General features: G+C 33.9%; 1 protein-coding gene across 1 annotated transcript; it reads right to left on the reverse strand.

The window, feature by feature from the left end:
* Positions 1–14652: 14652 nt before the first annotated feature.
* LOC126880810 (uncharacterized) lies at positions 14653–37375 on the reverse strand. The gene is made up of 2 exons (XM_050644872.1): positions 36196–37375; positions 14653–14684 (listed from the first exon to the last, which is right to left on the reverse strand). The coding sequence occupies exons 1-2, from the start codon at positions 37373–37375 to the stop codon at positions 14653–14655; spliced, it is 1212 nt and encodes a 403-aa protein (XP_050500829.1).
* Positions 37376–72089: the final 34714 nt, after the last annotated feature.

Consider the following 72089-nt stretch of genomic DNA (forward strand, 5'->3'; position numbering starts at 1 on the left):
GATTTTCGCGTCCGCTACGGAAAGATTTCTTCTGTATACCAGAGAAATCTTTTCGTTTAATTAATATAGATATCGTACCAAGTGTACTGAAGTCTGGTTATTTTATTATTACCAGAAAGGCCAAAAGCATTTTCTTACACCTCGACCATCCACCTAGATGTTCCTGACGAGAGCTTGACATGAGCTCGAAACACGTCGTGTAGAATATCGGTGGTGGTCGAAGTGAAATAAAATGCAATTGCCGTTTCCTTTCATATCACGGTTCTTCTCCGTTACTGACGAATGTGTAGCGAACAACGTGTCTGTGTAGACAAATCTGTGACACAAAGAGGTGTCTTTTGTCGTTCATCGTCTTTTATGAAGACTTTGAAATTTACATTTTCGCGTCCGCTACGGAAAAGATTTCTTCTGTATACCAGAGATATATTTCTTCTGTATACCTTTTCGTTTAATTAATATAGATATCGTACCAAGTGTACTGAAGTCTGGTTATTTTAGTATTACCAGAAAGGCCAAAAGCATTTTCTTACACCTCGACCATCCACCTAGATGTTCCTGACGAGAGCTTGACATGAGCTCGAAACACGTCGTGTAGAATATCGGTGGTGGTCGAAGTGAAATAAAATGCAATTGCCGTTTCCTTTCATATCACGGTTCTTCTCCGTTATTGACGAATGTGTAGCGAACAACGTGTCTTTGTAGACAAATCTGTGACACAAAGAGGTGTCTTTTGTCGTTCATCGTCTTTTATGAAGACTTTGAAATTTACATTTTCGCGTCCGCTACGGAAAAGATTTCTTCTGTATACCTTTTCGTTTAATTAATATAGATATCGTACCAAGTGTACTGAAGTCTGGTTATTTTATTATTACCAGAAAGGCCAAAAGCATTTTCTTACACCTCGACCATCCACCTAGATGTTCCTGACGAGAGCTTGACATGAGCTCGAAACACGTCGTGTAGAATATCGGTGGTGGTCGAAGTGAAATAAAATGCAGTTGCCGTTTCCTTTCATATCACGGTTCTTCTCCGTTATTGACGAATGTGTAGCGAACAACGTGTCTTTGTAGACAAATCTGTGACACAAAGAGGTGTCTTTTGTCGATCATCGTCTTTTATGAAGACTTTGAAATTTACATTTTCGCGTCCGCTACGGAAAAGATTCCTTCTGTATACCAGAGAAATCTTTTCGTTTAATTAATATAGATATCGTACCAAGTGTACTGAAGTCTGGTTATTTTATTATTACCAGAAAGGCCAAAAGCATTTTCTTACACCTCGACCATCCACCTAGATGTTCCTGACGAGAGCTTGACATGAGCTCGAAACACGTCGTGTAGAATATCGGTGGTGGTCGAAGTGAAATAAAATGCAATTGCCGTTTCCTTTCATATCACGGTTCTTCTCCGTTATTGACGAATGTGTAGCGAACAACGTGTCTTTGTAGACAAATCTGTGACACAAAGAGGTGTCTTTTGTCGTTCATCGTCTTTTATGAAGACTTTGAAATTTACATTTTCGCGTCCGCTACGGAAAAGATTTCTTCTGTATACCAGAGAAATATTTTCGTTTAATTAATATAGATATCGTACCAAGTGTACTGAAGTCTGGTTATTTTATTATTACCAGAAAGGCCAAAAGCATTTTCTTACACCTCGACCATCCACCTAGATGTTCCTGACGAGAGCTTGACATGAGCTCGAAACACGTCGTGTAGAATATCGGTGGTGGTCGAAGTGAAATAAAATGCAATTGCCGTTTCCTTTCATATCACGGTTCTTCTCCGTTATTGACGAATGTGTAGCGAACAACGTGTCTTTGTAGACAAATCTGTGACAAATCTGTGTGTTTGTAGACAAATCTTTTGTCGTTCATCGTCTTTTATAAAGACTTTGAAATTTACATTTTCGCGTCCGCTACGGAAAAGATTTCTTCTGTATACCAGAGAAATCTTTTCGTTTAATTAATATAGATATCGTACCAAGTGTACTGAAGTCTGGTTATTTTATTATTACCAGAAAGGCCAAAAGCATTTTCTTACACCTCGACCATCCACCTAGATGTTCCTGACGAGAGCTTGACATGAGCTCGAAACACGTCGTGTAGAATATCGGTGGTGGTCGAAGTGAAATAAAATGCAATTGCCGTTTCCTTTCATATCACGGTTCTTCTCCGTTATTGACGAATGTGTAGCGAACAACGTGTCTTTGTAGACAAATCTGTGACACAAAGAGGTGTCTTTTGTCGTTCATCGTCTTTTATGAAGACTTTGAAATTTACATTTTCGCGTCCGCTACGGAAAAGATTTCTTGTGTATACCAAAGAAATCTTTTCGTTTAATTAATATAGATATCGTACCAAGTGTACTGAAGTCTGGTTATTTTATTATTACCAGAAAGGCCAAAAGCATTTTCTTACACCTCGACCATCCACCTAGATGTTCCTGACGAGAGCTTGACATGAGCTCGAAACACGTCGTGTAGAATATCGGTGGTGGTCGAAGTGAAATAAAATGCAATTGCCGTTTCCTTTCATATCACGGTTCTTCTCCGTTATTGACGAATGTGTAGCGAACAACGTGTCTTTGTAGACAAATCTGTGACACAAAGAGGTGTCTTTTGTCGTTCATCGTCTTTTATGAAGACTTTGAAATTTACATTTTCGCGTCCGCTACGGAAAAGATTTCTTCTGTATACCAGAGAAATCTTTTCGTTTAATTAATATAGATATCGTACCAAGTGTACTGAAGTCTGGTTATTTTATTATTACCAGAAAGGCCAAAAGCATTTTCTTACACCTCGACCATCCACCTAGATGTTCCTGACGAGAGCTTGACATGAGCTCGAAACACGTCGTGTAGAATATCGGTGGTGGTCGAAGTGAAATAAAATGCAATTGCCGTTTCCTTTCATATCACGGTTCTTCTCCGTTATTGACGAATGTGTAGCGAACAACGTGTCTTTGTAGACAAATCTGTGACACAAAGAGGTGTCTTTTGTCGTTCATCGTCTTTTATGAAGACTTTGAAATTTACATTTTCGCGTCCGCTACGGAAAAGATTTCTTCTGTATACCAGAGAAATCTTTTCGTTTAATTAATATATATATATATATATATATATATATATATATATATATATATATATATATATATGGGCTACCAAACGTGCATAAAAACAACATTCCTCTTCGCCCAATTATTAGTAACATTGGAAGTCCAACATACAATCTCTCCAAATATTTTGCAGACATTTTGGGAAATGTAATCGGTAAGACTCATTATCATATACAGGACTCATGGGATTTTCACAATTTTATTTCAAAACAATATGTACCAATTAATCACAAACTTTTATCTTTCGATGTAAAATCACTATATACTAACATCCCAATTGAAATAGCTTTAAAATGTGTCAAAACCAGATGGAGTAACATCCAAACACATACTTCTCTTCCCCTTAACGAATTTTTGGAAGGTGTAAAATTCTGTCTTAGCTCTACATTTTTTCAACATAAAAACGAATACTATTCTCAGATTTCTGGAGTGGCCATGGGTTCACCTATATCAGCACCAATAGCAAACTTAGTCATGGAAATTTTGGAGACAACAGTCATTGCTAAATTAAAATACAACATACATTTCTACAAACGATATGTTGATGACTGCTTACTATGCATTCCGGAAGAAGATATAGTTTACACCCTTCAAATGTTCAATAGTTTTCATAACAACATCCAATTTACATACGAATCAGAAATAAACAACAAAATTAATTTTCTTGATTTAAGTTTAGAATACAACAATAATAACAGACTGATAACTACAAACTGGTTCACAAAAGATGTCTGGTCCGGATGATATTTAAATTTTAATACCAATGCACCGATAAGTCACAAACGAAGTGTTGTTTTCAGTCTTACAGACAGAGCAATCAAGCTATCTAACCCACAATACCATTCCGAAAATCTGAAAACAGTTACAGATATTTTAGAACAAAATAATTATCCACCAGAATTTTACAACCCTCTAATTAAAAAAAGATTCCACACTATCAAAAATCAGTCTAATGCCAACAACAATCTAAACCAAACCCAAACCATACCTAACAACAATAATAGTAAGGTCACCAGTTCAAACAAACATTAATATCCCTACCCTACATTAATGGATTTTCCGAACAAATGTCGAAAATGTTTGCGAAATATGACATAAATGTTGGACATAAGTCATCCAAAACATCCGGAAGATACTTTTCAAAATTTAAACCCAAGGTTACTAAAGATCAGCAGTCGGATGTTGTTTATAAAATAAATTGTAAAGACTGCAATTCAAGATACATTGGGCAAACACACCAATACCTACATAGAAGGGTAGTTGCGCACAAACATAGTGTACAAACTAACAAAATAAACACCACAGCTTTAGCCAAATATTCTGTGGAAAATAACCATAGCTTTGATTTTGAGAATGTACAGATTTTGGAAAAAGAACATAATTATAATAAAAGATGTATATTGGAGATGATTCACATAAAGAAAGATCAAAATTGCATCAATAATAAGACTGATATTAAAGATCTCTTAGATATATTATAATTTGATAAATTGATTACACTTTGATAACACACCATTGGCAGATATTTTAAATACGGTCATTCTTAGTATTTTTTATTTATTTATTTTTTCAAGTGCTGTCTTTACCAAAAAGGTGGCCGTCAACATGGCTAAATTCACATTTCTTTTCTGATACTACTATCTATAAGCAACTCAATAAAGCTTACAATTATACCAGTGTTCCATTTTGTTTATCCAGGATATATCTCATCGACATAGTTATATGTTTTTTCTGTCCGTTATCTGTCCCTGTATAATTATCTACATCGCATACATACATCATTTTTCACGTCGATCAGATACCTCAGTTCCTTATGTCAATTATGTTTAATATCTCATTTTGTTTGTTCGTTTTCCCTTTTACATGATCGTCTTGGTTTCATATCAATATCAATCCAGCTTATTTTCAAAATTCTCCGATACTATTCTCACGAGCCAATTACTTTTATTATAAATATTACTACTTACCATAGGCGTAACCAGGATGATCCTAAGGGGGGGGTTACAACTACCTGAAAGGGGGGGGGTTACAACTACTGGAAGGTCTCTGAGGGCTATGGTGTTAAGCGTAGAGAGCTCAAAGTACATCCCAATGGGGGGGGGGGGGGGGTTACAACCCCCAAAACCCCCCCCTGGTTACGCCTATGCTACTTACATATACCCCCTTTTTTATCGTCCAAGTCTAAATTCTATAATAATACAAAAAATACATATCATTTCAGTATTCATATTTTGTGTTCGCAAACTCAAATCACCCTTACAAAATATTCTTTCTTTTCTCTAAATAGTGAATGTTAATCTAATTTTTTTTTTCTATGTGTAACCCTCGTAACCCTACTTCTCACTGTAAATATAGAGTAGGGTTAGGTTAAATAAAATACAAAACTTGACTTGGAATGTCATACCTACTTGACCTGAAGTTTGTCGTTGTCGGCTGTCACTTGTTTGATACCATAGAACATGAAATATATTACCGCCAGTTTAGTTGAATTTCAATTTTTTCATGTACAAAAAAGTACAAGGTGTACCTACTTGATGTCTGTTTTACAATGTTTAGATTTTAATAATAAAAAATTTTTTATTGGTTTTAATTAATTTATTCAAATGTGTATTGTTACAGTTTTTTGTTGTTCAGATGTTTTTTGTGTTTTATTGACAATAATTTTTAAATCACAACATGTTTCCCCTCTGGAGGCTTTTCTACATATTTTTAACAACATAGCCACATTCTCAATTTTGTAAGTCAAAATTTTCAATTTATATTTTGTAATGTAGCTCACCAAAACAATCTTTTAGCTATCACTGATGATGGTATCAAATAAATACCGAAATATTTGAGTTTTGAAAAAAAGAGTACTCTTGGCTCCATTATTCAGCTGCTTTCTCATTGATCCTTTCCTTGGTGTATTCAATTGTTCAGCTGTGATCAAGACTTATATATATATATATATATATATATATATATATATATATATATATATATATATATATATATATATATATATATATATATATCCTACTAATATTACGGACTCTGCATTAAGGATTTGACCATACACAACGGACTCAAGCGATTTACGGACTCAATATACGGAGGCCGTAATGTTTTTCATGTATTTCTTTAAACGGATGGTCATTTTCTACCAAAATTTTGTTGAGGGAGAAACTAGAGACCTCTACCTACTAAACAAATATGTTACAAATATTGTGGGTATCGTAGGATAGCTGCAAATCTTAAAACAAAATGAGTCCGTAAGGTCGCTTGTAATTCAGCCATTTGCCGTTGGATGGCCCTTTTATGAGTATATTGAAGGTGTATATCGGTCATATGTAAAACTAAGAAACGACACTATAGGCTCCGCTCAGCTGGCAACACTGTTGCCTGGATATTGTATCATCCGATCTGACGCAACTTGCTGGTGCTGTTATCGTTAATCTTTATGTGTTGAAAAATGTAATGGTACGCAGTAGGTATGTTATTAATAGTAACTAATAAAGGAAGATATTTTGTTTCACAGACATTTCTTCCACACGTTTTGATTTTGAAATGGCATAATAAACACATCTTTTTATTTAAGAACGAATAAGCTATATAATTTTATAATTCAGAATATAAATGTAACTGTTTATAAATAAAAATAAAATATAGGTCTGGATCCCGCGTATGAAAAAAAAGTTGATTAATAGCAAGCTGAAAATTTGTTAATAGCTTAAGAGTGTCTAGTCTGACAAACTTTGATATATGGGAACACTGGAACAGGGGAAGTTTTAATTGTGGAACAGGTTAAAAATTTGGAACGGTCAGACCAGAAAACGTCACATGTATTTTGTCCGACAAAACTTCTAATTGATTTGTTACCCTTTCATTAAATTCTCATGCAAAAATCAGACCGCTATTTATCACCTGTCATAATTCCTGTCATTTGACATTTTCTACGTGTTCCACTCATTATAATGCCCATTTGGTGATAAATACCAGCCTGATTTTTACATGAGAGTTTAATGAAAGGGTAACAAATCAATTGGAAGTTCTGTCGGACAAAATACATGTGACGTTTTCGTGGTCTGACCGCTCCAAATTTTTAACTTGTTCCACAATTAAAACTTCCCCTGTTCCAGTGTTCCAATGTATCAAAGTTTGTCCGACTACACACCCTTAAGCTATTAACAAATTTTCAGCTTGCTATTAATCAGCTTTTTTTCATACGCGGGATCCAGACCTATTAATGGCTCCGTACATTTAATGCTTGTTTGTAATGTTCATTTCTATTTGTAAGAATGTAGGTACTTAGTTTATTATTGATTTGTGCCAGTTGTGTTGATAAAAGTAGATATACATTTTTGTTTTAATCTTGCATCATAAAGCATAGAAATGTACAACATTAATTCTGTACCTATTCATTTTGTACGCAGAAGTTCAAAAGAGTTCATTTTCTTTTGTATACTTTCATTAATTTTTGCTTTATGCCTAGTATCAGATCATTGCCTTTCTTATATTATTTATGTCTACCATAACAATAACTGCGGATGTTTTTGGTATTGCATTTACCACGTCTTGGAAATCTTCATAAAATTTCTCTCTGGCTTCTGTGTGTTTTTTTTTCTTGTCATTTCTGAAATACTCATATTTTTATGAACATTCACTATATTTATAGATCGTGACCAGTCATAAAGACGATAGATACTCATTTCACCATATGATTTAAACATACATATTTTTCAATTTTTCAAAAATTGAAAATGTTATCGACCAAAAAAATATTAATACTTTCTATGAATTACTTATTAGCTGTTGCATATAATAATAATAACCTACCTACGTACTTTCCAACTTAAGATATGACTATATATTTTTGGGGAGAATACTGGGAACAAGCCACAATAATAATATTACATATTTGCATATTATTTTTGACGTTTTGGGCTCCAAACCAGAATTCATTTTCAATGAATATACAGTCGGAAAAATTAAAAAATACCAATGAATAAACATATAAAACACGCTGTATTTTCCTATCACCGTGTCACAAAGAAAATTGTCCAGTGCAAGATATTGAAAAATATCAAGATTGCTGAAAAATACTAACCTAGAAATTACAATTGCCATTTTACCATATGATATTGTGAAAATACTGTGACGATAGATTACTTTTGTGTCAAATTATCTTTATTCGCATCATTGATTGGTTATCTATTTAGAGTATTGTAATCGCCAACCAACTATACATCTATAAGAATAAGTCCGTTTTAATATGCAATTACCCGTCAAGGAATATATAATTTTCTAAGTTAAATGTATAATAATCACTAGACTTAGGCTCTCAATGGAAGTAAGGCTTTTTATACTAGGTAGGTAGGTAGGTTGGTCATGGGCAGTGTCTTTCATTACCAGCTGGGGAATGTAACGTCATGCATCTTGGAGTTTCACAGCTTTTCCCGAAGTTGTCAATTGGCATTGAAGTTCTGCAACTCAGCCAAACTTCCTTTGAAAGTCGGATTCCAACCCTTGTGCATCTTAAATAGCGGTCAGGATTGTATGGGCCAGTGAGTAGTCATCTATAAGTGGCAGATCTTGGTTTTCTTCAGTGACAACATCATGTTTTGCTCTATTGGTACCTCCATAGGCATTTATGAATTCATCAAACATGAGGTTACGTACTTCTTGGACTTGGTTTATTTCCACTTCTTCACCTTTGACGTGGTCTCTTTGAATTGACGCCAGCCGGTTGTTGTGTAGATACTATCATCCGCCTTCCCATCGGAATTTTGCTTATTCGGTAGATAACGTCGTTAATCTACTCCTTACTTAAGGACGGACCTTGTCAGACCTTGGGAGAATAACCCATTCGCTTATTCGAATTATCGAGTCAGACTTTGTGGTCCTTCATAAAACATAAGGGATGTTCGGTTTACGGATCTCCATTCTTCTTCGCAATCCATTTACATAATCTTCACCAGCTACGTCTTATCCATCGACATCCAAACTCTAAATCACAAGGCACTCACATATGTAAGTCATTGCGAAGAACGGAAGTTACGGATATCAATTTCGCTGCTGATTGGACAAAATATTTATCAAATGCTTGTCAACTGCCCTATTTATTCGCTCTACCATTCCATCCGATTTACGAGTAATAGCCTGTAGTTTTTATGTTCTTTAGTGAAGTAATTCAATACGATCAATATAATATCTACTTGCATCCATTTTTGCTTTCTTTTGCTTTCTCTCAAACGGACATCTAACATTGTATTGCCTCGTAGGAGCCTTCCTTTTCGATAAGTTCCAGTACTCGTGGCAAGTTAGTACATTCCTTACACCATCTCTTTACATCGTCGAAACTATTCATCTAATTAAACCGTTCCCGCATTCTCTGAAGGGTTTTATTTACATAGAAATGTCTTCAAGATGGACTGTCATGTAACATGTAACTAACGAAATACTTCGGCTCTTCTCTGCTCTTTGTAATCATCAATTGTGTTCTCTTCGCTATACCATCATCATTTTCCAGTACTCGTTTAAGCAAGCTGTTTTTCATTATAAAGGAGTTCCACAGGGCCCAACGCCTCTTAACTACTTAGGCTTGATATTTCTTGACAAGATGGTTGACGATTTTCTTCTTCCAATTTAAGAATTTTCTGTAAAATTGGATCTTTCCCTTGTTCGCCCCTGATCTTAGTAGGCGTCCACTCGTCGTCGACCACCGTTGTTTTTAGCAGTACTCCTTTCTTTGATTATGTTTCGTTGCAATGGGTACGGACTCTGCTGGGTACTAACTTCTAGAAAGAGAATCGGCGTTCCTGTGACTAATTCCTGCCCGATGCTCAATTTTGAAATTGTATCTTTGAGTCGTTCAATCCATGTGACCTTCTGGGATCTTAAACTGCTTTAACCAAGTGGTTGGGGCATGGTCGTTCGGATTAGAAACTTCCTTCCTTAGAGGTACTGATAGAAGTATTCTACTGATTTCACTACTTCTAGAAATTCATTTTTCGTGACACAATACTCTCGCTGAGGTTTTGAAAGCACTTTACTAAAATATCCAAGAATACGTTTCTGTCCCTTTGATCTGAGATAGCACTCTGCAAATTCATATGTTACTTGCATCTGTAATCTGTATCTAAGATAAACTCTCCTCCTGGCAGTGGATACTCTTTTAATGCTGCTGTGATTAAATACTTCATTAAGGTTTCGAAAGGAAATTTGGCAGTCTCCATTCCAATTGTAATCTCTTGCTTCTTATGTAAGTCGCGTTAATGACAATGATACGTGAAAACTTCTTAATGAACCTTAGATAGTAAGTATATAGTCAAATAAAACTCATTTGATGTTTGTCAGTGGGTTCTAGTCATTCCTGAATGGAATCGATTTTTCCCTTATTCACAGCCACTACTTCTTTACTGACTTTATGACCTAGATAGTTGACTTTACTTTGAAATAACTGGCCCTTCTTGGGTTTTGACATCAATAGGGAAGCTTTCAGTCGATTAAAAACGTCTTCTAAATTCTTCAAATGGTCTTCAAAAGAGTCTCCACGAAGACAATTGCGTCGTCAAAAAATACCAGGCACGTTTTCCAAGATAACCCTGTCAACAGGTTTTACGTAAAGCTCTCAAAATGTCGCAGGAGTATTACAGAGTCCAAATATCATAACGTTGAATTGCCACAATCCGGATCTTGTGGTAAAGGCTATCTTTTCCTTATCCACTGGGTCCATTTCTACCTACCAATATCAAGACTTCCAAGTTCAACGTAGAAAATAATTCTCTTCCAGCCAATATATCCAACGTATCATTGATTCGTGTTACAGGGACAGCTTGTCAAACATACGGTGATACTTGGCGATTTTGTCCACTCGCGTAGAAAAATAAGTGGAAGCGCATTCAGTCAATTATGTTTGTGTTGAATGCGCTTCTTAGGTGGAGCCTAATATCAATGGGCCAAGTATGACCGTATATTTGACAAACTGTAACTATCCTTTTTGGTAATATTGTTTAACAAACGGTAATCCACACAGAACCTCGTAGTTCCGTCTTTCTTCTTGACCATAACTAACGGAGAGATCGCTGGCCTGGTAGAAAGTTCTATCACTCCGACTTTCTTCATTGCCTGAACAATATTTTCAGTTTCCTCTGATTGACGTAAAACAGTTCTAAACTCTTTGACGAATTGGTTTAGCGTTACAAGTATCACTTTTATGTTTAACAGGAGTAGTTCTTCCTGCCTTTCCTCCTTCTGGTACAAATATGCCATGATATCGCCAAAGAAATTCCCTTAATCTCCTTTTCTCCACCTAATTTATAGACTGACCAGCAACTGCAACCATTTGGTCGAACCTCTCGTTGTGGGCGTCACATCTACACAGATTCCTACTTTCGTATCTTTTTTGATGATCACTGGGTAGTCATTGACCTTAATAAGTCTTATAGAAATTTCTTTAGTAGAAGTCACCAAGTCCTTTCCAATTATGATTCCTCGGTCAACGTCCTCATCGTGGTACCAAGGCTCCATTATAACAGGTGTTCCTTCTTCCACAATTACCTGCAGGGGCGCCACTAAAATCGTTTCACTCCTCTCAGGCATAACTGGATCCATTAGCAATCCATTAGGCATCCAAACAAATTCATTAAGTCCATTTCTAATATAACATCCTCTTCGATGTCAGCAACTCTGACAGTATGGACGACCTTTTTTTCCCAATTCTTAGTTATATCTGCATTTCTCCGTGGGTGTTGGAATTTTACCTGTGGCAGTCCGCAGTCGCAACTTCGTTGGTAAAAGTTTCTTACCACTATTTATAACTGTCGGTCGTATAATGGCCCTGGTAGCTCCGGTATCCACCAACAATGTATTTCACTATTACATAATATACATAATATATACTATATTCACGACATTTCAAAGAAGCTGTTCTTGTGACGAGCTATTCGCAGTATTCACTGCATTCCATGATCCCGAAGACCTTTAATAAATGTTTGAGCTTCCAACTTTCCCATCATGTCTTTGGGAGCTGTTGGATACGTATATTGTACTAACCTGGCAATATTTACCTTATATTATTCGACATACTCCAAGTGTGCGTGATCCTATCGCCTGTTTAGTCTGTTCTTAAGCTGTTCGAAATCATCTCTCTAATCTACGGCTATGGTATGAAACACATCCAAGGCATCTCCTCGAAGTGCAATAGATATAGGTTTTCAGCCTTTTTTATTCGGACCATCCATTCGCTATTGCAGCTGATTTAAACTAATTCATGTAATTGTTTCATGACGACTTTCGGCCCGAAATTGGAACTTGGAACTTAATACGAACAGGACCTCCGCTCCCGTCAAATGTCGACCGTGACTCCAATTTACATTTCACTTTATCGTCTTTTGTCTCTGCTGAAATGGGTTAAATTCCTTTGTCTATTGTCCCTGTTTCCTCTATTAACTTTTCTACCTATTTCATCTTTTTTTGAAAGACAAAATATCTACAGGAACTTTATAACAATGACAATATTTTAATGTCGAAGTCAGAGGTGACCTCAGAGATGTTAATAGAAACCTTGTTTTCTAGAGATGGGATATCACCAGAAACTTTGGCCACATCGGAAGAAACTTTCGAAATATAACAAACCTTATTTTCTATGTGGAAGACGAATTCATAGTAGAATTCCTTTCCTCAAACACAAGTTTCCGGATCGAAGTCTTTTGACGAAGTGTATTTGGATATTTCAATTTTGACTTCGAAAAAAAAAAATGGATCTCGTCTATTCTGAAAACAGGAAGCTGTTAGACATGGGGGAGAATAAGGCCCCTATTATACATCTTTATTTATTTCTCTACGATACAATCTAATTGATATTTTGACATTTTAACTTTGAAAATAGTGTAAAAAGTTCCGTTCATAAATACTAAAGGCTTCAAAAAAGTTCAACTTTCCAGATCTTATAGTACTTACTCCTAATTCAGTATAATAAATTAAATTTTTCGATCAATGAAATTTCCTTTTCCTGTCAATTTTTTCGGAGCGTATAAATATCTCCAATTTCAACTATTTCGGAGCAGCAAAATACTCACAAATTCAGTTTATTTCAAATCTAGACATTTTCAACTGGATACAATTTTAAGACACGTTGTTGATACATAAATAAACCTAATTATACAGGGTGTAACAAAAATACAGGTCATAAATTTAATCACAGATTCTGGAGCCAAAAATAGTTCGATTGAACGTAACTTACCTTAGTACAAATGTGCACATAAAAAAAGTTACAGCCCTTTGAAGTTACAAAATGAAAATCGATTTTTTCCAATATATCGAAAACTATTAGAGATCTTTTATTGAAAATAGACATGTGGCATTCTTATAGTAGCAGTATCTTAAGAAAAAATTATAGTGAAATTTGGACACCCCATAAAAATTTTATGGGGGTTTTGTTCCTTTAAACCCCCCCAAACTTTTGTGTACGTTCCAATTTAATTATTATTGTAGTACCATTAGTTAAAAACACTATTTTAAAAACTTTTTTGCCTCTTAGTACTTTTTCGAAAAGTCAGTTTTTATCGAGATATTTTGAATATTTTTCAAATCCACCACATATTTGTATATGGTTAAGTACGATTATGGAGACTTGGTAATAATATGAAAATTTATTTATGATTTACCTTTTTCGGTATATTTTGAACCATATTAAAAAAGAAGTCACATCTCGATAAAAAGTGCCTTCTCGAAAAAATACAAAGAGGCAAAAAAGTTTTAAAAACACTGTGTTTAACTAACGGTACCACAGTTAAAGGTCAATTGGAACATACACAAACATTTGGGGAGTTTAAAGGAACAAAACCCCCATAAAATTTTTATGTAAACATATTTAAAAAGAAGCCGCAACTCGATAAACACTGCCTTGTCGAAAAAATACTAAGGGGCAAAAAAGTTTTAGAAATATTGAATTTAACTAATGGTACCACAATAATAATTTAATTGGAACGTACAAAAAAGTTTGGGAGGGTTTAAGGGAACAAAACCCCCATAAAATTTTTATGCGGTGCACAAATTTCACTATAATTTTTTTATTAAATTTTCCTGCCATAAGAATGCCACATGTCCATTTTCAATAAAAAAATCTCTAATAGTTTTCGATATATTCGAAAAAATCGATTTTCATTTTGTAAATTCAAAGGGCTGTAACTTTTTTTATGTGCATATTTGTATTAAGGTAAATTAGGTTCATTCCAACTATTTTTGGTCTCAGAATATGTGAGTTAATTTATGACCTGTATTTTCGTTACACCCTGTATGTGGAATAGGAATAATTTTCATTTTTGTGGAGAAACCGATAATTTAATTCCTCCTTTTTTTTTTATTTTTTTAATGACATAATCGTGTTTTTTTGTTAATAACTCTGGTGTTTTCCATCCGAATAACGTATAGCTAAGCTTGTTTTAAAGATCTTATCAAATACTTTTAAAAATGTGAGCATTTCTGGAAACACCTCGTATTATTTACGTTATTTGATAATAAAGTTTCGATTAAAGGGTAATTTAAATAAACCCTCACCTAATCAGGTTGTAACTCGGCTTCTATCGCCGCTATAAAAATTAAAAAAAAATTAATTCATATTTTTGAATGGTTTCTTTTTGACTTGCATTTTATGGCTTTTTGCTTAAAATGTACTGTTTGCGAGATATTTTTGAAAAATCACCCAAATCACAAAAAATATTAACTAACCGAGAGAAGTGTGTATAACATTTTTTGCTATGAATTGAATTCTCCATCGATTGCCGCAGTTATGTAAAGATTAAATATTTTCACCCTCAAGAATGGATGATATTCCTCCCTGGCGTACAAACGCATATCGGCAATATAAATATAGTTTTTTTTTTTCGACATGTTTCCTATGCGCATTTCAGATTTCATGTCAATCTAAGCGGTTGTAATCCTGAGCAAAATCTGTGAAAGAATGGATTGAATTTATTTTAAAGTAAAATATAGTGTATTATGATATTTTTTGTTCAAATCGGTAATACAAGGGGCAATTCGGTAGATTTACCGAAAAGTCGGAGACGGAACATCACATGCGAGAAATAGCTTCGTTCGATTAAGGGGAACGGACCAAAATGCAAAATTTTAACGCATGTCAAAATTTTCAATGTGTTTTAAATGTATTAATTTTTTTCGAATCCGGAGAAAACTAATAAGGATTTTTGAAAAATTTAAACGCAGAATGAAAGACTGCTCTATTAACAAGGGTAGAAAGTGCCTTATAATAAATAAAAAGTTTCTTTTGAATGAAATATTTGCAATTAAAAATCACACTAAATTTTCTCTTTTATTTTCATCCCTGTAACTTTGTAACTTATTAAAATAAACATTATAGAAGTTTTCAGTGACTTTCGGCCCTCGGTAATAATGTAATATTTCATTCTGCGTTTAAATTTTCCAAAAATATTAATTAGTTTTCTCAGGATTCAAAAAAAAATGAATACATTTAAAACACATTGAAAATTTTTATTTGTCAAAATTTTGCATTTTGCTCCGCTCCCCTTAAAGACGACTAGTTACTAGTTGATATTAGCTCGATAACCTTATCGAGCGATAATAACACTGCAGAGAAAGTAAGGGAACAAAAAATGCTAAAGGCAAGTAGAATCTCAGGGTGTCTTAAATACACGATATAGAGAAACATGCTTGAAAATCGAAGCAAAAACGTAATTATACAAATATAAATCCGAACTACCATGACATAGGTATAAAGCAAAAACAAGGCTTGACATAAGTACGATAAGAAGATATTTGGAGAAGAATGATATGAGAATAGTAAGAAGCATAACCGCAAAACACTATTACCTATGCAGAATAAACAACATTAAAAAATGAGTTCAACAAACGAAAAAGAGAATGGAACAGCCTCATCAGCAAAATAGAAGAGGACAGCATAGTACGTAGTACGAGATAAGTCTCCATTTTAAAAAAGGACAGATTCACCATTAAAGAGATGGGATGATAATATTACACTTAAAGAAGAAGAATTATAATCAAACTTCAGGAAATGTCCTCAGTATAATATATTATTAATTAGGAATTCTAGATTACTATCCGACGGAAACTAAACGATAGACGAACAAATATTGTTAAAAAAGTATTGCGCTAACTTAAATTCACCATTCCTTTGAATAAAATATCATGTTCAACTTTTTAGAAATCATAAAAATACTTTGTCATTTATAAGTGTTTGTTTAAAATATAGATTACTGAAATAATATACTGTTTTAAAATATTCATTACTTAACACTCGAGAAATGCAAAATAAACTTCGTTCGCTTAAACACCAAATTGAAAGGGGAAACCCCGATTTATCTAAATAGGCAGTGAGAGAATTGACAACATTGTATGAGTCTGTAAGGTGGTGTATACGAGGCCGTAATACCAGAATCCTGATAAAAATTATACTAATGAGGCTGTAAAAATAGAACGTCCTAATGAGATGCTAATGATAAAAGAAGCGAACGGAACAGTATATATTGAATTTAATCTTATCAAAATGAAAATTTGTGCATTGAGAATGTTTTGTCACTAGATTCAATAAATTCGATTAAAACTATTATATACACCTCTAAATAGGAGAGGCTGTAAGGTTGCGGTATGGTTTGAGTCCATAGGAATAGTAGGATGTATATATATATACATATATATATATATATATATATATATATATATATATATAAAATAGATGAAATAGAGAATGTGGAAAAATCCCCTTACGAACAATTCACACATCCACCATTTCGGGCTGGGAAAAATTTTTCGAATAGAATCAAAGATCCAAACACCAGTTCTTAGAAATGTGTTTCGCCCTCTTCAACCTCTCTGGGCTCGTCGGTAAAGACAAGAGGTTGAATATCTTTAGACACATTCTAATCAAAAAACAACATTCGAGACCTAGACATAGAAGGTGCTTAAGTCTACGGCAAATCCGACAATGACAGTCTCAAGTTTTAATTCCCTAATTACTTAAAGTAAGTAAAATATATGTTTAAAAACATAAGATGTAGATCTTTGAAACACACTCAGTGAACCAAAGATCCAAGGTTATTGGTTTAACGACCACTCGTACGAAATCAAATAGATGAAATAGAGAATGTGGAAAAATCCCCTTACGAACAATTCACACATCCACCATTTCGGGCTGGGAAAAATTTTTCGAATAGAATCAAAGATCCAAACACCAGTTCTTAGAAATGTGTTTCGCCCTCTTCAACCTCTCTGGGCTCTATATATATATATATATATATATATATATATATATATATATATATATATATATATATATATATATATATATATATAAAACAAGGTTGAAATATTGGGGTAGCAGCAATTATTTATATATATAATATATATATTTATATATATAATATATTATTTATATATATACACTACTGCTACCCCAATATTTCAACCTTGTTTCCTAACTGTTCAGCAAAGATTATATACCTGTTATATATATATATATATACATCCTACTATCAATTTGGCATCGATACATTATGCATTTACCATCGATTTGGCATCGTCTTGCAAAGTGGCATCTGTATATCGATGCCACTTTACACTACCTTAATAACTTTATTCCTGTACTTGCTACCAGAAGTCTAATCAGCTCGGTAGTTAGAGATTTGATTCCTTGATGTTACTTTAATATATCAGCTTTCCTTGTTTACCTCTTACTAAGTTATATAAGTTTATTCCATAAAATGTTTGAGTCCAAAATGATCGTACAGTGAAAATATTATATACATTTAGTTCAGTGTTTTACCGTTTTGTCGCTGCCGTTATATACATGAAAACGTATATCCCACTTTCATTATCAATCATTTTGGCATCAGAAATTTGGCATCACTGTTGAATACAATATTATTCACAACGAAAAATAGACAATTTGAGAATGTATATATTATTTTCATAAAGAAATCAGTCTGGCATCATGTTTTATTGTTTTAACCCAATTTTGAAAAAATGTGAAAACTTTGTATTATCCACGTCCGTCTGTCCGTCTGTCTGTAACCACAACTCCTCCGTCAATATACCAGCTAGAATGACAAATGAGGTATCAAATGAAAGCTGATAATCCAAGGATGGTACTAAAGGTGAGATATTTGACCTTGGCGGTCTGTCCGTCGGTCTTTACGACCGCGAATATAACTCCTCCATCATTATACCAGGTAGAATGACAAATGAGGTGTCAAATGAAAGCATATAATCCAAGGATGGTACTAACGGTGAGATATTTGACCTAGGCTGTCTTTCCGTCGGTCCCTCCGACCGCAAATATAACTCCTCCGTCATTATACCAGGTAGAATGACAAATGAGGTGTCAAAAGAAAGCTTATAATACAAGGATGGTACTAAAGGTGAGATATTTGACTTAGGCGGTCTGTGACTCGGTCCCTCCGACCCCGAATATAACTTATCCGTCATTATACCAGGTAGAATGACAAATGAGGTGTCAAATGAAAGCTGATAATCCTAGGATGGTACTAAAGGTGAGATATTTGACCTAGGCTGTCTTTCCGTCGGTCCCTCCGACCGCGAATATAACTCCTCCGTCATTATACCAGGTAGAATGACAAATGAGGTGTCAAAAGAAAGCTTATAATACAAGGATGGTACTAAAGGTGAGATATTTAACTTAGACGATCTGTGCGCCGGTCCCTCCGACCGCCAATATAACTCCTCCACATTATACCAGGTAGAATGACAAATGAGGTGTCAAATGAAAGCTTATATTCCAAGGATGGTAATAAAGGTGAGATATTTGACCTAGGCTGTCTTTCCGACGGTCCGTACGACCGGGAATATAACTCCTCCGTCATTATACCATGTAGAATGAGAAATGAGGTGTCAAATGAACGCTGATATTCCAAGGATGGTACTAAAGGTGAGATATTTGACCTACATGGTCTGTCCGTCGGTCCGTCCGACCGCGAGTATAACTCCTCAATCATTATACCAGGTAGAATGATAAATGAGGTGTCAAATGAAAGCTTATAATCCAAGGATGGTACTAAAGGTGAGATATTTGGCCTAGGCAATCTTTCTGTCGGTCCGTACGACCGCGAATATAACTTCTCCGTCATTATACCAGGTAGAATGACAAATGAGGTGTCAAATGAAAGCTTATATTCCAAGGATGGTACTAAAGGTGAGATATTTGACCCAGGCTGTCTTTTCGTCGGTCCGTACGACCGCGCATATAACCCCTCCGTCGTTATACCAGGTAGAATGACAAATGAGGTGTCAAATGAAAGCTGATAATCCAATGATAGTACTACAGGTGAGCGATTTGACCTAGGCTGTCTTTCCGCCGGTCCGTACGACCGCGACTATAACTTCTGCGTCTTTATACCAAGTAGAATGACAAATGAGGTGTCAAATGAAAGCTGATAATCCAATGATGGTACTACAGGTGAGCGATTTGACCTAAGCTGTCTTTCCGCCGGTCCGTACGACCGCGACTATAACTTCTGCGTCTTTATACCAAGTAGAATGATAAATAAGGTGTCAAATGAAAGCTTATAATCCAAGGATGGTACTAAAAGTGAGATATTTGGCCTAGACAATCTTTCTGTCGGTCCGTACGACCGCGAATATAACTTCTCCGTCATTATACCAGGTAGAATGACAAATAAGGTGTCAAATGTAAGCTGGTAATACAAGGATGGTACTAAAGGTGAGATATTTGACCTAGGCGGTCTGTCGGTGGGTCCGTCCGACCGCGAATGTAACTCCTCTATCATTATACCAGCTATAATAATAAATGAGGTGTCAAATGAAAGCTTATAATCCAAGGATGGTACTAAAGGTGAGATATTTGAGCTGGGTACTCTTTCTGTCGGTCCGTACGACCGCCAATATAACTCCTCCGCCATTATACCGGGTAGAATGACAAATGAGGTGTCAAATAAAAGCTTGTGGGTGAAAACCTAGGACTTACGAAGTCCAATTTAAAAATAGGGCATATCAGAGATATGCCTTAGACATCATAGAAGACAATGACACAGAAAAATCAAACAAGCAATATGTCAAAAGGGCCTTAGTTATGTATCTTCGGTCCTGTTGGTCCAATCGTGATGTATAGCACCTCAAATGATAGGATTTGACAAACAGAATACAATGAGAGAAAAATCAAATACAACCTCATGTCAAAAGGGCCTTAGTCGCGTATCTTCGGTCCTATAAGACCAATCGTGACGTACGGCATCTCAAATAATAGGACTTGACAAATAAAATACAATGACACAGAAAAATCAAATACAGCAACAAGTCAAAAGGGCCCTAGTTATGTATATCTAGTCCTATTGGTCCAATTGTGACGTACAGCAGCTCAAATGGTAGGGTTTAATGAACAGAATACAATGACACAGAAAAATCAAATACAGCAATATGTCAAAAGGGCCTTATTTACGTATCTTCGCTCCTATTGGTCCAATCGTGGCGTACAGCACCTAAAATAACTGGATTTGACTAATATAATACAATGACGTATGAAAATCAATTACAGCATCATGTCAAAAGGGCCTTAGTCTTGTATCTACGGTTCTATTGGTTCAATCGTGACGTACAGCGTCTGAAATGATGGGATTTAACTGGCAGAATAAGATGGTGTAGACAAATGAAAATGACGGCATGTAATAACACTTTAAAATTGTAGAAATAAAATGGATTAACACACATGGTATGACATATTAGGTGAGAGTATTTAACAAATAGAATACGATTACATACGTCCAGTTTTTGACAAGCGACTTCTCTACATATGATAAACGCGAAAGAGCCCCAACGTTCACTGCTCGACATAGGCCTCCCGTTCACTGCATATACCCACTGCTTTCTGACGCTGTGACTTGAAAGGATAGGATTTAACGAATAGAACGACAAAGAAGACTAAACAAGGCAGCTCACGGGAAAAACACAACTGTCCGTTTTATACTCTACAGGGAAGCATCAAATATTCAACGTAAGAATATATTAGAGTATAACGGTATGATAAATCTTTTTCTTCTTTTTTTCATTTAGTGCATTCCGTACGTTTTTTAAACATAATCAGGAGAAGTTGTTGAATTTCTGAAGTCTATAAAAGAATTTCTTAACAAACCTTTTTTTAATTGTGTTATGGATTATTATTAAGAATGTGTTTAAAAGGCAGTTCGCAGGCTTATTGCTCAATGGTCTTATCACTTTCAAGCGCCTGTCTTTTTTGTAGGACTATTAATTGTTACTTGTGATTTCAACCATTCTAGCGGGGCAATGCCTTTTCTATAACTGAAATGAATATTGTTATCCATTTAATTTTTTTCCTCAATTAATTGAATGCCTCCTACTGGTGTTTGGTCTAAGCTTACCGCTTTTCCCCATTTAAGCTAAACTGCTCGTCAAAAGTTAGGGATATAGAAAATTATGCTCATTTTCATAGCTAATTTTTTCGAGAACAGATTAACGGATTCCACTATTTTTTTTTAATATTTTAGATTTTTCTTTAGTATTTACACAGTTGTGCAAAGGTTTACACAAACTTCTTTTTTGTACTTATACCGAGTGGTAGGTATAAGTACAGAAAAGAAGTTTGAGTAAACCTCTTGATAGGTATTAGTTACGTATCTTCACTCCCATTGGTCCCAACGTGTCGTACGGCGGCTCAAATCATTGGAATCAGCCAACAGAATACAATGACTAGGGAGCGGCTTTATATGCGATCAATTTTGATGAAATATTCGCATATATATGCGGTAAAAAATTACGAAATATGCGCAAGATATGCACAAAAATTCAAAAAATGCGCATTTCGGGAAACCACAAATTTTCTGTCTTATTTAGTAATCTTATTTATTATTTTTCAAATAAAATCATTTTTTATATATGCAATTTATTCACAGTTTTTACAAAAACTGCTACCAATAGTTACCTATTTAAAATAAAACAACAATATCACTATAAATATATCTTCGATTATAATTCACTACAATGTGTTTTTCCAAATTCTTTACGAGGAAACATATTCTTTGATCAGACAAAATATTTTTATAACTTGAAAAACTCCTTTCAACATCGATAATTGGTGCGTATTTAAAATAACTTGTTAATTTCCGTTAGAAAATCGTAAAACTTTGGCTAAAGGTGTAAATTCTCTTAACAATAGAGGATTTAAAAAATCACCAGAATTATAGCTAGGTACCTACCCTAATAGCACAAGGACGTCCAATGGACGTCCTTCACGGACTTTAGGGACGTCCATTGGACGTCCGTTTTCGTCCGAGGAACGTCCTTTATACGTCCTATTTTGGTCCAAATGTCGCGCTACCGAACGTCCATTGGACGTCCATCTAATGTCCGAGGGGACATATATTGGATCTTAATCGGACGTAAATTGGACCTTAATCGGACGTCCTAGGGGACGTAAATTGGACCCTAATCGGACGTAAATTGGACCTTAATCGGACGTAAATTGAACCTTAATCGGACGTAAATTGGACCTTAATCGGACGTAAATTGAACCTTAATCGGACGTAAATTGGACTTTAATCGGACGTAAATTGGACCTTAATCGGACGTAAATGGGACCTTAATTGGACGTAAATTGGACCTTAATCGGAGTAAATTGGATCTTAATCGGACGTCTTAGGGGACGTGAATTGGACCTTAACAGGACGTCCAATTTTGGTCCAAATTCCACGTTGCCAAACGCCCAATGGAGGTCCACCTAACGTCCGAAGGGACGTTCGGTGGACGTCAATTGGGCCTTCATAGGACGTCCCAGTTTGGTCCAATGTATTGCTGCCGATCATCCATCTAACGTCCTGGGAGGACGTTCGGTGGACGTCTAGAGACGATATTTATACCTGTGGAGAATGTATTGTGGGAAATAAAAAATATATTTTTTAAGGAACTTATATTACATCTTATATTAATTTACAATTATTGGATATTAGATTATTTACATTAAATTATAATTACATTTCTCCAAGAAATTAACGCACCACCTTAAAAATGGGCCATTTTTGATGTCTCGAATTTCCTAAAGCCATTGTCCCATCTAAGTGATTTTTTTAATAATATTATAGCCTAGGCTATATGGGCTACCTCCATAAGCTTGTCATGCACGGGGAGCTATACTGTAATAATATTATATCACATCGCTGAGGGAACTCTACATTACATATACTTTTCGAATCAAAACTTTTATTCTCTTAATATTATTACTTAAAAAATATATACTACATTCGTCTCGCTAAACTCGAAAAATAACTTATAAACCATAAAAATCTCCAAAAATATAAATGACATAAATGAGAATTGGCACAATTATTATTATGGTTTTAAGTTGATTTTTCGGATTTAACTACAATATTATGCAAAAAATTATGTTATATCGCAGATTTAAAATGGGTTTATCTCGAAAACAGTTATATTAAGTTTAGCGAGATGATTGTAGTACACTTTTTTTAAGTAAAAATATTAAGAGAATAAAAGTAGACTGGTACGCAGTCTGATTTTTGCATAAGAGTTTAATGAAATGGTAACAAATCAATTGGAAGTTCTGTCCGACAAAATACATGGAACGTTTTCGGTAGTCTGATGTTCCAAGTTTTTAACCTGTTCCACAATTAAAACTTCCCCGGTTCCAGTATTCCCGTACATCAAAGTTTGTCCGACTAGACACCGTGAAGCTATTAACAAATTTTCAGCTTGCTGTTAATCAACTTTTTTTATTACGCGGGATCCAGGTCTATAAATGAATACAATAAATAAGTAGGTAGGTACATATTATACACTTATTTATACGAGTACAATTAATAGTAGAGCTGGTTTTTGGGATGTTACAAGCAGCATTTGCATTTCCACAGAGATACTTATGACAGAAATAATAAAATACCGAGACGGACTATTATTATAATAATTTACAATAGGACCCGACGGCCGACGCTATAGGGACAGGTAAAATTTATGACTGAACAATGCACCGAGCATCGATACAAGCAATATGTACCGGTCGAAGGTTATTTTTTATTGTGCCAAATGGACGTATGACGTTGTACCTACCTTTAAAAATCGAATACACAAATTAAAAGATATTTAACAACCATAAAGATTTGTCAAACTCTATCACCGACTTCATGAAAACAAGTATTACTACATTCTTTGATGGTTTTTGCTGTAAATTTTAAAGGATTGACATGAAATTTGGCATACGCATAGCTAACATGCCAAAGAAAAAAAGTGATATTGTGCCAATGTGTGCTATTGCCCTGGGGTGAGTTTCACTCTTTCTCTGGGGTGAAAAACGTTCAAAATAAGTCCGGACTTCGATAAACTGATTAATATTAAGCAACCTTTATTCCATACTTACAAAGTATGTGTACTTACAAATTAGTACGTGAATTTGGGGGGTGAGTTTCACCCCGAGGAGGGGTGATATACAAAATATAGATAGATACACAAAAGATATACAAAAATGTTTCAAAACATCGAAAAAATGTGGTAAAATGCAAATATACATATCATATTATGATAAAATTGCGATTTTGGCGATTTGCCTTTTTGGATAGAATGATGATGATGTTGATTAGGATAAAACTGCGAAGAATTTTTTTATCGAAATATAGTAAAAAATATGAAAAATATACCAAAAAGCTTGAAAAAATGTGTAAGTATGTAAGGAAAAACATAAATAATTAAATAAACTTTTGACAACACAACACAAAAGTTTGAAACACTCACTATTTGGATTGGTTGTCCTGGCTTGTAATTTTCTTCTTTGCAGATGACGCTCACGGATCGATGTCAATGTCCAACGGACGTCCGAGCACGGACGTCCAATGGACGTCCAAAGGACGTTCATATTTATTCAACACGTAAGTACGTCCAACGTCGGACATCCGAAGGACGTTCATTTATTGTCCATCCGCATTAGGACTAAAACTGGACCTATTTTGGGCACACGTACGCTTAACTTCAAAAATATGCTCTCAATATTCATCTGTAGTAAGGATACATTGATAAAAATTATATTTTTGCTTATTAGAATTAACCACCAAACTTCTATCATCTTGGTAACGGGAATAATAAAACATTATAAAGTCCACTTTACATCAACAATAATTGAACAAGAAATTGACGACAAGTTATTCAAGGTCAAATTTGGCTTATACAAAACACAATTCTACTTCCAATTTTGCCGTGAATAAACAGAAAATAAAGAAATTTGACAAAATAAAACATATCCAATTGTTCTATTTCATCAAATTCCTTCATTTTCTTTTACAAATCATACATTTTGTACTCGTCAAATTTGGCCTTGAATAACTTAGTCAATTTCTTGTTCAATTTATTGTTGATGTAGAGTGGACATAACGAATAATTTACCGATCAGATTTTCACACTTTACATAAAAACAAAAACATGTATTAGATATTAAACTACATATACAGTTTTGAATTAAATATGATTTATAATCTTTTCCATTTAAACTATTTTATTAACATAATTAAGTTAATATTTTATTAAATAATTTTGCTGTTTAATCCCCTTATTGGTAGAATATGTCCAATATGGACGATTGGAAAAGGTCCGTATTTCGTCCGAGTACGGACGTCCAAAGGACGTTCATATTTATTCCACCCGAAGGACGTCCAACACCGGACGTCCGAAGGACGTACATATTTAGTCCACCCGAAGGACGTCCAACGCCGGACGTCCAAAGGACGTACATATTTAGTCCACCTGAAGGACGTCCAACGCCGGACGTCCAAAGGACGTACATATTTAGTACACCCGAAGTACGTCCAGCGTCGGACGTCCAAAGGACGTCCGTTTATGGTCCATGGACGTTAGGACCAAAAATTGACCTATTTTGGACGTCCAAAGGACGTCGTGTGCTATTAGGGTATTAAATATAACAAAAGTATATAAAATTCGGATTTCCGGGTAAAACATCCTTCGTCATTTTAACAGCCTACAATCATTTCATAACGGCGGCGTATTATCCTATAAGTACTTTGTGTAGAGATCGTTTATTTTCTAAGAAAAAATGAAAGGCGGTTAATGAGCTGTCTCTCTTGGTTCTCGAATTAATACAGACCACAGCCTGTGCGTGGAAATATTTTGTCGAATTAAAAAATTTAAATTTTGTTTTGGACTAATGAAATAAAACATTTTAGTAGTTCCAAAATGACACAAAATCTAGGCATCGGATAAAAAAGTTTATTTGAAGAAAGTGTATTTTTTTGTTCTTCTTAATGGCGGTACAGGCTCGTTTTTTTAATATTGTATTTAATTACAGAATAATTTTCAAATATTACCTAATATATTTTTCAAATTGGGCTCTGTACCGCCATTCTTTATTATATTACGGATACGTGTGCCAAATATCTTGAAAAAATATTCAAAATTACAGCCGCAATCTTGGAACGCGTTTTGGCTACCTGTTGATCGCTACTGTATCACCTTAAACAATTTTTTAAACAAATTCACAAAAATAATTTTTTCATTATGAACGATTTTTTAGATAAGTTGGGTTATTCTGAGCAAAAAAGGTATCTTGAGATTTTTCTCTAAAATTGATTTTTGTCGAGTTATATGGCCATTTTCGCATTTTTCAGGTTTTAAATCGCGTATAACTCGACAACAATCAATTTTAGAGAAAATTGACAAGAGACCTTTTTTGTTCAGAATGTCCAAAATTATCTAAAAAAAAATTGTTCAAAGTGAAAAAATTATTTTTGTGGATTTGTTTAAAAAATTGTTTAAACAATTTTTCGACCACGGCACCTTGTGAATATGTTATAAGGACCTCTTTTTGAGTAAGTTTGTGCAAAAAAATCGAATCGGAATAATTTCACTAACAGGGGCGACGATAAATCCGGGACTATAGCGCTAATTATTAATAATTAAAAATAACAGCTTTGTAATAAAATAATGACAAAAATCTCTTAAGGACCTTGAAGCAAGGGTTTGAAACTTGATCTGCTCACTTTTTAATTTCATAATAATAACTTTTAATCGAGTTATTAAGACTTAAAAATGGCCATTTTCGCATTTTTCAAATTTTTAATCGCATATAACTCGACAACAATCAATTTTAAACAAAAATGGCAAGACACCTTTTTTGCCCAGAATGACACAAGTTATCTAAAAAAAATTGTTCGAAATGAAAAAATTGTTTTTGTGAATTTGTTTCAAAAAAATTTTTTAAACAATTTTTCGACCAATGCACCGCCCGGCACCCTTTGGATATGTTATAAGGACCTCTTTTTGAGTAAGTTTGTGCAAAAAAATCGAATCGGAATAATTTCGCTAGCGGGGGCGACGATACTGCCCGGTCTACTTTTGATGCTGATGGTGATAGAATAGATACTTTTTATATAACAAAAATAAAACTTTTTTTAAACTCTTTAAAAAATTTGTGGCGAGTTTTCCCCGAAAAGTGCGTTATTTTTTGGACATTTTACGTTGAACTAGTCGATTTGGAATTTGACGAATAAGAACCAACTTTTGATTAGCTCCAACTCTGTTTTTATTGTGTGTCCAGACTTCATACATACATCATTTTTTTTACTGTTTTATAAGCTTTATATTTGCTAGGAATAGTTTTTCGATCAAATACTTACTTTTTGATTTATTTGCGAAAAACCATCTAAAAACAAAAGTTACAAGGAATTTAATTAGTTTATCCACTTACGGACTTATTTGGACCTATATTTTTTCACACTCGAGAAGGGGGTGGTACTCATCCCCAGAAAAAAAGCACACACTGGCACTCTGATGTTCATTTCGCGAAATATCGCAGGGTTCGTATTTAAAATTTTTAATTTACTCCTCACCCCTTTCCGTGGGGGTTCGTTTTTGGTATCATTCGATAGACTTTTGAAAAATATTGAACACGCATTTTTTAGTTTTTCGATCTGACGTTCATTTCGCGAAATATTCGCTTTTTTGTGAAACTTTGTGACTCGCCCATCATTTCTTCAGATTTGGGAACACTTAATAATCGGAGGGGGCCAAGTCAGGAGAGTAAGCCGCATGAGAAAGTAATTAGAACCCCAACTCGAATTTCTGCTACTGTCACAACGCTCTTGTGAGTCGATGTATTGTCTTAGGTCTTGAGAACACTTTTTTCTTCTGCTTATGGAGTCGTTTTTCATTCATCACATACCGGAACTCACCACATAAATTTTGAAGACCCTGACATCAAAACTGTATTAAATTATATGTGATCTAAGTAAGTTAATGAAAAGTCAGAATAGATAGAGTAGAACACTTATAAAAAAAATTGTAACAAGCAATTGGACATCGTAAGTTCTAATTTTTCACAAAAAGTGACCGGAAGTTGAACCGGCAGTCGATATTTGAACCCTTCGTGTAACTTTTTGTCAGCTGATATGACGGATGAATTTTGTTCACCTACAGATATGGACGAACAGACAGGCATGAAACCGGAAGTATGTATTTGTTCTGGTCTTTCTTAGTCGTGTTGACCAATAGTTTGTACTATTTCGACGAATTTAAAACAGTACTTTCGGTTGCAACTCTGGAACAGGCAGTCCGAGGTCAAACTTCTCACATGTAATATCATATTTTGGTTATAGGCTTTCATTTGACACCTTATTTGTCATTCTTTCTGTCCTACTAATAGACGAGTTGTGTTTATTGACGGACAGACATGGATAATTCTAGGTTTTCACATTTAATGATAAAAACAATAATTATACAATTCAGTTAACCTGACTATATCATTGTGATAATGACTTCTTATCTAAAAGTGACAACGGCAATAATTGCCGTTGTAATAATTATTATTCCATTCACTCACGATAAAATATCGCAAAACCTCCAGATTTTAAAGAACCGCTTGGATTGACATAAAATTTGGCACACACGTAGCTAAAATGCCAAAGAGAAAAGTGAGATTATGCCGATATGTTCTCTTGTCCTGGATGTGACTTTCACCCCTTCTTGGAGGTGAAAAAACATACGTGCAAAATAAGTCCGGAAGTGGATAAACTGACTAATTCTAATTCTAAGCAAATTTTGTTCTATAAAAGTTTTAGGTCAATACTTTTCGAGGTATGTGCGAGTGAATATGTTTATTTTTCATAGAAAAACACGTTTTGGACGGATTTTCGCAAATAACTCAAAAAGTAAGTATGTACATATTTTATCGAAGAAAATATTCCTAGCAATAATATAGCTTATGAAAAAGAGGTGTCAGTATAAGGTCTGTAGACCCAGTAGAAGCAGGGTTGCAGCTAATGAAAAATAGGTTCTTATTCGTCAAATACCAAATCGAATATTTCAACGTAAAATAACCAAAAAAATAAAGCACTTTTCGGGAAACACTCATCATAACTCTTTTAAAGTGTTTAAAAAAATTTTTTTTGGTGTTTTTAAAACAGTTTCTAGCGTGAAAAGTAAGCAAGTTACGCTGAAAATAAAATCGTTCCCTTTTTTTTGGCAAAAGAAAGTCATGAAAATTAATTGTTACCGCTTCACACGTTACTTTAGATAAATGTATTGTTTATACAGGGTGTCTCCGAAAATAGTGCGTTCCTTTAAGGTGTGGATATAATACACAATTTAGAACAAAAAGGTGTTGTAACATTTTTTCCTAAAGTTAACCGTTTCAACAAAAATTACGTTGTTCTCCATAAGAGTAAATTTTTATTTTCATAAATTTATATGACCTGGCAACATGGCGTAGAAGAACCTGTGACTGTGAAATTTAATCTAATGGGACCCCTTGTTTATTTACTAATTGAGTATCAATTTGCATATCAAAATGTATTTTCGTTTTTTGGTCAAACGGCTGAATTTAGAATAAAATGTTATAAGACTTTTTTGCTCTACATTGTGCTTTCTATCTATACCTTTAAGGAACGCACTATTTTCGGGGAAACCCTGTATATGATCTGTAAGTTGCATTGCTTCAAAATGCTTATTTTTGAAAGGGGTTTTGTTGAAAGGCCTCGAACGAATCACTAGTCACGAGTATGTATATGCAAATTTTGAACAGCCATATCTTAACCAATTTTTGTCTTCCAGAAAATCAAAAAATTCCAAATATTTAAAAAAGCAACACCTACATTTTTTACTCTTTAAGATATTTGGTATCACTAATAATTTTTAAGTTATTTTGACAAAAGTCTTTTTTTCAAAATTAAAGATTTAAAAAAATTTACTTTAAAACCAAATTTTTCCACAAATAAGCACTTTGAACTGATGAAACTTACAAACACAAACAATACATAAAGTTACTTGTGAAGTGGTAACGATTAATTCCATTTGGGCTGTTAATTAGAGGGAGTTTTTAGAATATTTTTAACCAAAAAAAAAGGAACAACTGTATTTTGAGCGTAACCTGCTTACTCTTGCTGCTGGAAACTTAAAAAAAAAAAATAAAAATAAACGTTTTCTTAAACACTTTAAGAAAGTTGTAATAAGTTTTCCCAGAAAAGTGTTTCATTTTTTTTATTTCACGTTAAAATATTCGATTTGGAATTTGAGATATAAGAGCTTATTTTTCACTATAGTCTGTTTTTAAATGTTTGTAATTGGTACAACCTCAGGCAATTTTACTCATATCAAATTTTGACACTATTGGCATTTCATAGGTTAGTTTATTTATTTTATCAGCAATTTTTGTATTTTCTGCGTTCTTCCTTTTATTTTTAGATTTTTAGTCAAGATTACCGTCAAAGGCCGATATGATCAACCAAAAAAGAAGATTTATCTGATGATATTTCTAGTGACTTTCTTGGGTGTGAATCTGCCATTTAGTTTACCTACTCCTCTTGGTTTTAAAACAAAGCTTAGCAATAACTCTGCTTCTACTGGGTCTACAGACCTGACACATATACCATTTTTTCACTTTTTTATAAGCTATATTTACTATTTGCTAATTTTTTTTCAATAAAGTACCTACTTTTTGAGTTATTTGCGAAAAACCGTATAAAAACGTTTTTTTTTTGTTGAAAAATGAACATATTCACTCGCAAATATCTCTAAAAGTATTGACTTAGTGAAAAACGCTATAAAATAGAAGTTGCTTAGAATTAGTCAGTTTATCCAATTCCGGACTTATTTGAACGTATTTGTTTTCATACCCTATAACCGACGAAACTCACCTCCAGATCAAAAGCACATATGGGCACAATATCACTTTTTTTCTTTAACATATTAGCTATAGGTACGTGTCCCAAATTTTATGTCAAACCAAGCGTTTCTTCAAAATTCTGACCAAAAACCCTAAGTAAATTAAACGAAAATATAAAATGAATTTTTCAAACAAATATTTTAAGTCGGTATGAGAAATTTTAATTTAACAGATGAAATCAAATAAACACAATTCAACTCGTAAAATATTTAGACCCTTGCTTGGTAATCCAGCTGAACAGGTAAAGAACCTACCTTTTATGTAGTTTATAATCTGAGAGGATGGAATATTTTACCAAAATATTCCATCCTCTAAGTTTACAATAGACCTTTTCTACCTGTCCTCAAAAGATCGGTATTTTTAACTCGTGGCAACGTCGAAAAGCGGCAAAATGATGGGAAATACACATTTTTATGTGGTGGAAGTCAAAATGGTTATGAAGTGTAAAAATTTTTGTATATAATTTAAATTTTTAAAATTAAAATTTTAGAAAACTGAGAACGATACAGGGCGTTAAAAAATGCGCTCAACAAACATACACGAATTAAAATTCGAAAATGATAGTATTTCTTGGTGATCCCAAATGACTGCAACATGAAAAGATGACATAATGATAGCGGGATGTATATATATATATATATATCTTTGATTCTATTCAAAAAAAAATTTTTCCCAACCCGAAATGGTGGATGTGTGAATTGTTCGTAAGGGGATTTTTCCACATTCTCTATTTCATCTGTTTGATTTCGTACGAGTGGTCGTCAAACCATTAACCTTGGATCTTTTGATCACTGAGTGTGTTTCAAGGATCTACATCTCATGTTTTTAAACATATATTTTACTTACTTTAAGTAATTAGGGAATTAAAACTTGAGACTGTCATTGTCGGACTTGCCGTAGATTTACGCACCTTCTATGTCTAGGTCTCGAATGTTGTTTTTTGATTGGAATGTGTCTAAAGATATTCAACCTCTCATCTTTATTGATAAGCCCAGAGAGGTTGAAGAGGGCGAAACACATTTCTAAGAACTGGTGTTTGGATCTTTGATTCTATTCAAAAAAAAATTTTTCCCAACCCGAAATGGTGGATGTGTGAATTGTTCGTAAGGGGATTTTTCCACATTCTCTATTTCATCTGTTTGATTTCGTACGAGTGGTCGTCAAACCATTAACCTTGGATCTTTTGATCACTGAGTGTGTTTCAAGGATCTACATCTCATGTTTTTAAACATATATTTTACTTACTTTAAGTAATTAGGGAATTAAAACTTGAGACTGTCATTGTCGGACTTGCCGTAGATTTACGCACCTTCTATGTCTAGGTCTCGAATGTTGTTTTTTGATTGGAATGTGTCTAAAGATATTCAACCTCTCATCTTTATTGATAAGCCCAGAGAGGTTGAAGAGGGCGAAACACATTTCTAAGAACTGGTGTTTGGATCTTTGATTCTATTCAAAAAAAAATTTTTCCCAACCCGAAATGGTGGATGTGTGAATTGTTCGTAAGGGGATTTTTCCACATTCTCTATTTCATCTGTTTGATTTCGTACGAGTGGTCGTCAAACCATTAACCTTGGATCTTTTGATCACTGAGTGTGTTTCAAGGATCTACATCTCATGTTTTTAAATATATATATATATATATATATATATATATATGAAAGGAAACGGCGATTGCATTTTATTTCACTTCGACCACCACCGATATTCTACACGACGTGTTTCGAGCTCATGTCAAGCTCTCGTCAGGAACATCTAGGTGGATGGTCGAGGTGTAACAAAATGCTTTTGGCCTTTCTGGTAATAATAAAATAACCAGACTTCAGTACACTTGGTACGACATCTATATGAATTAAACGAAAAGATTTCTCTGGTATACAGAAGAAATCTTTTCCGTAGCGGACGCGAAAATGTAAATTTCAAAGTCTTTGTTACGTAGGGATGTCCACGAGTTACTTCACGCAAAGATCCCTGGTTCGAAATTAAATTATAGAAAATAACTTTCGTTTACAGAAAATTACCCCTATTAAAAATACGCAAGTGTAGCTTAAAACAATAGTTTTTATTTGGATGTTATCCGAAGAATGTTACAAACTCGACTGACTTAAAAACATAATATCCAATATCTACACATTCCTTAAAACTGCAATACATTCTTATCATAGGTTTCAATCTCAAGTGGGCTGGCTAGTACGCCCATCATCCCTTCACCTTAAAACAACGAAAACCAAACCATATGGCTCGCCGTATGTATAAAGCAGAAATATCTTTTAAACACGGACACTGCCATATTTTATAATGACTCGACATTCTCCCACCTTGGGGAATTTGACAAAATTTCTCAAAAAAATACAGAGTCACGAAAAATTACAATAAAATATCAAATAAAGTGAAAAGTAAAATATATCAAAAACAAACAGTCATGAAAAAATCAAGTCAAGAAAATGTCACTTGAATCTTACAGGAGTTTTAACTACCCGGCCACTTCGCGTACATCTTTCATTTAAATCGGGTGCTCTGCTTTTTGTCACTCCCGCACTTATTTCACTTGATTCTTCCTCAGCCTGGAGCTGACAACCGTTCTCGTGAGGCACTGTCTCTGAAGCCGCATCCCGTAGGGTAATACCCTGGATATTCTCGCCAGCAGTAACTGCCTCCACGACTTCCACTAGGTAAAGCCTTTGCAACGGTCTCAGAAGTTGGCCTTGTGCCGTCGCAAGACGAACTAATCGCACCTGATTATCTCTACCGGGTAAAAGTTCAATAACTCTTCCTAAAGGCCACTGAAGACGCTTGATGTTTTCGTTGCCTACTAAAACGACATCCCCAATAGACACTTTAGACACTTTCGTCTTCTTCGTTCCCGCTTTGAGTTGAGCCAGATATTCAGCACGAAATCTTTTTCGCAAATGACTTCTCAACTCTTGCAAACGGCGTATTTTGCGTGTGAGAGAATTCTGCTCTAGCAAATCACAATCCGGCAACTCGTAACTGACTTGCTCACGTAAAAACATACCTGGCGTCAACGCGGCTAACTCAGTAGAATCATCCGAAATATACGTCAATGGCCGCGAGTTGACTATACTCTCACAATCACACAACAATGTCAATAAGTCTTCATAATTGAGAGACGCTCGACCCAAAACTTTTCGCAAAAGTCCTTTCACAATACCTATTAATCGCTCCCAAAATCCACCCCACCATGCAGCTGTAGGGGGGTTGAAACGCCACTTAATACGTTGTGTAGAACTATATTCCGCGATCATGTTCCAGTCCAATTGCTTAAGCGCGTTCTCAAGTCCCGTAAAATTCGTTCCATTGTCACTATAAACCGTTCTCGGGCGTCCACGCCTGGCAACAAAGCGACGGAAAGCTTGAATAAATGCATTTGTTGACAAGGAGGTAACGAGTTCCAGATGAACTGCGCGATAAACGGCACAAGTGAACAAACAAATCAATGCCTTCTCGCCCGATTTCAAGTAAAGAGGCCCAGCTAAGTCCACCCCGGAAATCTCAAACACTGCAGCATCTCGAACTCTATCGGCCGGCAATGAAGGCGTTTGTACTTCGAACGATTTCCCATCTTGTCTCTTGCACACACCACATTCTTTTAAAATGGACCGCACAATCCGTCTACCCCCTAAAGTCCAATATTTTTCGCGGAGCAAACTAAGCAGTCCCTGTGTACCAACGTGACAAGAGTTTTTGTGTAAGCTCAAAATCAACTTGCGCACTATAAAATGTTCACCCGGAAGTAAGATAGGTAGACGAAAATCTTCCGTGTCAATTCTCTCGGTAACGCGAGTTTTTAAACGTATAAGTCCAAATTCATCGACAAACGTGGTCAGCGAGGAAATTCGTTTCGTATCTGAACCGAACGCTTCGTTCTGCACTAACTTCAACACAAACATTTCGGCTTTGTCGATTTCCTCCGCGACCAATTCGCCTGTAAGTTTTCCATTTGAATTTCTCGTATTGTAACAAAATCGTAGCGTCCAAGCCATCATTCTTAACAGTTTTGTGTACTGAGAAAAGTAACGCAGGTGCCAATCGTCGGACGTCATATTCAATAGTGACGAAATGGCTTTTTTCTTTTTCTCAGTGCCGACTTCTTCTTCATCAACCTCTACTTTTTGTTGGGGCCAATAATTTTCGTTTCTGTACAACCATTCCGGTCCATCGAGATTCGAACAATTGCCGAACACCACAGCCTCTTGATGGAAGATCGGCAGGGTTGAGAGAACCAGGCACATATTTCCAACACTCAGCATTGGCTAAATTTCTATAATCTCCTGAACTCTATTAAAAACAAAAACAGACCAGTCATCCTTACGTTGAATCCAAGAAAGAACTGTAGTGGAATCACTCCAAAAATAAGACTCAACATGCTGAGAAAATTGTCTTTTGACTGACTGATAAAGTCTAGCACCAATAGTGGCTGCCAACAGTTCCAATCTAGGTATAGAAATCTTCTTCAAAGGAGCCACACGACTCTTAGCTGCTATAAGAAAAATCGAAACACCATCATTCCGAAGAACTCTCAAAAACACTACGGCTGCATAAGCTTTCTTACTTGCATCTGAAAAGGTGTGCAAACTCCAATGGTCAGCTTCAATGGGCCCAGCCTGGATCCAACGTGGAATCTCAATACTCGACAGTTCAGGAAGATGAGTAACCCATTGACAAAATTCCTCAGCCATGTCATTCTCGACTGGTGCATCCCATCCCAGGCGCTTTTCCCAAAGTTTCTGCAGCAACAGTTTAGGGAACAGAGATACTCTGTTAACATCTGAGATAACAGGTAAAACCAATAGGGTCAAATATACTCTGAGCTACAGAAAGCATCAGTCTCTTAGTTACGGGTTCTTTTCCGACCACTCCCTGAAAAATTTCACCATTGATTTTTAGTGTGTCTCTTGAAGAGTCCCAGAGAAGACCAAGAACAGGGACAACTGTTTTTGTACTACCAGAAGACTCCCACCCTCTCAAATCCATCTTAGCTTCCTCCATGATGGCAGTTGCTTCTGACACGAACTTTCTCAACTCATTCTCATCAGTAACACTAGTCACACAATTATCTACATAGAACCCAATCATAAGCCTTTCAATTGTATTTTTAGAGTACGGCATATCATTACAACACTTCTCCAGCGCCTTTATCAAATGAAATTCTATAGTAGCACCCAGAAGAAATGGACTACAGTTGACTCCAAAAACAACTCTCCTATGTCGAAATACAAATTCCTTTCCCTCATTGTTTACCCATAGGAACCTCAAAAAATCTCTGTCCTTCGAATGTACAGAAATTTGAAGAAAAGCCTTTCGAATATCCGACACAACACCTATTTTTTGTTGTCTGAACCGTAATAACACAGAAGGAATAAGTTCAATAAGATTAGGCCCTACCTCTAAACACTGGTTCAGAGAAGGACGACCCTGTTCATGAGATGATGCATCAAAGACTGGCCTAATTTTCGTGGTTTTGCTAGTATTTTTAATAACGGGCCTGTGAGGCAAATAGTGCACACAATTATTCTCTTCGGGATTATTTACTATTTCGATCACACCCTCGTTCAACCACTCATTGAATATTAAATTATACGATTCAAACAAATTTGACTTTTTCAACTTATTTAAAGTAGTATCTAACCTTCTTCTAGCGACAACTAAATTATCTGAAATTAAAGGATGCTTGTTCAACCAAGGTAACATAACCTCATACCTACCTTCGTTGTCACATCGGATAGTCTCATAGAAAAAATTCTTAGCCTCCTTGGCCGCCACCTCTCGTGTCAATTTTTCTACAGGATCGGTTATCCCAATAATATCAAGCTCCCAGAGTTTCGCCACAGAAGAACTATCAACAAACAACGCAATCGACATCATAGATGTGCTGAAATTAGAAGCAACTGCCGGCACCTTGCCCATAAGAGTCCAACCTAACAAAGTTTCAACTGCTACAAGACCACACTGTAACTGATATTTCCTCCCTGTATACAATTTGCCTACAACATCAGCTCCTAACAAAATCTCAATTGGTGCTATATGTCCGACATCGCTGAGCGAAATATTCATGTCACTAAGTTCCTCAACCCAAGGGCCGTGATAAACAGGAGAGACATCTGCACAAATTTTTGGTTGATAAGGCATCAAATGAACAAGAGTAAGCTCCTTCACTCGCAGTTACCTTGTATAATTTATGTCGTTGTTCAGAAGTACTTTTACCGCCAAATAACGTATGTACGATATTTTCCGTTCCTTAGCAGAAAAACCCATTTCTCGTGCGGTACGCTGTAAAATATATGTTCTCTGCGATCCAGTGTCAATAAGTGCCCTTACTTGTTTACCATGTGCACTTCTTATGTTTACTCGCAGAGTTTGTAAAAAAACCTGTGTATTATTCAAATTCGCAAGCGTCTGATCCTCAGTCCTATTTTCTTCCGAGCGGCTGATACTTGAGGTCGATGTATCAATTTTGTTAACAGGTAAATCAGGACACATCAAAACAACATGGGATTTACAACACAAAATACAATTCAAACGTGCTCTACAGTTCTTCGAAGAATGTCGAACCTTCAAACATCGAAAACAGGCTTTCTTTTCTGACAATGTTCGTCGTTTCTGTTCCATAGACAATTTTTGTGCTTTAAAACAATTGATACTGTCATGCTGTCCTTCGCAAAAAATACACCTGTCAACCTCATAATTTACCAACCCAGCAGCGGTCGCTGATGGCTGATCAGTTCCTTGCTTTGGTAATTTTATATTCTTCTTTTCAACCAGGTTATTGGATTTACATTTATTTTCAGTCGATAAACCAAAACCTTCCGTTGCTAAATTAATTTTTTGTTCATTTTGAACTTCATCTTGTAGAAAACTCATTAGCCCACTTAATCTTGTCTCCAAAGTTGAAACTTCTGCATATTCTTCGACATATTGCCGCATATTGGATACAATATTGCCGCATATTTGTCAGCAGTTATGCCTAAGGTCTCAAGTGAACGAAGTTGACTCTCTATCATATCATATAGTGCAGAAACATTACAAGAACTACTAGAAACTCGACTCAAAATTAACTTTAAGAGCTCCCTAATATATACTTCAATCTGGAGATCCTCTCTGCCAAACCTAGACTTCAAACTCTTTATAATTTTTGAGTAATTATCGGCTACTGCAGGAAAACTCTCCACTAAACGTCTGGCCTTACTACCGTCTACAGTGGCTTGTCTCAAATAAGCTATTTTGTCGTTTAAATCAATCGATGGATCATCATGCACTACTTTGAACTGCGACCAAAATGGAAGCCAATCTATCAAGTCCCCAGAATATTTCTTGAATTCGATTGGAGGTAATTTAAAACTGCGCTTACCTTTTATTGATGACTCTGAACTTACTAAACTGGGTCTGTCTTCGCATTTGTACTTCAGTTCATAGTAGCGTGTGCTGTATCTATCCTTTGCCTCCATCTCACTGATTAATTCTGCCTCGGAAGCCTTTTCGACCATAGCTTCAAACACCGCACTTTCCACGACACAAAGCTCATTGTACTTAACTTGTAACAGTTCCCACTGTACACTAATTTGTTGCCAGGGTCGAGTGTCCACCGTTTCAGATAACAAATTGTTCAAAACATTAGCAGCTGTCGTAAAAGCAGTACGAAGCACTGTTCGGCGTTTTGTTTCTAATTCTAATGCCATATTTCTCGCTTACAAGGGTAACAACTTCGGCCGAGCCTCACGACAAACGAATTTATTCGCCGGAAAAAAGTGTACACTAAATACGCGGAAACAACTAACTTTTAAGCACACCCGTATATATCTAAGTCCTGTCACGGTCGCCAAAATGTTACGTAGGGATGTCCACGAGTTACTTCACGCAAAGATCCCTGGTTCGAAATTAAATTATAGAAAATAACTTTCGTTTACAGAAAATTACCCCTATTAAAAATACGCAAGTGTAGCTTAAAACAAAAGTTTTTATTTGGATGTTATCCGAAGAATGTTACAAACTCGACTGACTTAAAAACATAATATCCAATATCTACACATTCTTTAAAACTGCAATACATTCTTATCATAGGTTTCAATCTCAAGTGGGCTGGCTAGTACGCCCATCATCCCTTCACCTTAAAACAACGAAAAACAAACCATATGGCTCGCCGTATGTATAAAGCAGAAATATCTTTTAAACACGGACACTGCCATATTTTATAATGACTCGACAGTCTTCATCAAAGAGGATGAACGACAAAAGACACCTCTTTGTGTCACAGATTTGTCTACAAAGCCACGTTATTCGCTACACATTCGTCAATAACGGAGAAAAACCGTGATATGAAAGGAAACGGCGATTGCATTTTATTTCACTTCGACCACCACCGATATTCTACACGACGTGTTTCGAGCTCATGTCAAGCTCTCGTCAGGAACATCTAGGTGGATGGTCGAGATGTAACAAAATGCTTTTGGCCTTTCTGGTAATAATAAAATAACCAGACTTCAGTACACTTGGTACGACATCTATATGAATTAAACGAAAAGATTTCTCTGGTATACAGAAGAAATCTTTTCCGTAGCGGACGCGAAAATGTAAATTTCAAAGTCTTCATAAAAGACGATGAACGACAAAAGACACCTCTTTGTGTCGCAGATTTGCCTACAAAGCCACGTTATTCGCTACACATTCGTCAATAACGGAGAAACCGTGATATGAAAGGAAACGGCGATTGCATTTTATTTCACTTCGACCACCACCGATATTCTACACGACGTGTTTCGAGCTCATGTCAAGCTCTCGTCAGGAACATCTAGGTGGATGGTTGAGGTGTAACAAAATGCTTTTGGCCTTTCTGGTACTAATAAAATAACCAGACTTCAGTACACTTGGTACGACATCTATATCACGGTTTTTCTCCGTTATTGACGAATGTGTAGCGAATAACGTGGCTTTGTAGACAAATCTGTGACACAAAGAGGTGTCTTTTGTCGTTCATCGTCTTTTATGAAGACTTTAAAATTTACATTTTCGCGTCCGCTACGGAAAAGATTTCTTCTGTATACCAGAGAAATCTTTTCGTTTAATTCATATAGATGTCGTACCAAGTGTACTGAAGTCTGGTTATTTTATTATTACCAGAAAGGCCAAAAGCATTTTGTTACACCTCGACCATCCACCTAGATGTTCCTGACGAGAGCTTGACATGAGGTCGAAACACGTCATGTAGAATATCGGTGGTGGTCGAAGTGAAATAAAATGCAATCGCCGTTTCCTTTCATATCACGGTTTTTCTCCGTTATTGACGAATGTGTAGCGAATAACGTGACTTTGTAGACAAATCTGTGACACAAAGAGGTGTCTTTTGTCGTTCATCGTCTTTATGAAGACTTTGAAATTTACATTTTCGCGTCCGCTACGGAAAAGATTTCTTCTGTATACCAGAGAAATCTTTTCGTTTAATTCATATAGATGTCGTACCAAGTGTACTGAAGTCTGGTTATTTTATTATTACCAGAAAGGCCAAAAGCATTTTGTTACACCTCGACCATCCACCTAGATGTTCCTGACGAGAGCTTGACATGAGCTCGAAACACGTCGTGTAGAATATCGGTGGTGGTCGAAGTGAAATAAAATGCAATCGCCGTTTCCTTTCATATCACGGTTTTTCTCCGTTATTGACGAATGTGTAGCGAATAACGTGGCTTTGTAGACAAATCTGTGACACAAAGAGGTGTCTTTTGTCGTTCATCGTCTTTTATGAAGACTTTGAAATTTACATTTTCGCGTCCGCTACGGAAAAGATTTCTTCTGTATACCAGAGAAATCTTTTCGTTTAATTCATATATATATATATATATATATATATATATATATATATATATATATATATATATATATATCAAACAAATGTAATAGAGAATGTGGAAAAATCCCCTTACGAATGACTCACACATCCACTATTTCGGGCTGGGAAAAAATTTTTTCTGAATAGAATCAAAGATCCAAACACCAGTTCTCAGAAATGTGTTTCGCCCTCTTCAACCTCCCTGGGCTCATCGGTAAAGATGAGAGGTTGAATATCTTTAGACACATTCCATCAAAAAACAACATCCGAGACATAGACATAACAGGAGCGTATATCTACGCATCATCTGACAATGACAGTCTCAAGTTTTAATTCCCTAATTACTTAAAGTAAAATACATGTTTAAAAAAACAAAAAAAAAGAAGACTTCTTTTTTTTTGTTGTTTTTTAAATATATATATATATATATATATATATATATATATATATATATATATATATTTTATATCACTTAAAACTTTTTTGACTTTTTTAAAAAATATTTTATTTTGAAAATACAAGAAATAAAGTTACATGAATGAAATCTAAATTATTACGAACAAATATTAAACACCGGCAAATGGTTTTATATGATTTACAAAATGCTGAGGTTGTGAGAAAGCCTGGACGTAGTAGTTCTCGCTGACATTGGCATTGAAACTGGATGCGTCGATTCAGATGGCTGACACCTGATATCTGCTGATGGGAAATAGGTAGGTACTTCATTATTAAGGCTAGTTGGTACAAACGGATATAACAGCTCCCCTTGTTAGAAGGAAGTTGACGCGTGGCAGCAACTTTCAGACTGTTTGTTTGTTGGTATTCAGTTGGATCCTCTCCTCTTCGTCTATGGAGTCACTTAGGTGGATACTGGGTCTTCGTCTTGGAAGGATTTTCTTCCAATTCCTGGCGAAAGCTGTCTCTGGGTGTCTTGGTGGAGAAGGTGGATGGTCATTGTCATTGGTATTGGCAATTCCTATCTTGAATCTTCTCTTGGATCTGCATTTACATAAGATGTAAAGAACGACGAGAGTCACAATGACTGTTATCGTTAGGATTGTGAACCAGCTCATATGTTTATTGACGAATGGTTCATTGATTAATTTGTCGAGTTCTTCAGAATATTGATTGAGTTTGTGATGGGCTATTTCGAGGTCTTCAGTGTTGATCTTGCTAAGCTTTAGTGGTTTTAAGTCGGGAAGATGAATTTTATCTGGGAAGTGATTGCAACAATTGAATGGTATTTGAACTGGATGACTTTTGTACGTAACATTGTCGTAAGCGTCGATCAATTTTTGTGAGTGTGCTCTTGTACTTCCAATAAAGGCATCGCACGTGGGTTGTAGTTTGAGCACGTGGTTGGTATTGATGATTTCTGACTTGACTTCTCTGGATTCGCATTTGATAGTAATAGGCAGTGGGTCAGAAACTGTTATGAGCCAAAGGTTCATGCTGATCTTCTGAACGTTGTAGTCTTTAGCAAATACTACGGAAGTCTGGCATGTTCTGGGAAGGCGTTCTTGTCGCTTCAGGAGTTGGGCTTCGCATACGGCGTCGCTGTCAATTGGGTATGGAAGTATATTGTAACAGATTTTGGTTCTGGCTCGAAGAGTTTTGCATGACTCAAGACTATTTATTGTAAGGTATAACAATGAATCATCGTTTCGCGCAATATATTTATGTGTTGTTGTTAAAATTGAATGTAAACCTGTTCGATTATCCATTATTGGTATTGGATATAGACGATATAAAGTATATTGTTCTGCATCAGTTAAAGGAATATTTAAGACAAACACAATTCTTGTGTCTAATTGATAGGCCTGTAATTCGATAATATCGAGATATTGAGGGAGATTTGAAGTATAGATTGATAGGGGAAGATTATTTTTCTGTAATGATTGTGATATATGCCTAAGCGATTCAATTAAATCAAACGGGGTAATGATTGAACTATGTAATATTTTTAATCTAGCAAAAGTTATAGCATTTACTATATCATTTAACGAATCTTCGATAAATGAATAGCTTTCCATTAGCAATTCACAAAAGTTCAGCATATCGATTTGAGATTGATAGAATTTTAATTGGTCAGAGATATCCATTATTGATTCTCGAATTTCTTTAATATCATTGTTGAATGTTTCCTCATCTATTTGTAATTTTTGGATGGTCGCGTTGAAACTCTTAATCACGGAGGTGGTAACCGATATTTGATTTTTTAATAGGTTTTCAATTTGATACTCATCGCGGGTTATCTTATTTATACATTCATTGAAATATTCACCGTCGGAAGAATCTAAGTTTCCGGTTATTCATTTCCATATCGAACCTATACCGTTAATAAGCCCACGTTTTTCTCAGAAAGCGTATTGTTTCGTATCAGCCATTATTTCTGTATATTTAAGATTGACGGAACTAGATATTTGTTTGAGGAGACTTATGTGAGTTTGGACTTCAGATTTGAATGCCAGCATTCGAGGTACATTTTCTTCAATAGTATCTAATAAATTGTCTAAGATTCTGTCATTTTTGTCGATAACATCTCTGATTGGTTGCATGTCTTTGTATACCAGGAGAGTCCATTTGTCGTTTGAAATTTTGAGATTGGTTTCTTCATGAAAGAAGACTCCAACGGTGTTGTTAATTGGGGTTAACGTATACTGGGGGTAGATGACTGGAATCAGTCCGAGGAATCTGAAAGAAAATTACTCATGATAGGGTTTCAATCTATCAAAATTCACTTTCATTGTTCTATTTGTTCGTGTATTCAACAAAATAGCAGAATTTACGTGAATTTCTTGTATTTCGAAAGGGCCTTTAAATTTATTTTGGGATTTGTCTTTAATCTGTGATTCTTTGACGTAAACTTTATCACCTATTTTATATTCTGGAGGGTTTGATGACACGTGCTGATCGAATCTCTCTTTAGCTTTTTCTTTTTGTCTTTCGGTCTTGGCTCGTGCCACTTTATAAAAATATTACATACGATTACTTAAGTCCCTAACGTATTTTGATATAAGGGCTTTTTCATTGTAAAGTATTTCGGGTGGTCTAAAAGAAGTATGTCCAAAAATCAATTCGTAAGGTGTAAATCCATGGGTTTTATTTTTAGTGTTATTATAACAAATAACTGCATAAGGCAGAACATTGAACGGATGTTCATCGGGATTTTCAGCCTGATTGGCTCTAATCATTTCACTTAGGGTTGCGTGAAATCTTTCGATAGAACCGTTAGATTGTGGGTGGCCTACACTTGAGAAAGTTAATTTTATGTCGTATAATTCACAAAGATCTTTCATTAAATTATTGTCGAATTCACGTCCATAGTCACAGTGTATGCGTAATGGAGTGCCATAGTGTTGGAAAAAGACAATAAGATTATTGACAATTGATTTGGCTGTTTTGTCTTCAAGAGGATACGCTTGGGTAAATTTAGTGAGCTCGTCTCTGATAGTTAGAGCGTAATTTCTAGTAGGGTATTCGAAAAGATCTATGTTAACTCTTTCGAATGGTGTTTTAGGTGTTTCGGTAATGACTAACGGGTTGCTTAAGTTCTTCCTACATATCTTCACCTTTTGACAGATTTCACAATTTTTTATAAAATTTTCTACATCCTTTGTGATGCCTTGCCAATTATACTTTTCTTTTATTCTTCGTATGGTCTCATTTATTCCCCGATGGAGATTGCTTTTACCACGGTGATAGTGATCCAATATTGGGGGTATTTCGTCTTGTTCTGGGGTTTTAATGACATCTTGACATATTCTGATTTTTATTTCTTTATCGGCAAAGATAAACGAAAATATTTCTAAAATTGGTAATTCGAGCTGATTTTCGACGTAATAGATTTGCGATAGGTCAAATTTATCTTGGTCTGCATAAACGATATAGAATAAGTGTTGTACTACTGTTTCGGGATCGAAAGGAAGGGGAATGATAAAATATTTCCGATTTTTGACAGTTTTACTAGTAAGTATGTTAAGCTTTGATAGGTTAAAATCTATTTCATTTTCATCAAAAATGTCGTCTAAAATTTTGTGATGCATTTCTTCCATTTTATTTTGCCTAAGGAAGGTAATGATGTTTTTATGCGATTTATCTAGTAGTTGATCGTTAGATATTTCGATTTTAGAATAATCAATGAGTGATTTAGTTTTATACAGGTCGACAAATCTATTGAAATGTTCGGTGATCTCTTCTTCATTGACTTCGTTTGGTTCTTCGTCAGATTCCGTATCATTCGAAGCTAATATTGATATTTTCTTATGGAAATTCGCGCATTCTTTGAAGTGATTGATTTTTATTCGAGAAAGGGCGTCCGCATTTTTGTTGGTTTTTCCCGGTTTATGAATGATTTTATAATTGTACTCCTCAAGCTTGAGGCGCCATCTAGCTAGTCTGCTGCCAGGGTCTTTTATAGAAAATAACCAGGTGAGTGGACGGTGATCAGTTACTAGGGTGAATTTTCTTCCGAACAGATAGGGTCGGAAATGTTTTACAGCCTATACGATAGCAAGGAGTTCTCGCTCAATTGTCGAATATCGTGTTTCAGCACCACACAGGGTACGTGAAGCGTATGCTATAGGCAAATCTTTGCCAATGGGGCCTTGGGATAAAATAGCGCCGACGGCGAATGCACTGGCGTCTGTTGTGAGAACAAATGGTTCCTCAAAATTTGGATAAATTAGAATCGGGTCAGAAATTAAAGCGTTTTTCAAATCTTCAAAAGCTTGCCTACAATCTGGGTCAAAATTGAAAGCAACGTCTTTTTGAAGTAGTCTAGTGAGAGGTTTGGAGAGTTTGGCAAAATTAGGGATAAAACGACGATAATAACCGGCTAGGCCTAAGAAAGATTTTATGTCTTTGGGTGTTTTCGGTTCAGGAAATCGTTGGATACAATCAACTTTTGAAGGGTTAGGCTTGACGCCATCTTGGGTAATAAGATGTCCGAGGTACGCTACCTCTTTTCTGAGAAATTCACATTTATCAGGCTGGATTTTAAGATTAGCGTTTCGAAGACGTTTGAAGACTTCAGTAAGACGGGAAATGTGGTCGTGAATGGTAGGAGAGTATACTATGATGTCGTCCATGTAGACAAGACATCGCTCGTTTAAAATACCTAGGAGAATGTTGTCCATGACACGCTGGAATGTGGACGGTGCATTTTTGAGTCCAAAAGGCATACGAGTAAATTCGTAATGTCCGTTTTCTACGGAGAAAGCTGTTTTAGGAATGTCTTTAGGATCGATTTCGATCTGATGGAAACCGGAGGCAAGATCTAGAGTTGTGAAATATTGACATTTTCCAAGTTGGTCTAAGAGATCGGAGATATTAGGGAGAGGGTATTTATCGTCAATGGTACATTCATTGAGTTTGCGATAGTCTATTACTACTCGCCATTTTTGTTCTCCAGAGGCGTCCATCTTTTTTGGGACGACCCACACAGGACTTGACCAGGGCGACGTGCTTTGTCGGATGATTCCTTCGTTGACCATCTTATTCACTTGAGATTTTACTTCCTCTTTATGGACCTGAGGATATCTGTATGATTTCGTAAAAATGGGTTTGGCATTATTGGTTTCAATTTGATGTTTGATCTCACTGGTAAAGGTGAGGTTGTCTCCCTCTAAGTAAAATATGTCTTCGTATGTTAAGCAGAGATTTGTAATTAGTTCTTGTTCTTCCCCGTTAAGATGTTCTATTCGAAGTTGAGATTTGATGTTGTTAGTTCGGTTGATTTTATCAGGGCAATAATTGATAGAGTCATCGTTTGACTGATAATTTAGGACAGGGTGGTTCGAGTAGGGTTCAATTTGGATATCGGAAAAATCGATGATTTTGGGCATTGCGTTTGCGTTTACTACGGATGTCAGAAGTTCACCTTTTTCATTTACGTGTACTAACGCGTTGGGTATATGGACTTTATCTTTTTCTTTTCTATACAAAATTGCATCTGTATTCGACAGATGACACGTTAATTTAAATATTTGCTCGGTTCTGGGATCTATTTTAATTTGATTTTGTATTTGTTTAGGGGAATCATTGTTATGGGAATCAGTTTCTACTTTGTAGAGAGGTAATGTTTTAAAATTCGTGATTAATGTTTTGTTCTTGATGTCTATTGAACATTCGTAATGTTAAAAAAAATCGAGGCCTAAGATTCCATCAAAATCAATATCTAGATCATAAATGAATACCTTATGGGGGTTTCCTTTTTGAAACGGGACTAAAGTTGATTCAGTGACAAGAAGTTTTTGGTCTGTAATACCTTGTATGGTAATACTTTCGGGAAAACGCGGTTTGAAATTTTTCGCGGTATTTTCTTTAAAGATGGAGATACCAGCACCGGTATCGATAAGTAGTTTAAATTTGTTTGCTGCGTCTGTTATGTAATAGAGATTTTTGGAGTTTACAGCAAGAATTCCTGATCTGGAACATTCAGAGACGGGTTCATGTCGTCCAAATTTAGAGTTTGGATCTGGTTTTCTATTTGAGACAAAGGTTCGCTCATTGAAATGGCATTGTCTGGTGGGTGGTTTTGATTTGGAACTGTGAGAAAATCCTGATAGTCTTGGGTATCAATTAAATCGATGGATTCATCGAATGAATGGTAGAAATCAGGAGGTGGATAATTATTATCGGAAAAATCGTCATACTGATAGCTTTCAATTGGATCTGAGGTATAATCATTAACATAGTCAGGTTCATAGTTAACGAAATGAGCTCTCTGTCTATCGCTCGAAAAATTTGGATTCTTATGAATTACAGAAGGGCGTATTTGTGGGTTATTTTGATTGAACTGAGGTCTTTGTTGGTCGTTAGGTCTAGTGTTTTGATAGTTATTATTCGGGCTGAAGTTTTGCCTCTGAAAGCCATTATTTTGGGCCTTATTGAAGTTTTGATAGCTACTGAAATTTCGAGTATCGTTAAAATTCTGGGAATTATTTTGGGAATTTTGTCTAGAGCGACATTCGTTGTTTGAGTGGCCAATGCGTCCACAAAAGGTGCATCTAGGTGGTTGAAAGTTTGGTCTTCTAATGGCTTGATTATTTTGATTGGGTCTTGGAGGATTGGGGCGATTAGTTTTCTGTATCTCGAAATAAGATAATTGTAGCTCTCGTCTGATGCGGACCTGAGCTTGAAGAAGGTCTTTCGGATTACTAGCACGAACAATATGTGCAATTTTTGGATCTAGGCCGGTCAATAAGGTATTGAGCGCCATTGATTCGATTAGTACGATTTGGGCTTGTTTCTCTTCAGGAGTGAGGCCAGATTTCTGGATATTGGCATGCATTTTTGCATTAAGGACTTGGACACGATTGAGGAATGTAAGAGCCGATTCATTTGGAAGTTGTTTGACTCTCTGTAAATCTTGTATGAGAGAAGATAGGTCTCTAGTGTCTCCAAAGTGGGAATTAAGAAGTTGCTTAATTTCTAGATATAATAAGGAATTTCTAGAGCTTATGAGTTCCGCTGCTCTTCCGCGAAGTTTATTTTTTATGTGAATTACTAATAGTTGTTTTTGATCACGCGTAGACATATTGTAGGCATAGTCACAAGCATTTAGAAAAGTTTGTAAAAATATTTGATCGCCTTCAAATTCGGGTACGATCGAAAATATTTCGGATAGTTTATAAGGTTCTACTTCGGGTTCATTCTCGATATGAGATACGGGGACTGCGGGACGAGAAGTATTACTGTTGTCAGTCATGATGATCAAATAAATTTAAATAAAACAGGTAATCAATATATCAAAAATGGTCAAATAAAACAATTTAAATATGAAATAATCAAAATATCAAATATTAAAAATAAAAATGGTCAAATAAGTCAAATGGAATAATCAATATATCAAATAATAAAAATAAAAATAGTCAAATAAATCAATTTAAATATCAAATAATAATCAGAAATAATAAAAAATATATCAGAAAATGTTTTTATAACAACTGTCCGATTAGCGAAATGTGCGTGTTTCAGACGTGTATATAAGAACAATAGTGAAAATAAAGGAATGACGATTAACAGAATAAACGTCAAATAGTTAAAAGATAATCAGAAAAATATTTAGTGGTTGTATTTAGTATTAAAAAAAAATGTTCTTATAATAACTGCCCGATGAGCGAAAAGTGCGTGTTTCAGGCGTTTTATAATAACAATAAATAATAAAAAAAATTGACGATTTACAGTATAAACGTCAAATAATGAGAATAAATATGTACTTGTTTTTATTGATTTTCAGTATAATCAGTATTGGAATATCGAACAGTATTCAATAATAATAATATTAATAATAATATTGTAAAATAATGTAATAATAATATACGAGATGATTCAATATTAGACTTACACTAAATCCAAAAACATCTAGTCGTCTTGTTCTCGACAGCGTCTCTACCAGGGGCTTCACCAGGTGTTCCTAATCCGTAGATATCTGCAAAGTGATGACGGCTCTGCCTTTTGGATGGTTCGTTTCTGAATCAAAGGATTGGAATCCACCGTTGTCAGTTAGGCTTTTCCGTGTTCTAACAACGTTTCCAGATTCTACTGACTGCGCCAATTTTTATATCACTTAAAACTTTTTTGACTTTTTTAAAAAATATTTTATTTTGAAAATACAAGAAATAAAGTTACATGAATGAAATCTAAATTATTACTAACAAATATTAAACACCGGCAAATGGTTTTATATGATTTACAAAATGCTGAGGTTGTGAGAAAGCCTGGACGTAGTAGTTCTCGCTGACATTGGCATTGAAACTGGATGCGTCGATTCAGATGGCTGACACCTGATATCTGCTGATGGGAAATAGGTAGGTACTTCATTATTAAGGATAGTTGGTACAAACGGATATAACATATATATATATATATATATATATATATATATATATATATATATATATATATATATATATATATATATTTTCGACCGTACTGTGTTAAATAGTGATTTTTTGAATAACGGCAATTCGGTCAGATAAAATAAATTATTTCATCTGACCGAATTGCCGTTATTCAAAAAAATCACTATATACAGTATGTCCCTGTAAGTTGTATCCATATGGAAAACTTTTTTATTATTAATTTTACGAAAAAAAGTCATTCTTTATAAAAAGCTCTGCATAGTCCAAAACCTAAGATTCAACCATCAGATATAAAATTTTATGAATATTATACGAGGTATGTCAAAAAGTTTGAATTTCACTCAAGAGTAAAGTAGCTTTATTTTTCACAATATTGAAAATTGCTATTATGAAAAGTTGTTTGGAATTAAAAACTATATTCTAATATGCAATTACATCCTTCTAATTGAAATTTTTTTTTTTTTTGAAAAATTATGGATAACTAACATTATTTTCAGTTATTTCAATTCTGATAACTCTTTTATTATTAATTTTACGAAAAAAGTGATTCTTAATAAAAAGTTCTGCATGGTCTGAAACCTAAAATACAACCATCTTATGTCAAATTTTATCAATTTTATACAAGGTATGTCAAAAAATATGAATTTGGCTCAAGAGTAAAATACCTTTATTTTTCACTATATCGAAAATTGTTAGTATGAAAAGTTATTAAGAATTAAAAACGATGTTTCAGTATGTAAGTACATCCTTCTTATTGAAATATTTTGAACTATAAAGGTACTTTACTTTTGATCTAAATTTATCTTTTTTGACACACCTCGCATAAAATTGACATAAGATGGTTGTATTTTAGGGTTTAGAGTATTTTAGACCATGCAGAACTTTTTATTACGAATCACTTTTTTCGTCAAATTAATAATAAAAGAGTTATTAGAATTAAAATTACTGAAAATAATGTTAGTTATCCATAATTTTTCAAAAAAAAAATTTTTTCAATTAGAAGGATGTAATTGCATATTAGAATATAGTTTTTAATTCCAAACAACTTTTCATAATAGCAATTTTCAATATTGTGAAAAATAAAGCTACTTTACTCTTGAGTGAAATTCAAACTTTTTGACATACCCCGTATAATATTCATAAAATTTGATATCTGATGGTTGAATCTTAGGTTTTGGACCATGCAGAGCTTTTTATAAAGAATAACTTTTTTTCGTAAAATTAATAATAAAAAAGTTTTCCATATGGATACAACTTACAGGGACATACTGTATATACAGCGTGTCTACTTAAGTTGGAAACATATGGGAAACTTTTTTGTTATTCATTTTACGAAAAAAAGTTATACTAAAAGTTCTGCATGCTCTAAAACCTAAGATTCAATCATCAGATATTAAATTTTGTCAATATTATACGAGTTATGTCAAAAAATATGAACTTCGTTCAAGAGTTAAGTACCTTTATTTCTCTCAATATCGAAAATTTTTATTATGAAAAGTTGTTTGGAAATAAAAACTAAGATCAAATATGCAATTACATGCTTCTAATTGGAAAAAAATATTTTCCAAATTTTTCTCAAATTTATTGATACTAACTTCGTTTTTATTTACTACACATACGATAACTCTTTTATTATTACTTTTACGAAAAAAAGGTATTCCTTATAAAAAGCTCTGTATGTCCTAAGACCGAAGATACAACCATCAGATATCACATTTTATTAATTTTATACGAGGTATGTCAAAAAATATGAATTTCACTCAAGAGTAAAGTACCTTTATTTTTCACAATATTGAAAACGGTTATTAAAAAAGTTGTTTGTAATTAAAAACTATGTTTCAATATGCAATTACATCCTTCTAATCGAAATATTGTGAAATATAAAGGTACTATAATCTTGAGCGAATTTAATACTTTTTGATACACCTCGTATAAAATTAATAAAAGTTGATATATCATGGTTGTGTCTTAGGTTTTAGACCATGCAAAGCTTTTTATGAAGAATAACTCTTTTTCGTAAAATAAATAATAAACGAGTTATCATATTTGTAATAATTAAAAACGATGTTGGGTATCCATAAATTTGAGAAAATTTTTGTTTTCAATTAGAAGCATGTAATTGCATATTTGATCTTAGTTTTTAATTCCAAACAACTTTTTATCATAAGAATTTTCGATATTGAGAGAAATAAAGGTACTTTAACCTTGACCAAAATTCATATTTTTTGACATACCTCGTATAATATTGAGAAAATTTGATATCTGATGATTGAATCTTAGGTTATGAGGCATGCAGAACTTTTTATAAAGAATAACTTTTTTTACAACTTGAGTTGGAAACATATGGGAAACTTTTTTATTATTAATTTTACGAAAAAAAGTTATTCTTTATAAAAAGTTCTGCATGCCCCAAAATCTAAGATTCAATCATCATATATCAAATTTTCTCAATATTATACGAGGTATGTCAAAAAATATGAATTTCGGTCAAGGGTAAAGTACCTTTATTTCTCTCAATATCGAAAATTCTGATGATAAAAAGTTGTTTGGAATTAAAAACTAAGATAAAATATGAAATTACATGCTTCTAATTGAAAAAAAAAATTTTTTTCCCAAATTTATGGATACCCAACATCGTTTTTAATTATTACAAATATGATAACTCGTTTATTATTCATTTTACGAAAAAGAGTTATTCTTCATAAAAAGCTTTGCATGGTCTAAAATCTAAGACACAACTATGATATATCAGCTTTTATTAATTTTATACGAGGTGTGTCAAAAAATATGAAATTCGCTCAAGATTATAGTACCTTTATATTTCACAATATTTCAATTAGAAGGATGTAATTGCATATTGAAACATAGTTTTTAATTCTAAACAACTTTTTTAATAACCGTTTTCAATATTGTGAAAAATAAAGGTACTTTACTCTTGAGTGAAATTCATATTTTTTGACATACCTCGTATAAAATTAATAAAATGTGATATCTGATAGTTGAAGCTTCGGTCTTAGGACATACAGAGTTTTTATAAACAATACCTTTTTTTCGTAAAAGTAATAAAAGAGTTATCGTATGTGTAATAAATAAAAAAACGAAGTTAGTATCGATAAATTTGAGAAAAATTTGGAAAATATTTTTTTCCAATTAGAAGCACGTAATTGCATATTTGATCTTAGTTTTTATTTCCAAACAACTTTTCATAATAAGAATTTTCGATATTGAGAGAAATAAAGGTACTTTACTCTTGAACGAAGTTCATATTTTTTGACATACCTCGTATAATATTGGCAAAATTTGATATCTGATGATTGAATCTTAGGTTTTAGAGCATGCAGAACTTTTTATAAAGAATAACAAAAAAGTTTCCCATATGTTTCCAACTTAAGTAGACACGCTGTATATATTATATATATATATATATATATATATATATATATATATATATATATATATATATATATATATATATATATATATATATATAAAGTAATTAGGTAATATTGACTGATACTATGTAGATTATAGTTTTGTTTTGGGGTTGCAGTCATTTATTTTTTAGGGGCAGGATAAGTAAAACTCTGTGTTATTATCTAGCTTTCGCAAAATATATTTGCTTCTTCAGGGTAAGCTGAAATGAGTATATATAAATACAATGAAATTAAGTTAAAATACATTGTATAAAAAATAACAAAAAAGACTTACAACTTGAGGTTATTCCTAAACATTTTCACAAAACATAGTATATATATAATTCTTATTCTAATGTTATCCAAATAGCAATGTTTTAATTTTCAAAAATTCGATTTAATAATTTAGTTTTTAATTTTGTATAATGCCAGAAAGACACTCGAATAATGTCAAAAAGACACAAAAATCTGTTTATTTTATTTTAAGTTGAAAAGTTAGTATTAGATTATTTAATTAGTAATCAAAATATCAAAAACTACTACATATTTTAAATTATAGAGGATATAACTAGATATTTATATGCATTAGTAGTTTATTTTATTTTAAGTTGAAAAGTTAGTATTAGATTATTTAGTGAGTAATTAAAAACTATTATATATTTTAAATTATAGAGGATATAACATATATTTAGTTTGCCAATTATGGTTTTGTTAATAAATTAAAGTGTTGCCAAATTTGAAGATTAAATTTAGTCGAGGAATTTAATGTTCTTGATTTAAAACATCATTTATCATAAGATAAAATATAATTATAGATGTTGCTTAGTTTATTTATATCAGTTCTTTTATTCACACATTGATATTTATTTATGCATACCATTTCTAGGAATTCCCTTTTATTTAGTTGGTTTTCATGTTTTAATACCGTTGTTTCATTGAAATTGAAAGAATGATTTTTACTTATGGCATGATCCACTAATGCACATGTATTTTTGTTGTTTCTGAGATCGCTTTTATGTGATGTTAGTCTACCTATTAAATTCCTGGATGTGTGTCCGATGTATGATTTATCACAATTTTGGCATGGTATCTTGTATACTACATTTGAGTTTTCCATGATACCAATAGGTGTTTTAGTTTTTGTATATAATGTTGCTAATGATTTTATATTTTTAGTTGCAACTTTAATTTGTGGGTAGTTAGCAAATACTTTAGTTAATTTGGGTGTTAATATTGGTATGTATGGTAGTGATGTGTAAGTAAATTGGGATTGTGAAATTTGGTGATTAGGTTCTGTTGTTTTATTCATATCAATTATTCTATTATTAGGGTTGTTAAATAAAAATTTGTTTATTAGTTTAATTGGGTAAGAATTCTCCAATAAAATTTCTTTGAGTTCCATTAATCCTTTATTGATGTTGCTAGTGTGAGATAATCTGTTGATTCTGTTTTTTTGATTTTTGAATTTTTGAAAATTAAAACATTGCTATTTGGATAACATTAGAATAAGAATTATATATATACTATGTTTTGTGAAAATGTTTAGGAATAACCTCAAGTTGTAAGTCTTTTTTGTTATTTTTTATACAATGTATTTTAACTTAATTTCATTGTATTTATAATATACTCATTTCAGCTTACCCTGAAGAAGCAAATATATTTTGCGAAAGCTAGGTAATAACACAGAGTTTTACTTATCCTGCCCCTAAAAAATAAATGACTGCAACCCCAAAACAAAACTATAATCTATATATATATATATATATATATATGGTGGATGTGTGAATTGTTCGTAAGGGGATTTTTCCACATTCTCTATTTCATCTATTTTATATATATATATATATATATATATATATATATATATATATATATATATATATATATATATATATATATATATAAAACAGATGAAATAGAGAATGTGGAAAAATCCCCTTACGAACAATTCACACATCCACCATTTCGGGTTGGTGAAATAGAGAATGTGGAAAAATCCCCTTACGAACAATTCACACATCCAACCCGAAATGGTGGATGTGTGAATTGTTCGTAAGGGGATTTTTCCACATTCTCTATTTCATCTGTTTGATTTCGTACGAGTGGTCGTCAAACCATTAACCTTGGATCTTTTGATCACTGAGTGTGTTTCAAGGATATATATATATATATATATATATATATATATATATATATATATATATATATATATATATATATATATATATATATATATAAAGCAATATTTCTACTTTTCGGTGAATTTTGTGGGGAGTGTCCTCGGATTTTCTTCAAATTTTAGTATGTTATTGGACCTATTTAAAAAACGTTATCCTGAGAGTTAGAGACCCCTAGGGGCCTTAGAGCCCTAGATAGGGCCCGTCAAAGGCCCAAAAAAGGTCCTTTTTGCCGTATATTTGACAGGCTGTATATCGGCTCCCATTTAACCGATTTTAACTTACCAAACGTCATTGTCTTTGTAATTTTAAGTAGTTTTTTCAGTGACAATTTCAAGTCTTTAGTCAATAACCCTGATTTTTGGGACCACTTTAAGTAACGCTAAAAATTTCAAAAAATTACTATTTTCAAAAATTTGTTAAAAATCTAATTTTCATCCGATTTTCATTTTCTGGACGACAGTTTAAAGGTATTAAAAAAGGCTTTAAAATGATATTTTGTGAGTTAAAATCCGTTCAGTAGAAGTGGAGATAAAACAGATTGAAAATAGACATTTTTGTAAAAATCGCGTTTTTACGCATTTTCAAAGTGCTGGCACCTTTTGGGGTATATATTAAATTGTACAAAAATTTTTTCACAGGTAGTTTTTTATATAGATAATAACGTTTCATTGGAGATTTTCTTGGCCCGAGCCTCTATCTACCTCATATAACCCTCTAAAAATGAGTATTTTGTTACTCAAATGAGGCAACTTAACAAACAACTTACGGCTTATTTCTATCAATCAGATAGCCTGAAGACTTTATCTATCACAGATTATAAAAGTAGAGATTAAAACCTTTTATTTAAGGGGTCATACAAACTTCTACGTAGCCTACAAGTACAGTTATGATATTTCAAAGTCTTAACTAAAATCAAAGTATCAATTCTGTGAACGCTATTTTTATAGACTAAGAGCCGCTATAGATGAAATTTGATAATTATTTTAAGCACGATAAGAGCCTAAAACTTAAATAGTAGAACCTAAAAGAAAAGCTATGAACACTCTGCCGTCACTTTTTAGAGGCACACACCTCGACAGTGGCGCATCAAACATTCCACTTATGGAGGGGATAAATAAATTAAAAGGTACCCTCCCTCACTCCCAGAATAAATTTTTTTTATTTTTTAAAGTTATACGTGATTCAAAAATAAGACTCAGTGTAATTTCAACTCGCCTCCCCTGTTTTCCTACCCCCACCATCAAAAAGTTCATTTCTCGTTTTTTATTTTTTTTAGGTGGGATATAATCAATTTTAAAATTTAAAAAAATTCACACGTATACTTGTGGCTTTTACAAAACATGCCTATTTTTTATAGACACGTAGGTTGAGTGACATAACCTAAAAAAATTATTTTTTTATTTTTATAAACCTTTAAACGAAAAACTTTTTTTGGGGATGGCTGTTGGACTATTTTGTTTTAATCTTGTGTATTTTATCAAATGCTATATTTCTAATTTATTTCAGAAGTTTCCGTAAGGTTCTCCATCTTCAAAAATCCAAAAAATTGTTTTTCGAGGGGGTTTTTGGGACTTTCAACGTATTTCTCCAATTTTTAAATATTCTACAGGACACAGTTACTTCAATTTACATATAACCTATAAAAAAACATTAATTTAATCTATTTTAAAGTCTATAAAATAGGGAAAATCACCAAAAATCACTTAAAAAACAGTTTTTTTGGATTATTGGTGGTGGGGGAAGGGGGATGGGGGAGGCGGGTTAAAATTACACTGAGTTTTATTTTTTAATAACGTAGAACTTTAAAAAATTAACAAAATTGAATTCTGGGTGTAAGGAAGGGTACCTTTTAATTTATTTATCCCGTTCATAAGTGGAAAGTTTGATGCGCCACTGTCGAGGTATGTGCCTCTAAAAAGTGACGGTATAGTGGTCATACGTTTTCTTTTAGGTTTTATTGTTTAAGTTATGGCCTCTTATCGTGCCTAAAATAATTAACAAATTTCACCCATAGCGGCTCTTAGTCTATAAAAGTAGCGTTCACAGAATTGATACTTTAATTTTAGTTAGGATTTTGAAATATCATAACTGTACTTCTAGGCTACCTAGAAGTTTGTGTGAGCCCTCAAATAAAAGGTTGTGATCTCTACTTTTCTAATCCGTAATAGTTAAAGTCTTCAGGCTCTCTGATTGATAGAAATAGGCCGTAAGTTGTTTGTTAAGTCACCTCATTTGAGTAACAAAATACTCATTTTTAGAGGGTCATATAAGGTAGATAGAGGCCCGGGCCAAGAAAATCTCCAATACGAAGTTATTATTTATATAAAAAGCTACTTCTAAAAAAATTTTTGTACAATTTAATATATACCCCAAAACGTGTCAGCACTTTAAAAATCCGTAAAAATGCGATTTTTACAAAAATGTCCATTTTCAATCTGTTGTATATCCGCTTCTACCGAACGGATTTTAACTCTTGAAATATTGTTTTAAAGACCTTTTTATTACCTTTAAACTGTCGACCAGAAAAAGAAAATGGGATTAAAATTAGATTTTTAACGAATTTTTGAAAATAGCAATTTTTTGAAATTTTTAGTGTTACTTAAAATGGTCCCAAAAATCAAGGTTATTAATTAGAGACTTGAAATTGTCACTGAGAAAACCACTTAAAATTACAAAGAAAATGACGTTTAGTGAGTTAAAATCGGGTAACTGGGAGTCGACATACAGCCTGTCAAATATAGGCTAAAAACGACCTTTTTTGAGTCTTTGACGGGCCCTATCTAGGGCTCTAAGGCCCCTAGGGGGCTGTAACTCTCAGGATGACGTTTTCTCAATAGGTCCAATAACATACTAAAATTTGAAGAAAATCTGAGGACCCTCCCCACAAAATTCACCGAAAAGTAGAAATATTGCTCATATATATATATATATATATATATATATATATATATATATATATATATATATATATATATATATAAAATAGAGAATGTGGAAAAATCCCCTTACGAACAATTCACACATCCACCATTTCGGGCTGGGAAAAAATATATATATATATATATATATATATATAAAAAATTAAAAAATTACGAATTGATATATATATATATATATATATATATATATATATATATATATATATATATATATATATATATATATATATATATATATATAGAAGGAAACGGCGATTGCATTTTATTTCACTTCGACCACCACCGATATTCTACACGACGTGTTTCGAGCTCATGTCAAGCTCTCGTCAGGAACATCTAGGTGGATGGTCGAGGTGTAAGAAAATGCATTTGGCCTTTCTGGTAATATTAAAATGACCAGACTTCAGTACACTTGGTACGACATCTATATGAATTAAACGAAAAGATTTCTCTGGTATACAGAAGAAATCTTTTCCGTAGCGGACGCGAAAATGTAAATTTCAAAGTCTTCATAAAAGACGATGAGCGACAAAAGACACCTCTTCGTGTCGCAGATTTGCCTACAAAGCCACGTTATTCGCTACACATTCGTCAATAACGGAGAAACCGTGATATGAAAGGAAACGGCGATTGCATTTTATTTCACTTCGACCACCACCGATATTCTACACGACGTGTTTCGAGCTCATGTCAAGCTCTCGTCAGGAACATCTAGGTGGATGGTCGAGGTGTAAGAAAATGCATTTGGCCTTTCTGGTAATATTAAAATGACCAGACTTCAGTACACTTGGTACGACATCTATATGAATTAAACGAAAAGATTTCTCAGGTATACAGAAGAAATCTTTTCCGTAGCGGACGCGAAAATGTAAATTTCAAAGTCTTCAAAGAGATACCCGCATACCCGATACACCACTACAATAAATTGTTATTTACGTTTCGGTCGATAATCCTACCAGTTTTGTTATATATATATATATATATATATATATATATATATATATATATATATATATATATATATATATATATATATATATATATTTCAAGGATCTACATCTCATGTTTTTAAACATAGATTTTACTTACTTTAAGTAATTAGGGAATTAAAACTTGAGACTGTCATTGTCGGACTTGCCGTAGATTTACGCACCTTCTATGTCTAGGTCTCGAATGTTGTTTTTTGATTGGAATGTGTCTAAAGATATTCAACCTCTCATCTTTATTGATAAGCCCAGAGAGGTTGAAGAGGGCGAAACACATTTCTAAGAACTGGTGTTTGGATCTTTGATTCTATTCGAAAAATTTTTCCCAACCCGAAGTGGTGGATGTGTGAATTGTTCGTAAGGGGATTTTTCCAATATATATATATATATATATAATCTACATCCCGCTATCATTATGTCATCTTTTCATGTTGCAGTCATTTGGCATCACTAAGAAATACTATCATTTTCGAATTTTAATTCGTGTATGTTTGTTGAGCGCATTTTTTAATGCCATGTATCGTTCTCAGTTTTCTAAAATTTTGATTTTAAAAATTTAAATTATATACAAAAATTTTTACACTTCACAGCCATTTTGACTTCCACCACATAAAAATGTGTATTTGCGATCTATTTGCCGTCAATCGAGGTTGCCACGAGTTAAAAATATCGAGCGTTTGAGGCCAGGTAGAAAAGGTATATTAGAAACTATATAAAAGGTGGGTTCTTTACCTGTTCGGCTGGTAAGGGTCCAAATATTTTACGAGTTGAATTGTGTTTATTTTATTTCATCTGTTAAATTATAATTTTCTCATAACGACTTAAAATATTTGTTTGAAAAATTAATTTTGTGTCATTCCATTTCAAATCACTCAATTTTGGAGCAAAAAAAAATTTGGACCTCCGATTTGTCTGAAAATTGGTATATAGCTTCTGCGGGACGTAAAAATAAGATATTTAAGGTCAAAAAATCTTCTTCTTCTTTTTTTCTCAAAATGTTATTTTATTCGATTTTACAGTGATTTGGTGTTTATTTATACAAATTTCCATTTTCTCTCGTAAAGTATCAATGGAAAACATAATATTTTAATAGAAGGGACTCAAAAATGTCATTATATGGCATTATAACAAGTTACTTTGATTCAAAACAAGCTTTTGATCAAATTTTATAGTGTAGAAAACGTTAAAATACCGTTTTTTTACATTTTTCTCCATTCCCAAAATGCATCATAATCGATTTGGCTGAAAATTTGCCCACATATAGACAAAACATAGGACTTTAAGTGGTCATAAGGATTTGAATTATATTACAATACCCAAAAAGTTACATGCAATATTATAGTCAAAAATATAGGCGTCTACTGTAAGTAAAATTAACTCGAAAATATCGACCTCACGACAAAAATTGTTAAAAATAAATTGTAATAATTGTAAATACGATTTATTTGGAACAATTTCAGTTCCTTCCATTTTTGTGGAAAAGTTAAAAATGGCGGAGATATTGAGCAAAACAGGTTCTCCTTTAAAATCAAGATGGCCGCTAACGTAACGGAGGAATTCATTCGCGATTTTAAATTTAGGCTACTATTGACTCCCCTAAAGATCAGAAAAATAAATTTTTGTGCAGCTTGGCATTCAAGGTCAAATGCTATCCCGACTGGACTAATATATACTTTTGAGTATGATATTACTGCATGTAACTTTTTTGGTATTGTAATATAATTCAAATCCTTCTAACCACTTAAAGTCCTATCTTTTAGCTATCTGCGGGCAAATTTTTAGCCAAATCGATGATGGTGTATTTTGGGAATAGAGGAAAATGTAAAAAACGGTATTTTAACGTTTTTTACACTATTAAATTTTATCAAAATCTTGTTTTGATTCAAAATAACTTGTTATAATGCCATATAATGACATTTTTGAGTCATTTCTATTAAAATATTATGTTTTTCATTGATACTTTACGACAGAAAATGCAAATTTGTTTAAATAAACACCAAATCACTGTAAAATCGCATAAAATAACATTTTGAGAAAAAAAGAAGAAGAAGATTTTTTGACCTTAAATATCTTCTTTTTACGTCCCGCAGAAGCTATATACCAATTTTCAGACAAATCGGAGATCCAAATTTTTTTGCCTGAGTGATTTGACATGGAATGTACCTTTTACATTTTCATTTAATTTACTTACGGTTTTTGTTCAGAATTTTGAAGAAACGCTTGGTTTGACATAAAATTTGGGACACGCATAGCTAATATGTTAAAAAAAGAAAAAAAGTGATATTGTGCCGATATGTGCTTTTGATCTGGAGGTGAGTTTCGTCCGTTATCGGGGATGAAAACAAATACGTTCAAATAAGTCCGGAATTGGATAAACTGACTAATTCTAAGCAACTTCTATTTTATAGAGTTTTTTCACTAAGTCAATACTTTTAGAGATATTTGCGAGTGAATATGTTCATTTTTCAACAAAAAAAAAACACGTTTTTAGACGGTTTTTCGCAAATAACTCAAAAAGTAGGTACCTACTTTATTGAAAAAAAAAAAATTAGCAAATAGCAAATATAGCTTATAGAAAAGTGAAAAAATGGTATATGTGTCAGGTCTGTAGACCCAGTAGAAGCAGAGTTATTGCTAAGCTTTGTTTTAAAACCAAGAGGAGTAGGTAAACTAACCCTAATAGCACACGACGTCCTCTGGACGTCGAAAATAGGTCCATTTTTGGTCCTAACGTCCATGGAATATAAATGGACGTCCTTTGGACGTCCGGCGTTGGACGTCCTTCGGTGGACTAAATATGTACGTCCTTCGGACGTCCGACGTTGTACGTCCTTCGGTGGACTAAATATGTACGTCCTTCGGACGTCCGATGTTGGACGTCCTTCGGGTGGAATAAATATGAACGTCCTTTGGACGTCCGTACTGGACGAAATACGGACGTTTGCTGATCGTCCATATTCGACATATTATACGAATTACGGGATAAAATAGCAAAATAATTCAATAAAATATTAACTTAATTATGTTAATAAAATAGTTTACATCGAAAAGATAATTATATTTAATTCAAAATTGTACAGTTTAATATTCTAAACATGTTTTTGTTTTTTTTTTTGTAGAGTGTGAAAATCTTATTTGTAAATTATTTGTTACAATGTTTTATTATTCTAGTTACCAAGATGACATAAGTTTGCTAATTAATTCTAGTAAGCAAAAATATAATTTTTATCAATGTATCTGTACTAAAAATGAATCTTAAGAGCATCTTTTTTAAGTTGAATATACGTGGCCGTGCCCAAAATAGGTCCAGTCTTAGTCCTAATGTCTATGGACTATAAATGGATGTCCTTTGGACGTCCGACGTTGGACGTACTTCGGGTGGAATAAATATGAATACGGTGGACTAAATATGTACGTCCTTCGGACTTCCGATGGTGGACGTCCGATGGTGGAATAAATACGAACGTCCTTTGGACGTCCGTACTGGACGAAATACGGACTTTTTGTGGACGTCTGAAAATCACCCCCACTACTTGGTTCCTCTGTTCACAAAACTATAACGATAGGCGATAGATTTTCGATTCACCCACCGATATCAGTTCGAAGTTGGAGAGTTGATCTCTCAGTCGTTGTCGTCGTTAGGGCTCCCGCGTAGAGTTTTATTCATTAACCACTGATTTTCATAATGTAAGAAATTATATTATATACGAATTAAAGTATAATATACTTATACATATACTATATATTACGTAAAACTATGAAGACGCTGTTTCACAACATAACACAGAGTCCGACCGCCTCATCGGGCCATTTAGAGCATCAATGCATAAGCCCATCGAATGGATTATTATGTGCCCCTTTGACATAGGCGCACAACATTTTAATCTACCACCCTGAGGATTCCTGCTCCTGGAGTTTTTCTGAAGTGCCGAAACAGTCTATGTTCCTGATTCCTCGATCAGATGAGGAGTTTTCGGAGCCATCAACCCCAGACAGCTACTGGAGCTCCACGTTGCAGCCAGTCACTTCTTGGTAAGTGAACGCCAAAGAGGAAGCATTCAGACTCTGCTGCTACCACCGTCTGGACATAGCCTATCGATCCCTGATGGCCTAGAGGACAAACTCACCGAGAATGATGGAAAAAACCACCAGCCAGGACAACTGGTATCCAAACATTGGTATTATTTACGTTTTTTATTACATTTACATATTTTTTCATGCTCTTTGATATATATTTCTTATTCTTTCTGGTATATTTTTCATACATTTTTCAATCTTATGGGTGTTTGGTAAAAAATAGGCCATAGCTTAACCTTGGATTACTGAGCTTAAAATAGGTCGATTTAAGCTAACTTACTTTAGTACGAAAGATGATAATAACCGAAATACAGGGTGTCAAATTTAAACTTTTATTTTATTCTTGATTATTTCCTGGGCAATACATCACTTTTGGTGTTGAATTTAGATTTCTTGTCCCAAAAAAACCCCGCTTACCAAATTTCGTGATATTATCCCATGCTTGTTAGGAAATATTCAAGAATAAATAAAATAAAAGTTTAAATTTGACACCTTGTATTTCGGTTATTATCAACTTTAGTACTAACGTAAGTTAACTTAAATCGACCTATTTTACCCTCCGAAATCTAAGGTTAATCTATGGCCTATTCTTTACCAAACACTCTGTATAAGTACATATTTGTATTCTAGTCAATCTTTTTGATTTTCTATAAAGTATAGACTTCCTTGAATTTTGAATTACAATTGTTAAAGGAAAGTTTCGCTACCGCGGTCGCCTTTTGTTCGTCTTAACTTATTACCTTTACCCATAACGGTTCTTTTGTCAAACAGATTGGGTTGGTTATTGTACCTAGTAAGCAAAAAGTATTTATCTCAGTATTTTATAATCTATTTATAATATTGAATTATCTAAAGACAGAAAGCGAAGGCGGATGAAAAAAAAATTAGACAAAAGTTGAATGATTATTATAATATTATAATATAATATTACACTATACAGTGAGCACGTAAAGGTTGGAATAAATTCATTTTCTCGAGAATGGACTATTTTGGAAAAAAATCCTGAAACATGTCAATTTTTATTTTTAAATTACGACTTTTTGGCATATATATTATACTAGTGACGTCACCCATCTGGGCGTGATGACGTCATCGATGAATTTTTTAAATGAAAATAGGGATCGTATAATAGCTCATTTGAAAGGTAATTCAATTCTCTATTCAGTAATATAAACATTAACATAATTATTTATACAGGGTGTCCAAAAAAAATTTTTTGAATTAATTTAATTGACATAAAAAGAAGAATGTGCGTAATTTATTTAATTCAAAATACATTTTACTGCTATCAGAAGACAACAAAAAATGTTTATTTGGCAAATAAATATTGTTTTTTGCTTAAATTCAATATTAAAGCAGCCACCCACCAGCCTCGTGACAGTTTGAATATTTAATTTAAGCGAAAAGCCATGAATATTTTTCAAATAAACATTTTTTTGTTTTCTGAGAGCAGTAAAATGTATTTTGAATTAAATAAATTACATACATTCTTCTTTCCATGTCAATTAATTTATTCAAAAAAAAATTTTTGGACACCCTGTATAAATAATTATATTAATGTTTATATTACTGAATAGAGAATTGAATTACCTTTCAAATAAGCTATCACACGACTCCTATTCTCATTTAAAAAAATCATCGATGACGTCATAACGCCCAGATGGGTGACGTCACTAGTATGATATATATGCCAAAAAGTCGTAATTTAAAAACAAAAATTGACCTGTTTCGGGATTTTTCTCCAAAATCCTCCATTCTCAAAAAAAATGAATTTATTCCAACCTTTACGTGCTCTCTGTATAATAAGTATACATAGATAGAATATCTTCTTTTTAAGAAATTGTCCATTATCTCCAAATGAGCAAGGTGTCGATTTGAAATAATATGTATATGTATAATATACAGCCCATTACGCACCACCTTAAAAATTGAGCATTTTTGATGTCTCGAATTTCCTAAACCAGTTGTCCCATCTAAGTGATTTTTTTTATAATATTATAGCCTAGGCTATAGGTTACCTCCTTAAGCTTGTCATGCACGGGGAGCTATATACTGTAATATATATTATATCACATAGCTCTCTATAGTAATGAGTGAGCCTGCACACACGGAACCATTAGTTCCGTGTCTCCAGGCTCACTCATTACTATAGGGAGTGATATGATATAATATACATAATATATTACAGTATAGCTCCCCGTTCATGACAAGCTTAAGGAGGTAACCTTGTAGCCTAGGCTATAATATTATAAAAAAAATCACTGAGATTGGACAACAGGTTTAGGAAATTCGAGACATCAAAAATGCATCATTTTAAGGTGGTGCGTTAATTTCTTGGAGAAGTGTAATTGTAATTTAATGTAAATAATGTAATATCCAATAATTGTAATTTAATATAAGATGTAATATAAGTTCCTTAAAAAATGTATTTTTGATTTCCCACAATACATTCTCCACAGGTCTAAATATCGTCGCTAGACGTCCACCGAACGTCCTCTCAGGACGTTAGATGGACGTTCGGCAGCACGACATTGGACCAAACTGGGACGTCCTATGAAGGTCCAATTGACGTCCACCGAACGTCCCCTCGGACTTTAGGTGGACGTCCATTGGACGTTAGATGGACGTCCATTGGACGTTTGGCAACGAGGCATTTGGACCAAACTAGGACGTCCTGTTAAGGTCCAATTTACGTCCCCTAGGACGTCCGATTAAGGTCCAATTTACGTCCGATTAAGGTCCAATTTACGTTCGATTAACGTCCAATTTACGTCCGATTAAGGTCCAATTTAGGTCCCCTCGGACGTTAGGTGGACGTCCATTGGACATTTGGCAATGTGGCTTTGGACCAAACTAGGACGTCCTGTTAAGGTCCAATTTACGTCCCCTAGGACGTCCGATTAAGGTCCAATTTACGTCCGATTAAAGTCCAATTTACGTCCCCTCGGACCTTAGATGGACGTCCAATGGACGTTCGGTAGCGCGACATTTGGACCAAAATAGGACGTATAAAGGACGTTCCTCGGACGTAAACGGACGTCCTTAAAGTCCGTAAAGGACGTCCTATGGACGTCCATTGGACGTCCTTGTGCTATTAGGGTAAAAAGACAGATTCACACCCAAGAAAGTCACTAGAAATATCTTCAGATACATCTTCTTTTTTGGTTGATCATATCGACCTTTGACGGTAATATTGACTAAAAATCTAAAAATAAAAGGAATAACGCAGAAAATGCAAAAATCGCTGATAAAATAAATAAACTAACCTATGAAATGCCAATAGTGTTAAAATTTTATAAATGTCATTATTGTCAAAATTTGATATGAGTAAAATTGCCTGAGGTTGTACCAATTACAAACAAGGTTTACGGCGCGGGAAATTTGAATTACTCCTCTTGGTTTAAAAACAGACTATAGTGAAAAATAAGCTCTTATATGTCAAATTCCAAATCGAATATTTTAACGTGAAATAAAAAAAATGAAACACTTTTCTGGGAAAACTTATTACAACTTTTTTAAAGTGTTTAAGAAAACGTTTATTTTTATTTTTTTAAAAAGTTTCTAGCAGCAAGAGTAAGCAAGTTACGCTCAAAATACAGTTGTTCCTTATTTTTTGGTTAAAAATATCGTAAAAATCTCCCTCTAATTAACAGCCCAAATGGAATTAATCGTTACCACTTCACAAGTAACTTTATGTATTGTTTGTGTTTGTAAGTTTCATCAGTTCAAAGTGCTTATTTGTGAAAAAATTTGGTTTTAAAGTAAATTTTAAATCATTAATTTTGAAAAAAAAAGACTTTTTTCAAAATAACTTAAAAATTATTAGTGATACCAAATATCTTAAAGAGTAAAAAATGTAGGTTTTGCTTTTTTAAATATTTGGGATTTTTTGATTTTGTGGAAGACAAAAATTGGTTAAGATATGGCTGTTTAAAATTTGCATATACATACTCGTGACTAGTGATTCGTTAGAGCCCTTTCAACAAAACCCCTTTCAAAAATAAGCATTTTTAACCAATGCAACTTACAGATCATATACAGGGTGTCCCCGAAAATAGTGCGTTCCTTAAAGGTATAGATAGAAAGCACAATGTAGAGCAAAAAATTCTTATAATATTTTCAGCCGTTTAAAACTTTTATAGAACAAAATTTGCTTAGAATTAGAATTAGTCTGTTTATCCACTCCCGGACTTATTTTGAACGTATGTTTTTTCACCCCCAAGAAGGGGTGAAAGTCACATCCAGGGCAAGAGAACATATCGGCATAATCTCATTTTTTTCTTTGGCATCTTAGCTACGTGTGTGCCAAATTTCATGTCAATCCAAGCGGTTCTTTAAAATCTGGAGGTTTTGCGATATTTTACCGTGAGTGAATGGAATGATTGCCGTTGTCACTTTTAGATAAGAAGTCATTATCACAATGACATAGTCAGGTTAACTGAATTATATAATTATTGTTTTTATTATTAAATGTGAAAACCTAGAATTATCCATTTCTGTCCGTCAATAAACACAACTCCTCTGTTAGTAGGACAGAAAGAATGACAAATAAGGTGTCAAATGAAAGCCTATAACCAAAATATGATATTTTATGTGAGAAGTTTGACCTCGGACTGGCTGTTCCAGAGTTGCAACCGAAAGTACTGTTTTAAATTCGTCGAAATAGTACAAACTATTATTCAACGCGACTAAGAAAGACCAGAACAAATACATACTTCCGGTTTCATGCCTGTCTGTTCGTCCATGTCTGTCGGTGAACAAAATTCATCCGTCATATCAACTGACAAAAAGTTACACGAAGAGTTCAAATATCGACTGCCGGTTCAACTTCCGGTCACCTTGGGTGAAAAATTAGAACTTACGATGTCCAATTGCTTGTTACAATTTTTTTACAAGTGTTCTACTCTATCTATTCTGACTTTTTCTATAACTTACTTAGATCACATATAATTTAATACAGTTTTGATGTCAGGGTCTTCAAAATTTATGTGGTGAGTTCCGGTATGTGATGAATGAAAAACGACTCTATAAACAGAAGAAAAAAGTGTTCTTTAAAGTGTTCTCAAGACCTAAGGCAATACATCGACTCACAAGAGCGTTGTCACAGTAGCAAAAATTCGAGTTGGGGTTCGAATTACTTTCTCATGCGGCTTAGTCTCCTGACTTGGCCCCCTCCGATTATTAAGTGTTCCCAAATCTGAAGAAATGACTCGTAAATAAAAAAATCAGCTGAGATAATTGAAGAAAAAATAACTATTTTTCAGAGCTTTCAGAATCGTATTATGCGCATGGCATCGACATAAAAAATTTGTAAAACCGTTAAAATCGCTGTATTGAACATATTGAATAAAATTAAAGAATTTTCATGAAAACATGTTTTTCATGAAAATATGTCTACTTTTATAGGACGCACTTCAGCAGTTCACAAAAAAAGCTTACAGACTTTCTAATGCTTTATGCTAAGTAGCAAAAATAACAAAAATTTTATTACTCATGAAGAAGATCAAGCAGCTAAATTTAAAGTAAAATCATTAGATGGCATATAAATAGATATGGAATAATGGAATAGAAGTTGATATCCACTTCTGAACCCACCTCAGAAGAAGTGGACGAAATAGAGTAATTGGGAGTCCTTCAAAGGTCACCTGAGCACTCATAACGTAGTACCAGTGCGTGCAGCTGCGATAATATTAAAGAGAAATCCGACAAAAGAATTGAGAGGGAACTCTGGACCAAATATCAAAAACCAGTGTAACCTAACACTTCCAGCTTCATATTAATAATAGAAAATCACCGAAAGACAAATATGTCCGAAAAAAATAATATAATAAACACACTTTAAGAGCAGATAGAGAAAATATATGGATTATCAGAAGGTTCAAACGGCAGAATTATCAACGATTAACAAGAAACAGTCAACGAGATAATGATTCTGGACCAACTGTTTTATTATAATTAGGGGTACGGAATTTTCGTTTTTACGAAATAGATGCGAATTTCGGCGAAATTTTGAACGTAAATGCGATAAATGTGAAATATGGAGTTTTTGTTTATTTCCGCGAAATACCTGCAGGTGCCCAACTCGCCCGTAAATAAGTAGGTAGTTACGTAGTAAATAAGGCATGGAAAGATTTTACGGAAAGTTTTCTATTGTACATAATTTTTGAAAGGTTGTTTATTTTTCTAACACGTGTTGAAACAGAAGGAACTTTCATTGTTCATCATTAAATAGATAAAGATAAGATAAGGAATTGATATTTTTCAATGTTGATTCTTTGAGAAATATAAATAATCTGACTGTTGTTATCTGCATTTCGGTCTTTTGTATTGGTAAAAATCTAAGTAGGAATAAAAGTCGGCTAATTCTTATTTTCTAAACATATAAATTAGTCAAACAGGACAATCAGTGCTCATTTCGTCAATTTTTATTAAGAACATGGTCTATCAAAAAAGTTTTCATAGTAACATAAAGTTACTTAAAGTATCCCCTAAAATGGGACGCCCTAAAACAATTTTGAGTGATCGAGTCAAAGAATTTGCAACAGATGACCTATATCTGTGTGACACAAGACACAATTGCTACACAGTGCAGTTTTCCGTCATTTGCTAAAGCAGCATTACAGAGCATTTGGAGTCCAACGAACAGCGTAGACGCAGAACGATTCTTCAGCACATATAATATTGTAGTGACAGATCGAAGAACAGCTCTTAAAGAGTCGAATGTCGAAATTACAACGATGCTAGCTTTTACTTAATGTTTTCTGTTGTTTTACTCGTAGTTAAAAATAAATGCGAAATTTTGTAATTATAAAAAAAGTAAATGCGAAATTCATGTTTTTGTTTGCGAAAATTCCGTACCCCTAATTATAATTAGTTATAAAATAGCTTCAATGGGGAAAAGCTGTAAGCTTAGACCAAACACCAGTAGGGGGCATCCAATTAATTGAGGAAAAAAATTAAATGTATAACAATATTCACTTCATTTACTGAAAAGGCATTGTCCCGCAAGAATGGTTGAAATCACAATTAATAGCCCTACAAAAAGACAAGCGCTTAAAACTGATAAGACCATTGAACAATAAGCATGTAAGCTACCTTTTAAACACATTCTCAAAAATAATCCATAACACAAGGATTGTTAGGAAATTCTTTTATAGACTTCAGGCAACAAATTCTCCTGATCATGTTTAAAAAACGTACGGAATGTACTAAATAAAAAAATATATTTATCATTTAAAAATATATACCCTTATACTATAACATAATTCTAACGTTGAATATATAATGCTTTCCTGTGGAGTATACAAAGGATGGTCCTGTTTTTCCCGCACGCTGCCTTGTTTAGTCTTCTTTGTCGTTTAATTCGTTAAATTGTATCCTCTTATGTCACGGCTTCAGGAAGCAGTGGATATATGCAGTGAACGGGAGGCCTATGTCGAACAGTGAACGAACGGAGCCTTTTCGCGTTTATCATGTAGAGAAGTCACTTGTCAAAAACTGGACATATGTAATCGTATTCAATTTGTTAAATACTGTCACATAATATGTCATACAGCTCTGTGCGTTAATCCATTTTATTTCTACAATTTTAAGGTGTTATTACATGCCGCCATTTTGATTTGTCTACAGCCGCATTCTGCCCGTTAAATCCCATCGTTTGAGGCGCTGTACGTCACGATTGGATCAATTGTAGCGAAGCTGAATGACTAAGGCCCTTTTAACATGTTGCTGTATTTGATTTTTCTGTGCCATTTTATATTATTTGTCAAATACTATTATTTGAGGTGCTGACCATCACGATTGGACCAATAGGACCGTAGATACAAGACTAAGGCCCTTTTGACATGCTACTGTATTTGATTTTTCTATGTCATTGTATTCTATTTGACAAATCCAGTTATTTGAGGTGCTGTACTCCACGATTGGACCAATAGGAGCGAAGATACGTAAATAAGGCCCTTTTGGCATGTTGCTGTAATTGATTATTCTGTGTCATTGTATTCTGTTCGTTTAACCCTATCATTTGAGGTGCTGTATGTCACGATTGGACCAATAGGACCGAAGATACATAACAAAGGCCCTTTTGACTTGTTGCTGTATTTGATTTGTTTGTGTCAAATTTGATTCTATTTATGAAGTCCTATTATTTAAGATGCTGTACGTCACGATTGGACTAATAGGACCGAAGATACGCTACTAAGGCCCTTTTGACTTGCTGTTGTATTTGATTTTTCTATGTCATTGTATTCTGTTTGTCAAATCCTATCATTGGAGGTGCTATACATCACGATACATGACTAAGGCCTTTTTGACATGCTGCTGTGTTTTGATTTTTCTGTGTCATTGTCTTCTATGATGCCTAAGGCATGTCTATGATATGCCTTATTTTTAAACAAAACAAGTAATTGGACTTCGTAAGTCCTAGGTTTTCACCCAAAGTAATCGAAAGTAGAACTGGAAGACGATATTTGAATTTTACGTGAAAC

The sequence above is a fragment of the Diabrotica virgifera genome, chromosome 2, assembly GCF_917563875.1.
Source record: "Diabrotica virgifera virgifera chromosome 2, PGI_DIABVI_V3a".
Taxonomy (NCBI): Eukaryota; Metazoa; Arthropoda; class Insecta; order Coleoptera; family Chrysomelidae; genus Diabrotica; species Diabrotica virgifera.

What these genes read in the sequence shown, in the direction of transcription:
- LOC126880810 (XM_050644872.1), bottom strand. Translation starts at nt 37,375, where the DNA reads ATGAATATTTCGCTCAGCGATGTCGGACATATAGCACCAATTGAGATT. An exon ending in AGACACACTAAAAATCAATG is followed by an intron (nt 14,685 to 36,195) that starts GTGAAATTTTTC and finishes TAATTTTTATAG; the next exon opens with CGGCGATAGAAGCCGAGTTA.